The 53,981-nt window shown below is 32.5% G+C and overlaps 2 protein-coding genes across 2 annotated transcripts; both read right to left on the bottom strand.

Moving 5' to 3' along the window:
- Nucleotides 1-16,171: 16,171 nt before the first annotated feature.
- On the bottom strand, nt 16,172-22,558 carry ODAM (odontogenic, ameloblast associated). The gene is made up of 9 exons (XM_039845339.1): nt 22,508-22,558; nt 22,386-22,427; nt 21,773-21,820; nt 20,985-21,218; nt 20,517-20,561; nt 18,762-18,866; nt 17,062-17,130; nt 16,442-16,603; nt 16,172-16,201 (listed from the first exon to the last, which is right to left on the bottom strand). Exons 1-9 carry the CDS (start codon nt 22,556-22,558, stop codon nt 16,172-16,174), a joined length of 786 nt encoding a protein of 261 aa, XP_039701273.1.
- Nucleotides 22,559-30,540: 7,982 nt separating this feature from the next.
- Nucleotides 30,541-48,790, bottom strand: PRR27 (proline rich 27). The gene is made up of 3 exons (XM_039845337.1): nt 48,740-48,790; nt 44,854-45,309; nt 30,541-30,606 (listed from the first exon to the last, which is right to left on the bottom strand). The coding sequence occupies exons 1-3, from the start codon at nt 48,788-48,790 to the stop codon at nt 30,541-30,543; spliced, it is 573 nt and encodes a 190-aa protein (XP_039701271.1).
- Nucleotides 48,791-53,981: the final 5,191 nt, after the last annotated feature.

The raw sequence follows: 53,981 nt of genomic DNA, 5'->3' as shown, positions 1-53,981 counted from the left end.
TAGAAAATGTTAAAAAATGTTTCATAAAATCTTTTAATAAAAAAGGATATGTTTCTATTACATCATAGAAAATGAAGGATTTAAACTGCTACGCTTGTTGGCTCATGGAAAGACACATGTTTGTACCTCTGCATAGACCCTAACAATCTCTATCAGAGAAAAAGATTGAAACAAATTGTAACTTAGTGGGGCTAAGTGAAAACATTGTAACACTTTTTCATGGGATGATGCATTCCAATCCAGGGACAACAGACAAAAAACACATGCTTTGTACTCTGTATACTTACCACCTCTTATCTTGAATTGTATTGGGACTTTTCTTTCTAGTTTACTATCCACTAATAGGAGTAGGTTCAGGGACAGGCTCAGGCACTGGAATGCGAAAATAATATCTAAACCATGGATATCCTTGATACAGGAATGGTAGATATGGGCCAAATAGATATCGATAAGGAGGCACATAAAACTGTGAAAGTGATTCATCGCTCCAACTGACCTATGGAAAGAAAGAAATTAAAAAGAAGAAGAGATATAAAAGAAGAGATATAAAATATTCTTTTAACAATTTGTAGAGGCTTTAGAAGCTCTAAAATCATTTATCTTTTCTATGTTTATTATGAACAGGGATTTGATTAATTTGCATCGTTTTAGAAAGTTTTAAGAAATTATTTAGAGATAACTGTGTTCTTGTGCTTTTCTACTCATAGCCAAATGTCCTTGATATTATTTCTATTATTATAAAACCAAAGGGGTATTGATGAGAGGACATCAAATTTGTCCCTTTGTCTTTACACATGGTCTTTATCTAAACCATGTCTCCTCTTTATCTCTTCTTTCTTTCTCTTTCCCTCTTCATGTTCTATCTATATCCTTACCAAGTTCTGTATCCTTAACACCGTACAGTTTTAGCCTCAAATCAATGCTTCCTTTCAGATAATAAAGTTTTATGAGTATAAGCAAATCTCTAAACAAGACTCTCCCTTTTCAAATTTTCTTTTCTTTTTTTAAAAAATATTTTTGTTTAACTGTTTAGCCCCAAAAGCATCTTAATGAATTTACTACTGGTGGGATCATCGAAGCTGGCCCACATTTCCTAATTCTCAAGTTTAATTATTATTTTTTAACCTTCTTTGGAATGGATTTCATAGAATTAAAGCAAAGTGGAAGCATGAGCAATTATGTGCCTTTATTAGGCTAGATAATTTTGGTAAAAATATTATGATTCATGCATAACCTATAGAGATAAGAACATATACAATGTATTTTTTACATAATATAAATTTATAATACAATCAGTAATATATGAATACTTGTTTAATATTTAATGATATGCATGGAATATGCTTCATAATAATCAAGAGGGAGTGGAAGGATATACTATGAAAAAGTTTGGTCATAATTTAATGATCTTTGAATCAAAGTTATGGGCATATAGAGATTCACTATACTTTAAAACACACACACACATATATACATATATACATGTGTATATATATATGTGTGTGTATAGTGACTCATTTTATCATAGAATGATTCAAGTTTCAATTTGGGTTCCACTGTTACATGAAATGCTGAGATAATTCTCTTTGTATAAGTAGAGATCAAATCCCTGAAGACTACTCTGTTGAGTGCTAACAACTAAACTCTTTAAGGATTTCTCTGGAATTTGAGAAATTTGGATAAAGGAATATCTTAGCCACAGTTATAGATATTTCACATAGAAATCTTATGTGTTAAAAAGAGAAAATGTAACTTACACTTCGTGGTTCTCTTTCTTGGTCTTGAGAGACCTAAAGCTCAAACAATCAAATGAATTCAACTCATGCTGATGAAACATACAAACTGAGAAATACATACATATGTATAAAGGAAAGAATTTGACTATTCACTACCTACTATTGTCTCACAGTATTAATTTTTTTAAAAAAAGTCTAGAATTTGAGTGTCCAGAAAACATCATGAGAACTATTTTCCTGGAAAGTGTTAATATGTATTTTAAATGACTCAAATTCATCACTGTACCAAGACTATGTGGAATTGCACTGAACTATGCACTGAACGATACCTGAATTATAATATTTTTTTAGAATATAATATTAAAGGGGCAGGTGTTAGGCATGTTTAAAAGTAAAATACAATGTGTGTAGAAAAAGTTCTTAGGATTCACAATTAGAACAACAACAACAAAATACTAAATGCTCTGGAGTGTAGAAGTGGGTACATACCGGGAAGCCAATGGTTACTGCCAAGATGGCTGTGATCAGAAGGAGAACTTTCATCTTATTCAGAAATACCCTAGTAATTAGAAGAAAGTCAAAATGTTGACACAAATTCAGAAGATCCAATTATAGTATATATTATGTTACTAATAGTTCTTTTATACTGCAAGTCACTTAATCTTAGGGCATCAATCTAGTTAATGGAGAAAAATTTTCTTTTTAGGTAAAATTAAAACTACCTTGTAATTTTGCAATTGTTATATCAATTCTTTAAAAAACAAACATTTACATATTATTTAAGAAGAATACTTGTCTAAACATGGTGATAAAAGTAGTTTCTGGAATGAAATATTTCCTCAGTTTATACAGAGACTGTCATGTCAGGGCAAGTAGTGATTTAATGATCTCAGGAAGTTCAAACACATTCCATATAAGAACCATAAGCTTAATTTAAGTAACATAATTATTTGCGTTGGTTCCTAGGCAACCCCTAAAATTTCATGCTGTTTAGAGGGACCTATTTTTGACATTTGGGAAAGAATATTTTCAAGGCATTTTGTTTTATTTTAATTTTTCATTGTAGATAGCTTATCTTATGATACAGTTGTTATAATTAATGTATCAGTTATGATTGCTAATAAATATTTGAGAAAACTGAGCTCAATTAAATTGTAACCAATGATTATATATTTAATAGAGAAACAGACAATAAACTATAGAATCTATTGCATTTAAAAATAATTTGTCACTAATACAATAAACATATATATTACTTGATTTTAAACATGAATGAGTAATTTTCCCTATGGGATGGTATCAGTAGTCATTAGCCTTCTTAATCATGGTGTAGATACAGTAGACGCTAGAGAATATATAGAGGTGTGGGTTGAGAAAGGCAATCAAGTTGCAAAGAGGAGTTGGTTAGGGAACTTTTCTTCAAGTTGTCTTCCTATTTATTTATTTATTAATTTATTTATTCATCAAGTATTTCTTGATATCTGATTAAGTGTCAGACACTATCCTAGATATTAGGTGTGTAAGGTATTTGAGAAAGTCCCAGCTTCCTTGGACCTTAGTAAGCACAATGTTATAGACCCGTAAATCACAAAGTTTTCTGAAGATTATTTAATTTAAAGTTTTACATTAAGGAAAATATCAATTACTCATATCATCATTATTATTTTTGGGTGGCTTTGAAATGCTTAATGGAAAGTCTAGGGAGATTAAGCACCTCTTAATGCTTCCCAAATATCTATGAGACAGAAGAATAAATGTAAAAGAAAAAAAGTACACAAGATTTGATCATATTGTCTTTATTTTATGATCATCATATCATCTTAATTTTTTTATCATATTAAATTCAAATTGTGATAAAGAATACCAGATGATGTTATGATTGTGACAAAAAAGCTAAGTTCAGTATTCCATAGGAAGACTAGCAGTATAGGCAATTAGCAGTAAAAATTTTTTATGTATACACACTCATACATGTATGCTTTTCACAGACATACATATATACATACATGCACACACACACACATAGCATAACTTCTATGTGCAAAGCATTGTGCTAGGTGCCAATGCTTTGCACATATTATATAGGGATATAATAATGATCAAGCATGATTTCTGCCATCTGGCAGGTAGTAAAGAAAGAGAGATATTTTTATAACATAAGGCAATATGTGATAAATACTACACATGGAAATCACGATGTATTGCGAGAATATAGAAGATAAAAGAGACAAATTAGGGAGACAGTTTTGCAGAAGATAGAATTCAAGCTGAGCATTTATAAGAGGAAGAAATTCAATTGGTTTCAAGGATTATTCAAAACCACATTAAGCAAACCACATCACAAATTTCTAAATCATATCTTAAGTCAGGGCATAGCATAATTAACAACTACCACATTTTATTTTTCTACTTCTCAAGCTGTAGTATACATAGAAATATATTGCTATGTCTTTGAAAAAATTAGATGCATTTTCCTGGAGCATCAATTTTATTCAAGAATTTATAAGAAAGCACAAGTAATTTTTATATTAAATTCAGCATAATATGTTATAGAATATAATGTAAATACAGCAAAATTTAAAGATAAAACAAGAAGCTATAAATAAATTGGCAGTTGTTCATACTTTAGAGAATATCTGGTATTGCATGTTCCATTTTTGGCTGACTTGAAATCCATAAAATTCAAAATGATGAGCCTGAGGCTCTGGAACAGTCTAATTGTAGCACCCCACCAGAACTTTACCCTCATAAAGATTTATTTATGGTCATTCTAAAATATGCACTATTATGACTGGATGGAGATTTTAAGAAAAAGTTTTGTAAGTAGGTATACCTCAAATGTTTGTCTAATTACTTAGTTTACAAATTCCCAAGCAACCATTACATGACAGTCTCAATAATTTTATTTTCAACAGTTTAAAGGATATATGTATATATCTCTAGCTATATAGATAATATATTTCTATATAAGACATATATATCACATACATACCCCAGTTTACAATGATGTTTAAGACCTCTCTTACCTCAGACTTTCCAGTTTCTTCTCTAAGATACTATTGTAAGAAATGAGAAGTGACTGGCCCTTAAATATGACAGCTATTTTATACACTCAGAAGTAAGTAGAATGAAATCTGTGGCTTGAAAGCCTCTCCCTTGGGATCAGTTATTACTTATTTGAGTCATCAACCATCACAATGTGTTGAAACTGGGGAATAACCAACATTTACAGTTTCATTGAAACTTCAGCTGAGTGGCTACCAAATACATCTATTTGTGGTTTCTTTCCAAATTTTGTGTATCTTATATATTCAAAGATGATCACTTCACATAATGTTGCCTCATGTTCTTATATAATTTTTTCTTTAAGTTCCATAATTAAAAAAATATGGTCTAAGCATTCTATTGGGATTGATTATAACTTATTAGAAAGCATTTTTTGGTAATGTAATTTTAAGAAAACAAAGAATCTTTAAAAATGGTAAAGATGGGTTGAGAATCCTTTGCATGATTCGGCTTTTAGGTCTTTGGTTTTAGTGAGCAGGGTTAGAGCTTTACAGATCAATGGACCATATTTAGGAGCATCAAAGCATTGTGGTTACTTCATGAAACACTATATTCTGTTTTTCAATTAAAGGTATACTTAACAGGAAGGGTATAACCATCAAATGTATGACTAAAAACTAGAGCCCTCCAAAAATTCAAGAATTATCATAAATATGTATGCATACTGTATATGCCGTAATTGAGTCATAAAACTTGGGCTTTTTACTATTTATTTGACAGCCCTTAGAATATTGCTTCCTTGAGGTCAATTTCTATTTCAACAGAGGTTATATGATCTAAATTGTAATAATGCAACAATTTTCCTTCTTTTCCTTTATCCTTTCTAGGAATTAGTTCTCAAGAGAACTTAGAAAAAATAGTAACAGTTTATGTTTCTTGAGGACTGTAAGAGCTCAAGCACATCATTTAATCCTCAAAACAACCAACTTTACGAACAACAACATCATTCCCATTTTACTGATAAAGAGAATGAAAAGTAGAAAATGGTAGTAACAAGTCTAAGGTATCATAACTGGTAGACTGAAAGAGATGATATTGAACACTAGCAATTTGCTTCCAAAACCCATACTCTTAGTTAGTGTCACTGGAGCAGAAGGTTAGACAATTCAGTCCAAATTCAAAGAAACATTAAACTTTCTTTACCTTTTACTGAACATATAATCTTATCACACTGGTTTAAAGAAAACTGCTTCAATTGGAAACCTAATTTATTAAACCCAGTATTATGTTGTATATTGGTTTTCATTTTAGCCAATCTGGGGTTAGAGTAGATTTTCTCAGGACTAAGGATAATAAGTTTGTGTGTGTGTATGTGTGTGCACGTGAATGCAAGCATAACATACTATTCTCTTTCTTATTTTACAACCGGGGGTTCAATTTCTTCTACTTATCTGAAATTGTCCTAACAAAAGCTGCCCTTTACCACTTAATTGTGAAAATTATAAATGCTGTCCTCATGCTATTGACATTTCTTGGCATTTGATAGTGGTGACTATGCCATCTAGAAACTTTCTTTCGTTCGTCCGTCCTTCCTTCCTTCCTTCCTTCCTTCCTTCCTTCCTTCCTTCCTTCCTTCTTCCTTCCTTCTTCCTTCTTCTTCTTTCCTTCCTTCTTTCCTTCCTACTTTCCTTCCTTCATCCTTCCTTCCTTCCTTCCTTTTCTTTTCCTTCCTTCGACTATTTCAGCCTTCTTCATTCATTCCTTCGGCAACTAAACTTCATTCATCCATTCCTTCCTTCCTTCCTTCCTTCCTTCACATTCAATGCTCATTCCTTCAGCTCATACATTTCCTCCACTCTCTCTTTCTCTCTCTTCCATCTCTCTCTTAGCCTATATCTCTTTCTACTTTTCTTTCTTTTCTTTTCTTTCTTTCTTTCAGCACTCTTTCTTTCTTCTTTCTTTCTTTCTTTCTTTCTTTCTTTCTCTTTCTTTCTTTACTTTCTTTCTTTCTTTCTCCCTCTTTCTTCCTTTCTCTCTCTCTCTCTCTTTCTCTCTCTTTCTCTCTTTCTTCCTCTCTTTCTTCCTCTCTTTCTTTCTCTCTTTCTTTCTTCTTTTCTTTCTTCTTAAAACCACTCTCCATTGTTCTTTTTTCAATTTTTCTGATAGCAGTCTTAAATCTTTGCCGATTCTTTTTTCTCAGCTCATTGTATATGACTACTTATCCTTTTAGTTTATACTTGTTCTGAATAATAAAATCTACTCTGACCCCCTAACCTGTACCTTCAGCTCGAAGTCTTTATTCAACTGCTTATACTATTTAGATATCTGATGGGTACAATTCAAAACTGAACTTATTATTTTTTTCTCCAAATCTTCTCCTCACTTTTATTTAATCCCTCAGCTGATAGTCATTGATCATTCATTCAACCAAATTAGAAATCTGAGACTCACCCTATACTTTCCTTGTCCCTTCCCTTTGGCATCTAATAGTAGTTTTCTTTTCATGTATATTCCTGCAATCAGTCTCTTCCATCCTCATTGCCATTTCCTTCGTTTAGTTTCCCATTCCCTTCTGGACTGTAACAATAGCCTCTTAATTAGAGTTCCTATCTCTGATATTCTCCTTTTCTAATTTGTCTTCCTCGTATTCTTCCAAAATGGCTTTCAAATCTTTTAAATATAACTCATGGTAAAAAAAAAAAAAAAGAGCATTATATGTCGTAAATGAGTATATACACACATATACACACACAACTGAAACGGTTTTTAAAAATAATTTTAATTTATTAAACATTTAAAATACATAATATTTTCCGACTTTATTTAGATGTATTTGACATATAACATTGGATAAGTTTAAGGTATACAATGTAAAGGTTTCTTATATGTATATATTGTGAATGGTTACCACAATAAGATTGGTTAACACATCCATCACCTCACATAGTTATCTTTTTGTGCATGTGTGGTGAGAACATTTACAATCTAACTCTCTCAGCAACTTTCAATTATACAATACAGTGCTGTTAACTGTAGTCGCAATGCTGTACTTTAGGTCCCCAGAACTTATTAATTTCAAAACTGGAAATTTGTACCCTTTGAACACCATCATCCATTTTCCCTACTGGCAACCACCAATCCACTTTCCATTTCAATGAGTTTGGTCTTTTTTCGATTTTACAGCTAAGCAAGATCGTTCAGTATTTGTCTTTCTAATAAGAAATTTTTGCTTTGCTAATCTTTGGTTTCCATTTGTGTTGGCTCCCAGGTAGTCCTGATTAAGCTAGCAGATAGCATAAAGCTGTGGTTATCCTGTTATTAAAAGTCTAGCTATCATGAGGCAGCAGGAATAATGAAGTCAGCAATAGATATCCCCAAGCTAAAGGAAAGGAAGAGCTGGAGATTTGACAGATTTTTATTTACATTTTTAGATCTTTTTCTTTATTAGCTGTAAGTGGGTAAATCAGACTTTTGTGTCTTAGTTTTCTTATCTTTAAAGTGAAGATAAAGATAATTATCTCTAGAATTGGGAATTAAGTGAAATGAAATGTATAAAAGCACTCATCATGGTATCTGACTTTATAAATGATGTTTTAATCAGCATCAAAGCTGAAGCTTTGAGTAAAGACCTCTTCCTGCCACACATCTTTAGGATTCCACAAATAATTAGGTTCCTCAGCTAATACAAAGGTATATGAAAACACCTCAGTAATTGGAACTGAATCTGGGCTTACTTAATGTTACTTAAATCTGAATATAAGTAGGGAAATTTTGAAATTAAGCAGTATCAGGAGGGAGTAATTATTCTTTCTGATTGGTGATTTGTCTTCACCCTCCATACACTCCACCAAGCATTGTCTCACAGGTTGTAATTCTGACTGAATTCAGGAAATAGAAGCTGCTATTACTTTCTAGTGTTAATATTAATTCAAATGACTAGAATCTAATAACCAAAAAATACCCTGGCCTAACAGAACAAAACTTATAGACATAAAAACTCCTTTTGTAAAGTCTCCAGTACATGGTTGTCCTTCCATGTACAAGGGCAGCCCAAGGAACAGCAACCAGTATGTTTTGCCCAGAAAGAGGCCATGAGTGGCCTCCAGAAGCTTGGCAGGCTATCGTATGAAAGAGGCCTTAGGTTTATTTTTGGGGACAGAGATAACAGAAGCAAAAATTAGCATAACAAGATAGTAAAAATAATCTGTAAGGAAAAAATTTTTTTAAATTTAAAAACACCTATCTCTGTAGATATTCAGGGAGAGGTTGAGTGACCGCAGGCTGAGGTGTAGCTGAGAGGATTTTTGTGTGGCCAATGGAATTGGTTAGATGACCTCGCTGTACCCTTTCCATGATAATAATCTCAAACTGGTGATAAACAGGGTTGAGAACAATGGAACAGGTTTAGCTATTAATTTTTTTAAAAGCCCATAGGCCTATTCTTACTGAAGGATTAGAATTAGTGGTAGGGAAATGCACATTTTGAGACACACTGTGGGAAGCCTTAGCAAGGATTAACTCACTATTACTTCAATAGGAGAGCAAAAATATCTTGTTCCACATCTTATGGATAAGAAAATTTGTAGAAATTCAATACATTCTTTAGACATTCTCATTTTGTGTGTGTGTGTGAGTTGGGAACCATTAGATACGATATAAACTTTAAAAGGCTTGTTTGTATACATGTTAATACTAAGGAGGAATTTTTGATTTTAAAAGGTCTATGATGGATATAGACAAAAAGGTCTGTGATAGATATAGACAAATCTCTTAATTCTCTTCAATCCTCTCTAAATGTTATATATTCAAGTAGAAATAACCTTAGAGACTGTGGGTTCCTGCAAAAGAATTAGAATCCTATGTGTCCATGTTGTAGAATTTGAGTGGTTATCAATTCCCCAATCTCCATCACACACTTGACCCCTAGCTGTTAAAAAACAAAAGTAGTCATAGAGTTCTTACCCAGAGTCAGCACTAGCAAGTGCCAGAGTCGTGGCCAGACAGACCCATGTCCACTTCAGTGTTTTATGAATGGGCCTGCTTAATAAATACTTATTGAGCAAATAAATTAGGCTCTTCAGAAACTAGTTTGGATATTTACTGGTGCCCTTTATCAGTTATACCATAGCTTGAAGCTCAAAGGCCAGCTGAGAAGCCCTGTTATTAACCATTCCCCACACTCATGAGACATAATTTTGTTGGCATAATTTAAAATTTATACCAAATTCCATTAATAATTTTATATTTTTCATATGGATCAAATAATGGAAATTACTATATTTGATATATATTACAAATAATTTATGTAGTCCATTCCAAATCTTCCCTTTCTCTGTGTAAAATATATCATTTTTTCCTCAGATTTCAACTAAAAATGGTAAATATAAAACTTTAAAATATTAATGACCTCCTATGCATTTTACACTTTTTTCTAAAATGTTTAAGTAGAACCTAATATTTTGAGACAAAACATGGTGTACAGGATTGTTATCCAGTCTTGTATTACATAGAGCTTTATAGGCTCTTTCTGTGGTTCCTCCTGAGTGGACATTTAGCCCTGATGCATGCTCCTCAGGCAGAAGTTAAGAAAGTGGCTTTGCGGAGTCATACATCCAGGATCTGAATCATGCCCTTACACTTAATTTGGATGAATCTCTAAACCTTTTTTAACCACCCATTTACTCAGCAGTAAAATGATAATAACAACATGTTTTCCTGTTTGACTCATAGCTCTAACAATTTAAATAAAAACGAAGTTCTCTATATGGCAGTGTGTTAAAATCAAAGGTCTTGAACGTAAACTGTGTGTGGGGTCTCCTTCACGTATGCATCTGATTCTTCTCCATGTTCATGATCCAGAATTTCAAGTTCTTTTCGCTCTTTATTTTTATCTTTGAATTATCAAAATACAAGAAGCTTTCTGTATTTAATAAAGATTCTAATTATACTAAATCTTAAAATATCCACATAATTAGAAAATGTTTTATTTACATTATTTAAGGTAACATTGTCAAAATACTTATGTGCTAGAAACTGACAAATGCTTTATATGAAATACATTATATGTATTCAAAATAGCCCTATGGGTTAAGCTATCTAGTTATTCCTATTTCACAGAGAGGAAAATTTGGCTTAGAAAATTAGGTATCTAAGATCACAAATATAGTAACTGTGCAACTGGAATGCAGAATTAGTTCCGGTTAGGAACTATGTAACAACACAAACAACTTAAAATGAATTAGGAAAAAACCCCTAATTCAAATTTAGTGAATCACAAAGGAGACGTAGAGATTTTAAATAGTTACATAATCTGTCATTTAAAAAACCTTTTATATCAAAAATAGGTATCATTCCAATCCATTTGGACAAAAGGCTGAAATATATAACAAAGGTAGTTTTTTAATTTTATGTTCTTGAAGTAATAACTATATGTTCAAAAAGATAATACATTTTGATTTGGACAAGGGAAGTTTTGCAACGGTCACATAAATTTTTTTTTTAATAATTGGCTGTCTCAGAAGACAAATATTAAAAATTGTTTGTTTTAAAGAAATATCAAATATACAAAATTCTTAATAGAATTTGCTATGATAGTCAAAGCATATTGGTAACATTTTCATGTCTGATGATTTGAAGAGAATTAGTAACAAAGCTGCTCAGCTGTTGGCTCTTGCTATTTAAGTTATGAAATTATTGGAGAGAATCAGGTTGTATTCAAAGTAGGTTTCTCATTAATTTAATATATTAAGCATTTATTATGCTTCAATTAGCCATCAGGCACTATGTAAGTCATTGTGTAATACTAATCAGAAAAGACTGTCCATGAGTTCCTAGGGCTTACAGCTTCTTAGACGAAATAAACCAAAGTAACAATAGCATTTATAGGTGAAATAATTAAAGGAGTATGGGTACTGTAGAAATACAGAACAGGTACCTCAGCCTAATATAAATGGTCTATGAGGAAGTATATTAGAAAAAGTAAAGATCTAAGCGGTGATATGATAGTCAAATAAAGAGAAGGAGGAATAATGTTCCAGGCAGGAGTTTACTTTGGCTGGACTGTAATGTTCAAGGGGTTTATAACAAATGTATCAGCAAGATCAAGTAATATGAACCTTTTAAGCCAATTAAAGGAGTTTAGAGTTTAAGCAGAGATCAGTGGGAAGGTATTGCATGATTTTTAAGCGGGAGATTAACATGATCAGGATTCTATTTTTGAATAATCACTGTATTTTAGGGGGAACAAATATAGAGGTGGTTATCTATTAGTCCTCATAAGAGATGAGTATGGTCTTCAGGAGGGTAGAGATATTGAAGACAAAGAGATACTTATGAGAGAAAATCTTCAGAATATAGACTTTCAGTTTCTATTAGTGGCAGAAAAGTTTATATTGAATTAAACCTCCTCTTAATAATATTATAAGCTCTGGGCATAATACAAAATAAAAAGTTGGAAGGCTTTGGAGAGTGACCAAAAGCAAGTAGAAACTTAAGGAAATTAGACTCTTGCAAGAAAGGTTAAGTTTACATTTACATCCCTTTTTTTGTTGTTGTTTATAGACACTCATCATCTGCAAAGTGTGGGGGCAGCTAGACTCTAATAAGGGAGTCACAGTCTTTGAGACACCAGAGGAGGTAGTTTGGGGATGCCAGAGGGGGAAAGTTTTATAATGGAGGGAAAATTAAGGGTGATTGCCTCAATATTTGTATATAAACTCTTCCCAAATCCTTGACCGATCCCTGAAATATGCATATATAAAGCAAGATATCAAAGATCCCAACAGAACACAATAGCTGGACAGTTGAAAGAGCAGAGTAGAGATTTCAGCAACTTCCTGTTGCTGTGGTAACTTAGAAATTAGAGTTCTGCCAAATTAGAGGAGCTTGATAAACACCACATGCCAGAAGGGCAACTCACAGGTGTAAAGACCATGTTGTTAGAACTTAGTTTTGCCCTAATATCAAAGACAAAAGACATATATATAAAATCAAATTACATGCTTAAAGTTTATGCAAATAAAAGTGCTACTAGACTGATGATCAATTGGATATGGATGTGATGTTGAAGGTGAGGTCATATATGGATTCTATATTTGTCATGAAATAATACTGTCATAATCCTTTTAGATAGAAAGCTCTTCATGGAAAAGGTTGGTAAGGAAAGTTTTGATGCTATATTGTGGATTACCAAATCTAAGCAAAGCTGATTTTAGAGAAATTATTCTACATATAATTTTTCTGGTCAAACCTGCTCACAATCGAACTCCATTTTCTGCTTATGTTTCTTTCACTGGTCTGGCACAGGAAGATTGGAATGCCAGGGTTACAACAAGAAACAAAACAAAGTTCTTTGTATGTACTCTGCTGATATTTTCATAAATAGTCACTCTTGTCTTCTTAACTTTGGTAATAAAAATGATAGAGTTTAAAACTCTTTTATAAAATATTTTTAAAAAGTAGGATATTTCATTGTTAGTAATTATAGTATTCAGGCTTTCAAAACCAGTTGTTGCTCAAGAATTCCTTAAGAATTAACATCTTTCTGAAATATAAGGGATCCTGAACAGTCAGAAATTAGGGAATTTATTTTTTAAGCTGATCCTAAATTTAACAGATCACTAAATTGGATCTGTTAAAATTACCCAGAGTCATAAGGTCCTGTTAATATTGCCTGGAATAAAGAAATAATTTCACTATGCTTAATTTAGTATTAATGGTTTTTATGAAAATATTTATTCTTGAAGTAGCTTCTCAATGTTTATTATTGAATTTTTATGTAGTACTTATTCATTTTATGGTTTTATATATTATCATTGTATTTATATAATCACTATGTTTTTGAAAGGAATTATTATTATAATCTCTAATATTGCCAAACTTGACTTGATTATAGTTTGATGCTTAGTTTTGCAGTTTTCCCTGAGTTCTGCTTCTCTTCACTGTACTCTCAAACAGAATAGCTATATTGTGCTCATCTTTCATCTTTAGTCTCTTACCATCACTTTTTCCTCCTCCTTGAAATGCTGAATACTTGCTGTGTTCCAGAATGTATTCTAAATACTCAGTATGAATTACCTCATGTGGTTAGTTTCAATTACTTCATTAACTCTTGAAATTTTGGGACACAAGTTTCCTAAGTGCTGAATACCTATGTTTTATCAGATATCTTGGTTTTCGACTCTTTATGTCACATCTAATATTAAGAGGTAAGTCAATTGCCCAGAATTACATTCATTCAATTCACCAATTTAAGGAAAAAACATGACATATAAGATGAAGGCAGAATAGGTGATTAGTGGGTTACCCTTTCATAGAATGAGTAGCTAATTCTAGAGTCATAACATACTAAATGTTGGATAGGTAAGATTCTATGAATTGTAATCTACCTGAAAACCTAGAATACTAATCAAATTTTCTTGAAATCACCTAATACATATTCATTTATTCATTCGCTCAATCATTTTTCTTTTTATAAACATATACTCACACATAACAACACACACATCTACATACCAGTACATAAAGTAAATCAAATGTCAGTTTTTTATTTTCTCAGAATTTTAGCTAAAGATCCAAAATTGAGAAAATAAGTAAAAAACACTTCCACAGTCACAACTATAAGGAGAAAATTAACATTTTCTGAGTACTTTGTATGAGTCAGATATCTTACATGTGTTATTTCAAGTAGTCCTTTAAGAAATTCTAAAAGGTAGGCATGGTCATCTTTGTTTTACCCCTGAGAAAACTGAGACTTAGACAGGTTAAGTGACTTGCTGAAGTGTTCAAAACCAGATTGAAAGCCAGATCTGATGAAATCAAAAATCTATGCCATATTATTTACAGAACACTGCTTCCCCAAACCAGCATACAACTTCCTGGAGATCTTTTTGGGTGAGGAAAGCCATCTCTCTATGTAACTGTGTCATATTGGGAGCATGAACTTCATGATATCTGCCATTAAATAATTTTTATTCTAATGGGGAGTCATCAGAAGGAATCTAGTTGAATGTGTCTAGGGGAAATAATGAGATACTATGTCAAAGTTAGATACTTTAGTTCATCAGTCCCAAACACCACACTCATAACTTCAATGATGGTATAATTTTATTCTCATCAATGACACCATTTTCCTGAGCCATCCTTTATTAATACAATTATCCAGTTGATTCAGTGATGTTAGCTTTATTCTTCTTGTTACTTTCTGGATTATGCAATAATAGAACATTTGAAAAGAAATATAATTTTAAAGACAAGACTTATTAAATGATTATATTATTTTTCTGACTCACTTAAAGAGTGTAATATTATTTATAAGTAAAAAGAAGTTCAGAAGAGTTAAGATATTTTATATATTTCAAAGAACTGATATTAACACTGAGGAAGCAAATAGCCTAAAATTATATCCGAGGCACCGCCACATCTTTTTCTCTGAAAAATAAGATAGAAGAGCATTTTCATACCATTAGACTGTCTGGTGTAAAATTTCCTAGGTATATTCTAAATTACTTAATAAAGAAATAAAAAAATTACTTTTTCTGACATTGATGCCATAGAGAGTGAAGGGCACACTATGCTGAAATCCCTTTAGTATTTCTGATTCAATAACTTGAATTAACTTGCATTGTACAAAATGGTACATACCAAAAAAGACTCTTCTAAAAAGGTGCTAACACTATTCACTTTTGGTTATATTTTTTGTACTTTTTTTTCATCTGAAGAAGACTAAGTATTCATTTTCATAGGAAAAGGAATCAGAAAAGACTCATAGGCAGCAGGGAGGAGATTAAAAAAAAAAACTTGCCTTTTAGTTTTCCCTTTAAGTCAAATTGTTTGCTTTTTAGTGTGTATTTTTTACTTCTTGGTGCCATACCAGCCTGTCCTTCTATCAAACACTCACTAGCCTCACAGCCAACTAAGCCCAGTAGCACGGGTAATTAATTAAAGTTATTTTTGGTATAAAAATCATGAAATTTAAAATTTTCATATGATTCTGAAATTCTTTTTATCACTGAGACTTTGTTTCATTTCAATCTAATACAGATGTGTTGGCATTATTACAACTTGCAGCTTGCAAAGTGAAGTGCTGATTTGGAAGAGCTGACTCTGCATACAGTGTCTGTAGGATGTCTTTTACATGAACCTAATATATTTACTATTTGTGTTTTCAGTATTTACATCAAGTTTATGGCATAGGCAGATGACTCTCAAAAATTATTCTGATTTTAAAAAATTGCTTAAATCCGATAATTATTAGTAGCTTTGTAGAAATATATCAGCACAAACTTTTTCTTTTTTCATTTTGATAAGACCACTTCATTAGTTCCTGACAGGTTTTTTTTTTCCTCTTTTAATTTAGTATATGTCATGATACTTAAAGCATGCCTCTTGGCAAATACCTACCAAAAACTCTGAATGATTAGTACAACATCTTATGGTTCCTTTAGGCTACCAGTCTTGGCCTAGTGAAAAAGGGACATTCATAAAAAGCTCTTATTAAATCGAAATTAAGTTATATTCTGATTAATTATCAGTAAGCAGTTATTGGCCCCCCTATTCAAGGTTAAGACCACATATTCTACTGTGTCATTAACTCTCTCACTATTTCCATGACTAAGTCCTATTAATTAAGCACTAAGTTTATCTTTATATTTTCTATTAGACAACAACTTCTTACATCAAATGTAATCGGATTACCCTACCTTCTCTTCCATGATCTCTGGGGTAATAGTTGAGTCTATTGAAGAAGCAAAAAAACTTGTTGTACTGGGTTTTTGTGAAGTTGAAGGAAAGAATATTCCTCCACTGGCATGCCTAATGTTTTTCGTTTCTTTTTGTAAATATGGTATCACTCCTCCTGCTGGCTATAGAGAATGAAAAAGAGAACAAAGGGATTATAGGTTCAAGCACAAGGTCAAAATTGGGAAGAATGTAAAGCAACAGGATTGAGATGCAAGGCATGGAATTTATTTAAAAAGTATATGTCTTTAATATTTTCTAGATTATAATCTATCCTTTAGAAAGACTATGACTATAAACCAGCAAACATGGTGTCTCTTAATACCTGATTTTAAATGAGTATACCAAAGAGAGTATCTGACATAGAGTAGTCCTTCAATAAATATTTGATGAACTGAGTGAATTGAATTTTGACTGGCAAAAGATTACAAGGGGAAGATGTAATAATTGTTGATGGTATAATTAATAATAACAATAATAATAATAATAATAATAATAATAAAGTTTTCATTAAAATGAACAGTAGTGCAGGTTGCCAGTTGTTGATTTCCAGTACCTAGCAGGATGTGGTAAGGAATCTTACCATCATAGCAGTTTCAGGAGCTGTGCCAATGATGGTACCAAAGATTAGTTGTTGCTGTCCTGGTATAACCTGAAAAATCAGAAAGTTTTAAAAAGTCTAAATTATTAATCTATAAAATAAGTTGTTTTGTATCCAAGACAGTTAAACACTTCCCAACTTCTTAAATTAGTTTCTTAAAAACAGAAATAATTTATGTTTAAGAAAGAGAAAAGCAGCTCTTGACATGAGGAAACTGGCCTGACAAAAAGGTACTGCTTGTGTTGTCAGGAGCTTGTTGACATTCTCTGCTAGGCCCTGGTACTCTGTGGAACATTAACAATCTTGCAGAACACCAACATCAGACAAGTTTGCCTCTGAACACAATGAAGTGTGACAAAAACAAGACCACTTTGTAATCTTGTCTAAAGCAAGATCATGGGCCAAGCCATGAAAATACCAGGCATCCTCATATCCTGGCTAATATGAGTAATTCTTGCTTCTTTACCAAATCACAGCCTCACCTTGCTTCATTGTTGTTACCTTTGAGGTAAGAATCATCAAGTTACACCCCTGTCACACATACACATTTCTTGAGAACACCCAATCCAGGGTGAACCATCATTCCTTGAACTTAACACAAACCCAGATCCTATAAGAAATTATTTCAATACCTTCCTATTAAGACACACCATAGTTTCCCATGGTATGTGTTCTCCCTCATTTCAATGAGTGGATAAATCTAACTTTTCAGCTAGGGATGTGTTCATGGTGGTTTTGGGCTGAAGGGCACTGATACATTTAATAGGTTGTAAAATAAGTGGTTTCAAAACAATTTTTTTTTGATGGAAAGCTATCATTTACTTACGAGTTCTGCTTGTTGCGGTATATATCCAAATTGAGTATAGAATGACATCTGTCAGATTTTTGAAAAAGTGTATTACATTTACTCTGATGATTTTTGTCATAATTTTGTGATAAATAATTACATAAAATTATATTTATTTTTATATTATACTAAATATTTTTTGAAAGTTTATATATTCTAGGTGGTAAAAAATGTGAAATTGCCAAGCATTCTTTTGACATCATATGACTTCTAGGTTAAAATTCTTTTTTTCTCTTTAACATGACAATTGAGATTACTACTACCAGTAATTTAAAGCATATTTTTCAGTTTTCTCTAATTTTGTTTGGCAAGTTTTAGAATGGTGATAAACTTTTTTTTTTTTTCCAATTTAACTAAAAGAAACCTAGTCATTATGAGCCACATGAATTTACATTAGAATTCTAAAAATTTTATCACTGGTCCGCAAAACTTAAAGTAGTTATCTAATTATATCTCAAGTTCTGGTGATCATAGGTACCTTTCATCACGGTTGCTATTTTTATTTCTTTTAAATAATAACCACATGTATATATGACAAGAGGGATTCTGGTAGATGTTTTAAAATTAGAAAACTTTCTTTTTCAAAATGATTCAGCTTTTAATTTTTGATGTTATTGAGTTCACTCTCTGATTGCTATCTTTTAAAATTCAGCCTTATAGCATTTCCAAATTAGTGATATGTTAGGAGAAAGCATTATATACTTTTATGACTACCAGAGCAAACTGTTGAGTTTTTGCACTAAATATACTCAGATATTCTCTTCTCTAAAAATTTACTTCATCCTCTCTTTTCTCAGATGGAACTAATCAGATTAAAATCAAACACCTGCAGTACCTGCTCCTCAAATTGCTGCTGTCCCGTTTGTGGAGGTGACTGTGTGACTGTTTGCTGAGGTTGTTCACAGGGGAGGAGAGTGTAAACCGGATAGTACTGAAGCATCTAATTTTAAACAGAAACATATGTGAGAGCTTCCTTTGAATCAGCATAGGCCCTTTAAAAAATCATTTGTCAATATTATTTTAAAGCTGATTTATATTTAGCAAATTTACGAACAAAAGAACTCATGAAGCAGTCTCTCCCAAACTTTAGAAACAACTGATATTAAACAGGATACTGGACTTTGTTTCATGGTTGCTTGCTGGGTCAAATACATTTAGGAAGTAGTAAGTTCAACTAAACAATAGGCTATTAAAAAGGACCCCGTAGACTTTATATACAAATTTTAGACTTTATATACTAACTTTATATACAAATTACTTTGCAAATATCTAAGAAGATGATAGTCTATGCAGTATTTCCCCTATATTTTTTTGAGAATCATTCATCTGCAGGATATGGTATTAGAAGTTCTACCACAATGAAGGAAATGTCAAGAATGTATTGTCTTTAATAATTAACATTTTATTAAAACCATCCATATGGATGTTAGAATATTTTGAAAATCTAGAGACAAGGAACAAATATATAAAACCACCTATAACTTTATCACTCACATTATCATGCATTAACTTCCACTTATGTTTGTATGTCTAAATATTCATAAGTATTTATAAAAAATGGGGATCATAGTACATACATAGTTTTGTATGTTGTTTTTTTTCTCTTGTATAATTAAATAAGAGACTATTTTAGACATAAGAATTAAAAAAATGATTGTGGTCTAAGAAATATATTTTGTGCAGTGGTTCTTAATTCTAGCTAAGAATTGAAATCACCTATTGAGAATTTTAGCAGATAATCGTATTTGGGATTTACTCATGTATCATGTATCATGTTTCTAACTCTCTAAAAACTATGGCTACAATGAGATAATGTCTAGAAGTAATTTTGTAATGGGTGTGGGACAAAATTACATAATTATAATTACCATACAGTCAAGTGGTCTTTTTATGAGTGGTCAAGACTCTGCTGGGGAATAATATAATTTATCTATACTTCTATTTTTTTGAACCCAGGATATTTTAAAATTAATTAGCCTAATCTTGAGAGGGTCTTCCATATTACTCAAATGAATCTACTAGTTTGCATTCATATTTTAAAGATTCTCTTATTTCATGGAAATAACCACCATTTGATTGTAATGTGAAGTTAAATTAAAAATATACAAAAACTCGGAAATGTTTTGAGAAGAATTTCATAACTCAAATAATGTGGGCAAGTGTTTCTTATCTTGACATCATATTATATTTTATCAATTCAATACATCTCTCTCTGAAACAAAATTTAAGGTTGGGCAAAGTCAGTCCCTGGTGTATTCTCTTTAGTTGTTCCCAAATGCCGGCAGATGCAAAGAGGACAGAACAGAGGGCTTGGTGAGATCCTTTATTCCCAGCACAGTAATGCCCTCGGAATTCAGAGGTCCTGCAGACTCTCCTTAAGGGACTTTCTTCAGGAGTTATTAAGCAAGCCTGATATTAACAAACCGATGCCAGCCCAGTAATAGCAGTATCCAGACAGTAATATCATTGTGTGGGTTTTTATAGCCCTGCTAAAGGAGTCAAAGTTACAGATTTAAAAAAGAAAAAAAAATTCAATGGAGAGTGAACATAGCCATCTTTCTATTGGTATAATGATATCTTATTGATTTACCTGTGTTTGCTCTTGAGGCATTCTGAAGAACACATAGGGCATTGCCTGCCAAGAAAAGGAATCATAAAAAGTTGTATTTGACTTTTTAATTTAAAATTACAGAGCTGTTTTTTTTAGACCTACACATGTAAATTTATAATTTATGTTAGCAGACTGCTATGACAACAAAAGGTCACCTATTATATAAACCATTATTAATACAAATTGCCTTTTTTTAAAGATGAAATTTCCCTAATTATTTTTTCCAAGTCATATTTTAACACTTTTGATTTGTGGCTGATTTAAATGTTAGAAATATTTTTCATGTTCAGAAAAGATAAGGAAGTACTTCTAGTGGTGGTAGGAACATAGTGTGGAAAAGAATTCTTGCTCAATAATTCCTGTCTTATTTCAAAGTTGATTTATATTTATTTTCACATTCAATGTGCGTTTTTCTCCTCACAACAAGATAGAAGAGGCTCGAATTACGTGATTAGGGCCCTGTTGGATCTGCACTGCTCTTTGAAACTGTGAGGGGTCCAGTTGTCCCATCTGGGTTCTATGGTCAAAATTGACCTGTCCTGGGAAAGTTATCTGATTTGGGAATAGTCCAGCAAACCGTTCTAGAGTTGACAAAGACAAGGGGCCTTGTCCTGGAATTTGAGCTTGCTGTTGCTGTTGTAAGATTCCAGAGAAAGGCGGAATCCATGAATAAAACGGGCCCTGGAAAGAAACGAAAAAAAGAAAGGAAAAATTTCTCTTTCATTTCAGAAATAATTGAAAATCAGTCCTGAGCAAGAAAGAAACAAAATGTAAACAATTTCTGTATTTCCATTGCTGCATTGTAAAAAAGGAAGCATCTTGGCACTTATGAGCTGTGCATATAAGCATGAACAATGCTCAATTCCCAAAAGTCATGAGAAATATGGAGCAGCATGAAGTAGATAAAGAGTACAGTTTTTGCAGTTGTCAGACTAATTGAAAATATCTTTTTTTATTTTTTTATTTTTTACCAGTTAGCTGAGTTTAACCTTGTATAAAATAATTAGATTAACTATCTCATTGCTTGGCATATACCAACTTCTCAATAAACAAGTGTTAATCAGATTATAGTTTTTAGTTTTCAAACAAATGGTTATTAGAAAATATGGGATGAATTCATAACTTTAAAAATTGAGATTTCAAAAATGAAATAAAAACATTTTCGTCTCAAAGTACCATAATAAGAAAGGAGCAGTAGAAAAACTTTCTTAAAATAATTATTGAGGTAGAAGTACCTGAAGCTGTAATGGCTGAAGTTGAGCATTATAAAGATTCAGCAGTAACTAGAAAAGGAAAGATCATATGAAAACAAGATTACTACACATACTAAAATTATTAAGAACAATGTTTACTACAAATATAGCATAAGTCAGAGCTGACTGATTATGGTTTCCTGTTAGAGGTGAGATGTTTTCTCACTAAGCCTATATACTTAATTGCAATGATTAGAGGTTGAGATTTGACTACCTCTCCCCTGCTGTGTATGAGATTGTACAACTTTAGCCCAATCCAGTGGTTTGGTTAGTCATTTTATGCTCTTAAACACCTATATACACCTGTATTAGGTGCTACTAGAACAAAAGATATACAAGATATTGTCATTGTCTTTAAATGATTTTTAATCAAACAAGGCAGCCAAAATAATATTTTAGAAATAACCTGGTATATAAAACAAACATGAACATTGGAAATGCATTTGGATATAAGAGCATTAAAGAGCCAAAGAATCTTGACTGTCCCTAATTAGGTTTTTAATTTTTCACCTTTATCTCTTCCTCACTAAGTTTTCAAAAAAGAAGTAAAGAAATAAACAACAAGGAAGCGATTGTTTTAAGTTTTTAAACTAACCTCATTGCTATTGCTTGCAGAGAAAAGGCGCTGCGCGATAAGCTAAAAAAGAAAAAAAAATGGCAAAAGGATTTATTACAGGTTTTACACAATGATTTCAGTTGTACCATGAGATCACTCACCGGGGCTGACATTGTGGCTCCCAGTAGCCCAAAAAGAATTATAGTTTTCATTTTCAGATGAATTATCTAGAAAATGAAGTGTGAAATTTAACTTTAAAAAGACTGTGTAAAAATCATGATAACTATAATTAGCTGGTATTATTCAATCAAAAAAGTAGGCAGGTAAATTTTATAGTATTTACTTATATATCAGGATTTAAAATGAAAGGTATATTTTAAATATCTATAATAGAAATTCTTTTCTTTCAGAACAGTTGCTTAAAAAAACAAATTGTGTGCTCATCCTTTTAGCTTGAATAAATGACTCATTTTGTGGCAAAAGATGTAGTTGACTAAGTTATGAACAATATGGTCTTATCCTTTGTGCTGTTCTACGCTGAAGGGAATGAGTCCCGTCTGTGGGAGGCCCATGACTAGATCCTTATTATGAAAACAATTTTAATGTCTACTTAATGTGTAGTAAAAATACAATACAGATCTGACAGTAGTAGTTCAATATGAGATAATTTTCATTTAAAAGTATAATAATATTAAAATATATTAAAACTAAGAAACTGAGTTAATGTTTTTCTAATTTAGGAAAAAAAGATTATAAAACTAAACCGCAGTATTGATTTATAGTGCGACCCATGGAAGTATTTATCTCTTGTACTCCTTATGTGAAAACCCTGCCCTCCTTCCAATCACTGATCTACACAGTAATTAGGGTGATTTTGGTAGTCTGTCCTGTAGTGTTAACTGCTTTGGGTTCTTAATATTATAAAAGCAAAGATTTGATATCTTACCTCGCTCCTTTACCTATGAAGAGATATCTAGACCTATGCAAGCTCTGTGTTCTTTTTATCTTTCAGCTCTGCTGCTTGGAATATCTCTCATATTTTAAAACCCATCTTTAGAAAAAAAAAAAAGACCAATTATTTCTTCAAAATGACCAGTGATTCAGGGGTTTCCAGACAATGGCTTAGCTAATTACACCTTTCCTAATCACCTAGGTGGTATGTGGATTCCCACATTTAGTAATGTCATTAAATTACTCTCTGAGATATGTTTCCCTATAATCATTCCTGGTTTCTGCTTTGGTTATGACTAAATCTTCTAAAATAATTTCATTCTGCTCTTTTTTAAATCATCCTTAAAATGGATATTCGATAGAGTAAGTTCAAAGTTGAATGGGTGATTATTTTTAAGAGTAAAAAATAGAATTTTTAGACATAAGGAATAGGTCTAAAAGGTGAAAATTCAAAACCTAGTTAGCGGCCGTAAAGATTCTTTGGTCCTTCAGTGCAGGACTGAGCTAATTTCATTAAGATTTAACCATGAAAACATCAGTAAATCTTCTTCTACTTATGAAATGAAATTCTAAAAAAAATTGTTAAATCTCTATGTGTCTATGACATGTATGTCTCTGTGTGATCATGTTGCTTGGGATAAATAATTTAATAAATATAAAGCATAATGACCTACAGTTTTAAAAATAGTGGTAAGTTAATGCTTTACATTTTAAAACTTCGCTTTTACAAAATATGATTTTAATATTCAAAATACAACTAAGTATTATTATCTTTACATCATCGTTACTTAAATTTTCTTTATAAAGTGAGTTTTGTGTTTATTTGTCTTAGTTTTTGTTGTTAATATTGACCCCACTCTGGTAGTCCAGGATCTTAAGTGTTGTGATAATGTATTATCATTTAATTTCCTATTGTGTAAGAGTTCTGTGGCTAATCTTAAACAACTAATGGTGACCTTATCATGCAGGAAAACAAAGTTATTGCTTTAAGTAAGTTTGTTTTTCTTATAGGATGACACATTTCTTAAAACTTGAATGGCTCATTTATACTAAAATGACAATAGCATTTGACATCTAGCCTAAAAAAAAGGACAAAAAAATTAGATAAAATAACAAAACCCCTTTTTTTACTAAAGAAGAAAAGCTACTACTAAGTTTTTATATCTGTTAGAAACTTTCCCAAGATTTATGAATGTTACATTTTCAGATTAGCTAAATAGACCATCCTAGGTGTTGATGGCAGATTTAACTATAGCTGAATGGTTAGTGTAAGCAACTGTTGCCTGGAAAATCTAGTAGGTTGGTTGAGTGAGTGAACAAGGTACTATATTGCCTAATGACGTATATATTTACAATTAATGACTTTGGTCCATTCTGAATGTTATCAAATTAGTACACCACAAAGTCTCGGTCTTCCGAGATTTTCTATTATACAGGGTTTCTATTATACAGATTTTCTATTATGCAGGGTTTAGACAGCTAATCCCACTCTGAGCTAGGAAGCTCTCAGGGCCAAACACTGAAAAAGTTAAGAATTGTATTACAAAGTTAAAATATAGTCAGTGCAAAAATTATCCTGATGATGAATAATTTCGCCTAGATATACTCTTCTAATCTGAAGGTAGTTAAAAGGCAATTTCTGTCATTTCTCCCCCATTATTTGAATATTCTAAAGAAAACCAGTTGAAACTATCTGGTTATACAATAAGTTAAAGTGGGAAAAAACAGGCTATGCTTTCCTACCTGATAAATTCTAACCCACTGTGTCCTTGGAGGCAAAGTTATCTCTGGGTAGGAGGGAAGTAGCAAGGGGCCCTAGTTTAATCCTTATCACATTGTAATGTGAATATCGTTTGTGTATTTCTTCCATTCAGAATGTTGTTGAACTTATTCATTTTTCTATCCCATGTCAGTCACCCAGTAGGTATTCCTGCTGGGAAATTAAATAAATGGGTTCCTTCATCTAGGGGAGAAAAAGAGCAATGTTAGTCTGTATGGATTAAGGTGCGGAAACCTTAAATTGAGGAAATCCTGAACCAGATATTGTCATTGTGACTTCGTTATTTTGTTTTAGTTCAATTACAAGAGCACCAGACACCCTTTATTCAACTCAAAGTACAAAAACACATATCAGTGCCAAGTACCTCTGACTGTCAGATTAAAGTACTATAGAAATTATCTGGATCTTTGCTCTCTTCCAATAACACAAATGATGAAGAGGAAACAAAAATAGCTTACAAGTTAGTTCTTTCAAAATGTCATCTCTGCTTTTTCCCCCCTTTACTTCACCTGAAAAATCAGTTAAGAGGCTTATAGAAAACTATTGTGAAGTGGACCAATATTCTGTGAATCAAGGGGATCAAATTTGAATTTGAGATCTACTTATAATAGAAATGATTTTCTTACGTATAAATTATAATTTTCCAGGAAATTCTAATTACATATCAAAGTAGGTAGAAAACATATATCACCTCCACATTTCAATGAGAAAGCTAAGGCACAGAGGGCTCAGTGAGTTCATTCATTCCTTTATTCATACAACCAATAGTTATTGTGCAGCTTTTACAGTTCATGCCCTTTTAGGCATTGAGAACTTAGTTTTAATAAAACAGACATGTTCTCTGCCTTGCCTTCATGGAAATTATTGTTTTTTTTCACTGTTAAAAAATATCCTAGAATTGTAGTACTATGCAGGTCTTTCGATTCTTAATTAAGTAGTTTTTCTAAAGCACCACGCTGCCTAACTGAAGAGGAGAGAGACATAGCACAATTTCAAAGATAATTAACAGATAAAAATGAGAATTTTTATATGTTGCCAGAGTTGAAAAATGAATTCTCAACTCAATGAAGGTAATAGGTTTTGTAACTTTAACGATTACTTTATTAGTTATTTATGCAGTAAATAAAGAGAATAGCAAACTCAATAAAATCTCTTGTTACATAGAGTGTGTACTTTTAACTTCTGTGAGACTCTACTAAAGTGCCCCTTCTGTTTACTCTACTGGACATTAATCATCATATGTCCATCACAACAATATCCCCTGGCTTAATGGCTCTAGCTTGATTCTATGAGTATGACTTTATTATATTTAAGATCTATATATATGCATATGTAAATTATGACTGTAAAGTATAATTTCTAGGAGTGATTTGTTCAGGAATAGAGATATTAAGGAAAACAGTAATATATACCTCTTCCTTTCACAAAAGGAAACGTAAGTTTCAGAGGAATTGAGAGAGGCTAGCCCACAAAACTAAACTTGGGCTACAAACTATCAACTGCCTATGATTTCCTGAAGTGTGGCCTCCAGAGTGTTCAATGAGAGGTATGTACTCTCAAACACAACCCATCCTGGTCTGGGTATAATCAACATCCACTTTCTCTGAAAATCACTTCTTTTGTCCCTTGACCTGAAATGTTTTCTTTTTCTATTGAACCTTTATATTATTTGTTTGTGACATTTGTTCTTTGTGAATTTCAGACCTGCCGCTTTTATGATCCCTATCAGTTTCTTCTTTTTGGGCCCATAATTGGAGTTTGGCCCAAATGTGGTTTCTGTACTATAACCTCCCAGAAACAAACGACTTCCTTTTAACCAAAATCTTAGAGGTCTATTAGTTTGATTTAAGATTAGTGTCTTGGGCTGATTTCTAGTTTTCTCTTTCTCAGACATCTAGCCAAGCCCATGCCATGATCATGGGACTATTTTGTGAATGTCCCAGTCAAGGCAAGTAGTACCCTAGGCTAACCAGCCTTAGTTCTCCCTCAGAATTCTGTTGATTGTTTTTTTTTTTTCATTTTGTTACATTAAAAGTTTATCTCCTTAACAAGATTTTATGCTTCCTGATATATTATAGCAATGGCTCAAAATTTTTTTCTATCTTGTCTTTTGTTCTTCCCCCCTCCTTTCTCCTTGACTTCTTCCATTTATTTATTTACTCTTTTTTCTCATTATTCTGCTACTTCATTACTTTTTTTTTCTAATACCTTACTTGGTTTACAAAGTCCTCAATGATCAGGGCCTTGCTTTATTCTCCCACTTTACTGCTTTTCACTCAGGTCCTTGTTCATTAAGCTCCAACCAAGTTAGCTTTCTTTCTGAGTTTTGAATATGTTAAATTTCTTCCTGCTTTGTGGGCTTTATACTTGGGCTTTATACTTACTATATACTTGGAATGCTCTCTCTCTGATCACTGAGGGGATACCTATTTGTCATTCTATTTCAGAATCACAACGCAAAAGAATGTTCTCAGACCACCCAATCTAGAATAGCAACTTCTGTCATGTTATCCTATTTAGATTTTCTGCAGACTTGTGTTATTTAATTGATATAATTGTTTATTTATTTGGTTATTTATTTTTTTACTTCACTTATAATTATTTGTTTTTATTTTTTACCTTCTACCACTAGAATATAACTTCATTAGTGCAGAATCTTTGTTTTGTTCATTTTTTTTTTTATCCCCAGTGCCTGGCCCATAATTGACACTCAAATTTGTTGAATGATTGCATGATAATTGTTCTGACATGGAAATTTCAAACACACATTTTTACATAATGAGATTAAATGTTATTTACAGCACTGACAAATATTGGAAGTCATTAAAGTGTTTGATAATAAGATATGATACTGTTTAATATAATTACTTTCTAGAAATTCACTCTGTCATATAGACATTTCACAGAATATCAAAATTGTTAATGCAATGTCTTTTATATTCCAAAAAAAATTATACATCTATCTTGATTTAATTACTTCTCTATGATAGACTCTGTTACCTAATTTCTGGTAAACTTATATGACGAATTTGATGGGAAGGAGTGATCGTTTGTAATTATCTGTTTCTCTATTTGTAATGTCTTAATCCACACCTTAGCAATTTTAGAAATGTTAACTTTTTTTTTCCTGCTTGCTTTTTGAACAGTGAAAAGGGAGCTGATATTTGTTTCTTGGAAAATAAGGCTAAGTGTCAAATCTGATCATTGAAGTCAAGGACAGAAATGGAAGCTAGATTATCAGACAGAAGGATCATAAGTAGGATAAAATCAGTATAAAGTTTATAAAAAATAATTCTATGAATTGGAACTGTATGCTGGAGGTCGCTTAATATAATAAGCTCAGATTATGGAGACACCTGTGAGTGAAAGAGCTGCTAGACTTTAGTCAGTCACCCTGCTCTACTTAGGGAAAAATTCTTTGTAAATTACCAGTATTGGTCATTAGGTCACCCATATTCACATCATCCTGTCCTCTCAAGTTAGTGATGGGAAAAAAAAGTCATCTTTGGTTTCTAACTTTTTTCAGAATTTTGTATTAGTCTCTGTAGCAGATGTTCTGATTCTCCAAGTCCCATTTAGTAATGGACTTAACACACCAGATGCTGGGAGTGCTGCCAGTAGAAAGCATCTTCAAGATTTGCTTCACCTGCCTTCTCTAACAGCATTCTCTCTTTGCAGGCCAATGAATACCTACTAATTCACTAAAGGCTAAGCTTCTCACTATCTTAGCTCCAGAACTTCCCATGGGATTGACTGAAGGCTTTGTTGACTACACAGCAGCTTGACTTCTCCCTTTGTCTGTTCCTGCTTCCTTCCCCTCCATTCCGTGGTATTAATTCTAAGGGCTCTTAACAAATTTCCTGCACTTTAATCCCCACATCAATTGTCTTCCTGGGGATCTCAAAATGAGATAGTCACTAAGGCTTCAGTCATGAAAACATTATCTCTGAGTGACATGTTATAAAAATTTGATCTTAGTTCATCAAATATTAATTATTTTCCATCAGTTAGATAGCTCTGAATCACTATAGAGAATAGATTATTTCTGAGAAATAACCTCTAACTTGCTAGTTTCATTTATGGAATTGTGCAGGCTATATCTCCAAACTTAAGCTTCTCATTAGACTTATTATTATATAGCCTAGGAATTAGATGTATATTGAATAAGATCCAGTATTATTTAATATAATGGGCATAAAATCCTTAGAAAAACCTTAAGGCCCTACATATAGAGTCCATGGTAGGAAATTTTTGCTGTTAATTCTTTTTATAGAATGGTTTATAAAACTTGCCCTCAACCACATCATTTCAAAGGATTTCTGACCAAGTTTTAGAGAGAGAGAAAACAGAGACCTCACCAAGGTAAGAAGCGCCTGGTAGTTTTGCAGAGCATATCACTGCACTCATTTGTGGAATATGAAGTTAGGAGCAAGATAAGCCAGGCCTATGGAAATTTTAATTTCCAAAAACTATCACATAAACTTACAGTTCATTACATTCATTTGTTACCAGCTTTCAACTCATCTTCATTTCAAAGAGGGGTTGTATAAGATCTACATTAAGAGCATAGACTTTGTAGTTGTTTTGCCTGGCTCTACTTTTAGCTGCCAGCTGCAAGCTTTTGAATTGCAGGCAAGTTTTAAATCTCTTGAGGCTCAGTTTACCTTTCTGTAATGAAGATAATCTCATAAAATTGTTCACATAATTAATATTCTGGCCGTTAAAACAGCATCTGATGTTAGTTACACTAAGCATTAGATTGTAGACATCTTGAGTATCCCAGAGACTGGCACAAGATTGGCACTGAATATTTATTGGTTGAATGAATTAAAGAGTGAAGCATAGTACACAGAAATATCTATTTTTACAAAAATCAGCATCGTAAATTGAATGTCATTTGGTGCAGAAGAACAGAGGTGAAAAGAGCTGATGCGATGCTAGGAATTGAAGGTACACAGCACACTTGGGTAGATGTAGGTCTCTGAATCAAAATAAGGATATACGTTATCAATTACTTCATTAATTAAAAATATTCCTGAGAAATCCCAAAATATTAATTTTAACATTTTATTAAAGAGAATTCACTTGCTTCCACCAACCACTCTTTTCCTCAAATTTTATCCTTTCTTTTAGTAGTGTCAACGCCGAGCTGATCAAGCAGGGAAGGTTTCGGTGGTGAGACACCCAGTTGGAAGAATGCACAAGGGGCCGAGAGGAGAATGAAACGTAGGCACCAACTTTATTGTGGGGAGCACGCTTCTGCTTCTGCTCTTCTTCTGCTCCCCTTTCTTCTGCTCCCTTTCTGTTGCTCCCCAGGGGACCATATGGGCTCCACACATATCAGAGTATAATACTGGCATTCAGCCACACATGCGTGATACAATAAGCTGAATTATGTTTACATATTTTAGGCACAGGCGCCCTACTACACTAATGTAACATTTTAAATCTGGGGTCCTGTTCCTAGCCGTGAACCTGGATCGCAGCCAGACCTGGGACCAGCCAGGCCTGGGATCCACATGTAGTGTGCTAAAGAAAGAGATTTTTGACAAAAGTAAACAAGCAAATAAAACCTCATCTTTAGTATCTCCCAATTTTCATAGTGTAAATACTCCCACAAGGATTCATTTCCAGTATCAACCTTTTAACAACTAATTTTTAAAATTTCTAAATATTTAAATATTCTCACAAGACAGCTCCAGAAAAACGCCTTCACATAATAATAATGTTTGAATCACCCAAATAATATTGCTTTGATGCTCTGGTCAGAAATATTTTACATGATGTATCTCACATAATATAATAAATCTGCCAACTTATGCTGAAGATATGTTTTCTAATGTATTATATGTATTTCTAATGTATTATATGTATTTTTCCCATTGATTCTCATAAGAATCTGCAAAGTTTCAGTATCATCATTATACTTATAAGGAAACTAAGACTCAGAATGGTTAAGTAATTTGCACAAGGTGGCAAAGTTCTTTAGTGATGGAGCTCAGATTTGAACATAGGTCTTTTTCCAAAGTAAATACTCAACACCATTCTCTATGCATTTTCACAGGACCAAATGTTTGGATAATTTCTTCCTGTGTACTTTTGAAGTACATTAAATAAATGTCATAATTTTTTTGATTAAAAATTTTTTCTCATCATTTGTTTGGGAACTTTCTAAGACAGAGATGCTAAGCCAGACAATTTATTTCTGCTTATTTAATAGCCTTAAGGAACTCATTCTGATGTGAGAAAATATATCCAGGATTATTTTTTCAGTCTACAGTGTAAGTCCCCTCAGCTGAGATTATCAACCATGAAGGTCATCTAACAATGGTACTTATTGTTCCGGTCATATTTTATTGAAGGAAGTTTGATTTTATCTATTCCTTTTCCAAGAAAATCTTCCACCTGCATACACAATAAGTGCATCAGAAACCAAGAACTAATAAACCAGTGTCACAGACATCTTCATTAGAACTGCTTTCAGAAATATAGAAACTGTGGAAACATCAGTATTGTGTCTTCATAAAGTATCTGCTTCATTGGATAGTTTAGATTCGGTAGCCAGAAACATTTATAAACTACCAGTTATTTCTGTTTTGTCAAATAAGAATTTCATGTGATTTTTTATAAAGGATAATGTTACTTACAAAGAGTTCTTCTGAAATAAAATTCATGACTACATTGGAAGCCTCATCATATTTATAAATGTATGTCTTATTATCTTCCAGAGCATATTCTTGCTCTTGTAGTCTTTCTTTTTCCATATGTTGATGTGTAAACCAAATGTAAACATTTATTTGCAAACTTCTGTAAAGCATCACATTTAGCACCTATTTCTGAAAATTGTTTACTAACATGTAGATTGTACAAGATGTTTAGTAAGTGCTTTATTTACATAAATCACCTCAGTTGAATTAATCCTTGCACAGCCCTGTGGTTTAGATATTGACATTCTCATTTTATGGGTTAATAACATATGGATCACTGATTCAGAAATCTTCCCCAAAGCATATGTTAATGAGTTCAAAAACCAGCATCTGAAACAAGGTTTGTACAACTCCAAAATACTCTTAACAACCATACTATGCTGGAACATATAATTTGTTACAGACTTATTCTATAACCTTAATGTTTGCATTTTCATATATGTAAACATTTTAAAATTAATGAATTGAAGTGTTTGATGGGTCTGATGGGTATATATCTACATTTCTACAAATGTATTTTTCTCCTTTTGTATCCTGTTGTGACATCTAGACATAGAAGTTAAAAAAATTTAACCTTCATTGATAATTTATTATTAAAATGTCTCTTTCTGTTGTCCTATCTACTTTATATTACTGACAAAAAGATCAATTTCTCATGCTGTTCATTTACTGGGCAAAATTTTTTTAAAAATAGTATTTTGAGAAAAATTGAAAATGCTACAAAATAAGTTCTTACTTTGAAGTTATGAATGGATGAAAAAGAAGTATTACTGAAAATGATTCATGAAATTGGCAACTAATCTCTGTAAAGAAGACTAAAGTAGTTCATAAGTAAACATTGTGTAATGATTTGCAAAATGTCTGAAGATGGGTTATCTGTCTAAGCCCAGAGTTTGAATAAGTGTTAGGTTGGGTTGAAATGACTCTCTTAAAAACCAATGGGAATAAAATGATTTGTGGGAAATAATGTTGAAGCAGCATGGCCTATTTGTTTGCAAGGACAGCAAAACTAATGATTTTGGCACTCTTTCTTTAGTTATTAGTCATTCTGACTTCTTTGGAAGGTAAAATTTACTGGGCAGTCATGTTAATTATTTGCCCCAGTAGAGCGTGCTCATGGGGTTTTCCTGTTGTTGTAAAAAACAAATCTCACGTGCTAGGGGCCTTCGCACAAATTCTAAGCCCAGGATATCACTGAAAGCTGGGATAAACAAGTAAAATACCTATTCTAAGTAGAATTTCTGAAGACATTCTTAATACTTCCATGTGAAATATGTCTGTGAAAGAATACAAAATACAGGCAGAATGAAGTTCTTAGTTCTGTATTTCATGGGTACTTCAGAGAACTGACTGAGATTTAATGATCAGATGAGCCTTCAGATAAAAGTTCTGTTGACACAAATGGATCCAATTTGAGACCAGAAAGGAATAATTGTGAAAACCTGGCCTGGGCTAAATGTGTCCATTTAGGAAAATGTGTTTTAAAAATCTCCTGCAGTTCCATTGTGATATTAGGAAATTCTTGGTAGAAATACCTAGAACACAAATTGCTTTTTCTTTTAAATGTCAAAAGTACTAAAGAATTTAAGGACATATTCTACCTAATGTGTCAGCTGTGGTAGGTGAAGAAATGATAATAAGATTTCTGAATGTGTAACCACCATGAAGTACCAGGCCCAATGTAGGCCTTAGACTTTGGCAAAAACAGCAGCTGTTTGTGAAGTATAATTTCAGCAAAATTCGTGAGTCCCAATCTATCACTTATATAAAGTGACAAAACCTGAAGTTTATAACTTATCAATGCTCTTTGGAGAAAAACTTTGTGAAGAGATGACTCCTAATAGAACACAGTGTAGAGTGATTTATTAGTATAGCAACCTCCATAATTGCATGAATATGATAAATTTATTCACTATTACATTTATTGCATAAATGGCATTGTTGATAGCATAGCTTCATCATCAAAAAGTATTGAGTTTGAATACCATTTCAGGCATTTACCATCCTTGTAATTTCTCTGAATTTCTTCCCTTCTCTGTAAAAGGGAAAAATTATATACTTACCTTCAGGGTATCTACAGGAAGCAAATGCTACTAAATGAAAAAAATGCATTGCTCACCATAGTAATGATTCTTAATAAACCATTTTAGGGGAAACTTGACACATCTGACTTTTAGAGACAAGTCTCTAAGAGATAAAGGTAGATTTAAAAAGGCTCCCAAGCTGATTTACATATATGTGACCCTCCACTTTAATTTAAAATAGCCAGGTTGCATTAAAGAAAAGTTACTTAGAAAAAAAGTTAGCTTTATCAGTAAAGAATAAAACGCTACTGCCCATATGCTTAATCCTTGCTGTCCTACATTTTGTTTTTGAAACTTCCCTGGTTTATTGATGATAGTTTAATACTCATGATGTGCTCCTTTTTGCTAATCTTGCTTTTCCTATTAAAATGCAGATAATTCTTCAACAAAACATTGAGTACTAGCAGTGACCCACAGATATTGCACCTAGAACCTTTACAGTCTAATAGTTAAGACTTGCATAATAAGCAAAAGAGTGTGATATTGTTTAATGAGGATAGTATGTAGGTAGGACCATGGTATGCGTAGATCAGGGATGGAGTGGGCTGACAAAACCTTACCAGGCAGAGAAAGCTTGTGCTGGGCCCTGAAAAAAGAGTAGCATGGAAAGAGAGAAGTAGATAGAAGTAGATTAAAAAAAGAAAAGTAGGACTTCACCAGGCAGACATAAGTGGAATTAAAATTCCAAGCAAATTGTACATCATGTGCAAATGCCTAGGGCTTTACATAGTTTGATAATTGAGGCCATAATTATTGATTCAAGATAATTGAAATTTGTATTCCTGTGAGAGATTGACAGGCGATGAGGATGGCAGGTACTCAGAGGCCACATCATAGAGGGGTTTCTAAGACAAATTAATATGCTTGGATTTTATTCTGTTGGCAGCTAACATCTATCAGTTAAGCAAGGGATACATGTGTTAGTCATCAGTAATGTCTAGGAAATATTTCTATTCCTCCTCCTGGTTACATGTAAAGTTCTACTTTCCAGCCCTTGAATTTAGTGGCTTGCTTTGGTAAATTAAATACAAGAAATAGTATATGTCTTTTCTGGCTGAAAGTTTGTCTTGATAAGAATAAGCTACAGGTAATAGGCCAAGATAATTCACTCACCACTCTCTCTTTCTGCTGTGGCTACTAACATTGTTTCAGGTCGTAGCTGTTCCATCAATATGAGCTCCTTTAGTTCGGATACCCCAGTGAGAATAATATGAAGCAGAACTTCAAAATGACCCACAGTGAATATGTAGTATAAGAGTGAGATAAATCCTATAGTTCCAACCCACTGAGATTTTGGAATTGTTAGTTACTGCAGAATAATTTAGCTTGGTGACATTTTTACCTTGACATAACACTTTCTTATTAAAATGCAGATGACTCAAATGTGCTTTTTCCCATAATCCTATGAATGCTTTTTCCTAGGATTTTTCCATTCATATTATTTTCCAGTGGGAGCATTAAACTGCTTTGACATCAGACCATTCTAGCTCTGTGGTATAGCACCTGCATGATTTCAAGTTTATCTAAACTTTCTAAGCCCTAATTTTGTGATCTGTAAAATAAGACTAATAATATCTGCTTTGCGGGGCTACTGTGAGAATTAAAACACATTCTAAGAAGTACTTTGTTATTATCTGACATATAGTGAGTACTCATTAAATAGGAGCTGTAACCATCATTATTATTAATATTTCTAATATTCCCACTTAATTCATCTTTACCTCAAAATTCCTGGTGCTCAATTTCCATAACAGTAATCAATTCAGTGAGCAATCAACAGCCTTTCTTCGAATTTCAGGTCCTGTAACTCTGTTATTGATGTCTCAGCACTTTTTTTTTTAGCTCCATGATCTAATTATAGTCTTGATGCTATCAATTGTTTATGATTTCTAATCACAATTTCACTCTTGAAACACTACCAGATACTTGAGGGTTCCCATTCAGATGTATATACTTAAATTATTTTGTCAACTTTACTTTAGGATGCAGAATCCTCGGTGTCCATGAACCATGCATAGATCCAGTCAATGTTATAAATTTTATGACTGTATATAGATGGGGTGATAATAGAATAAATATCATTAGATTGTCTTGATAAGAATAAGCTACAGGTAATAGGCCAAGAGATTCCTAAATGAAATGATGTTCAAGCACGATGTGTGTGTGTATTTACATGTGCCACACAGAGAGAGAATATATGATATAGTTGGTGATGTGATATTGTTGTAGGATTAAGTTTTTCTTCCTATCCTCCTTGTTTTTAGGTGAATTGTTAACATAGAATTAGTAAAATGTAGAGAAAAGTAATGTAATATGAAATCAGACACTTGAACACATATCACTAGTTCCTCGTGAATCTAATTACCATTGAATGATTCGCTTAAATCATTCTATGGCTAACTAAAGGAACTAAAATTTTATCTTAAGTGCTAGTCACAACTGATTGTATATAACTTCTTAGGATGTTCTCTTGAGATAGATTTTAATCCTAAATCAATGAGTAATGGCACAGTGGGCACAGAATGGGCCCCAGGGCATAATAAAACTGTCATCCATAAAGCAGGTTAGGCAGTTACCGACACAGGCAGGAACTGCTTGTCTTTTACCACATGAGGGTGCTCTAGTAATCAGATATACATATTTTTAGTGTTTTGTTTTTCTTCAGTTTAATTCTTTTTTTCCTATGGAAAATGTAAACTAATTTATCATGCTGCATTCTAAATTTTCCAGACATGCTGGATCCATGCCATGTAAAATGCATTCCAAAAAAACTGTAGGTAATTTAAACTTAATTTTAGCCAACTGAGTATGTTGAAGAATCTGAAAGACTAGGAACTAGGGCTAAAGAACAAATTAACTAGATGGATTTGTGGTTATGGTGCTTGCTGGTTATCATAAATGTGGATGAATATCTGGTACTTTTTTGTAAGTGAAATATGGAGGTGTAAATATAAAATATTCGAACCGTCTCTGTCAGGAAGCTCTATAACTGTTGAAATCTAATTATGAAATCTATCATGCAATGGATAAGTGCCATTTGTTTAGTTTTTACTGTTTATTTAGTAATGCCAATATATAGGACCATCTGGAAGTAAGGCAATGTAGTGATATCCCTTGCAGTGAGAATCAGTTAAAATCTAGAGATGATGTTTTTTAACGTAGCAAGCTTTCAGAATGTTAAATGCTAGAAGAAATTCATTGCCAATTCAGAAGCTTACAAATTAATCCTTCAAGCCTGTGACAACATTAGGAAGTATATCCAGCTTCCATATGAACTACACTTAGAAGGGCATAGACTAAGGTCACATATGGCAATAAAGGACAAACTGATCCAAAGCAGATATGCCGGAATTAAAGTTTAATACAAGGAAAACAAATGTGATGACAGAAATCAATAAAGCCATTCACAAATAAGAACAGAGGCATGTTGTTTGCCAATCAGAGAAAAGCCAAAGAAAACAAAGGTGAGGAACTGTCAACAGAATTGAATTTAATCCCAATAAATTATTCAGTGTCTCATGGACAATGCCGATATTGGTTCACTAAAGTTTAAATGGAAAGACCAGAGGCTAGTCACCTGTGTATATACCTAAAGACATAATTAAATAGTATTTTTGTCAGTTGTTTATGTGGCTTGGTGATTTCAAAGGCCAGACTTTTCTTTTTCATCCATGAGTTCTGTTTACCACCTGCTCACTGATGCCAGGATTTCCCCCGGTGCGATTTGATTTTTATTAGAATTTTTGAACTCTGTTCAAATGCAGTCTTTATCAGTTTTGAGTTCTGTTTAAATGCTGCCTTTTCTTGAACAGTAATGCTTAAACACTTACCTAAATGAATAAGTGCTTAGAATCTCAGAAGGCTAGAAATGTAAGTGCAACTACAGGATCAGTAGTTGGAAAAGGTCACTTATATTGTTAAAGTATCTTTAAGATAGGAATAGAATAGGAAAGAGTGAGCATATATTGGGGTAGAAGAGAATAGGTTTATGAATCTGAGGGCACTAAAAACATTTGCCCATTTTATAATTATTCCTCGTGGTGGCATCATTGAAAATTGTCCTTTGTGTATTGTCCTTTTCTTGACTCTATAGATTGCTGAATTTAAAGAACTTTCCTGAGATAGGCAAAATTTCATTCTAAATTAGGCAAATTAATACCAAGTATTCATATTACTGTGTCTAGATTTGTAATTTGAGATGTCTAGAGGCTTTATAGGTAATCTCAGAGAAACGATTGAGATAATTAATGTGGGAAATGATTTCTGCATATAGAGTAAAGGACTGAGATCATTTGGTCTTCACAGAATAAGACTACTGAATACCATAAGTATTTGAAATTACATTGCACAAAGTTCAAGTGGTATATTGCATCTCTTTTCCATGTCACCCTCTTTTCGGGGCTAAGTCTAAAAGTTGCTTTTGAGATCATCCTAAAACAGTCACTGGAGGCTTCTTTTTCATTCTTCAGGAGGAATTTGTGGTGGAAACAGAGTTTACAATGAAGCTGCGGAAATTGAAATTAGACAATACAAAGAATTTTCAATGTGAAAATTTCCTTGTATTCTAAGTACCTATGAACTCTTAAATCAATTAGAGAAAGACGAAGGTGTTTGCAGATATTATACTTGAATCCCTTCTTCATGTGCACCATTCTGCTTTTCTTTTGCATTCGTCAGAGTGAGTGATCTCCTTTCCATACTTATTTGATAATTTTAGCCATGATTATAACCTACTAATCAGTCTCTCCTCTGTGCTTTACTATTAGGCGCCACTCATTTACTTGTAGGAAGACTTTCACTTAATTTTACTACAATCTACCCCCTCTCTAGCTTTATGAGGTAGGATTGACAAGTAAAAATTGTTTCTGTTTAAGGTGTACACCATGATGATTTGATACGCACATACACTGTGAAATAATTACTACAATCAAGCTAATTAGCATATCCATCACATCACTTAGTTACCATTCTTTGTATATGGTGAGAATTTCAATTTCTCTTAGCAAATTTAAAGTATACAATACATTACTAATAAATATAATCACCATACTATACATTAGGTCTCTAGAATTTATTCTTCTTATTAACTGAAAGTTCGTGCCCTTTAACCAACATCTCCCCGTTTCCTTCCTCCCCCAGCCACCAGTAACCACCATTCTACTCTCTGTTTCTTTAAGCTTAACTGTTTTAGTTTCCACATATAAGTAAGATCATGAAATATTTGTCTTTCTGAGTTTGACTTGTTTCACATAGGATAATGTCCTCCAGATTCATCCATGTTGTCAAAAACAGCTGCATTTCCACCTATTTTAGGGTTGAGTGGCCAACAATATGAAAAGATGGACAACATCATTAATCATCAGGGAAATATAAATCAAAACCACAATGAGATATCACCTCATACCTTTTAGGATGGCTTTTACCAAAAAGTCAAAAGATTGCAAGTTCAGGCAAGTATATGGAGACAAAGGAACCCTTATCACTGTTGGTAGAAATGTAAATTGGTGCAACCATTATGGAAAACAGTTCCTCAGAAAATTAAAAATTGGAGATTCCTCAGAAAATTGAAAATTGAACTGCTGTATGATCCATCAATCCCACTTCTGGGTTTATATCCGAAGGAAACAAAATCAGTGTCTCAAAAACATATCTGCACTCTCGTGTTCTTAAAACATTATTCACAGTAGTCAAGATATGGAAATAATCTAAGTGTTCTTCGACAATGAATGGTTAATTTTACTGTAGTTTAAAAATTGATTATGATCAGATTTTCACTAGAAACTATGATCTTTCATAATCATTTCAGGTCTTAATTCCTCTTTTCATTTTTGTAAAGTTATTTTCACTCTCCTTTGATCTTTTGTTGGAGAAGGTTGAGGTATAATCAACAATAATTTTACAAACAAGGGCATAACAGTTCAAGTAAATGTGGTCAGTGTGTGTGCATGCATAGACAGAATGTTAGCAAAATCAAAGATCATCCTGTAAGCAATTCTGTCGTACTGGATCTGAGGACTAAAACAATGACTTCACGTAAGTATGTTCACTCTGTTTAAGTAATTAAAAGAATATTTTAAGTAGAAGAGCTATAAAGCTGAGGCTGTTTTCTTCTTTCTTCCCTGAGGATTTTAGCCAGTTTCAGATAAATAATAATTTTTTATAAGTAAGTCCAAAATATCACATGGTACATACTTATACTAAAAAGTTTATTTATTTAAAATTCAAATTTAACTGGGTAGGTTGTTTTTCATTTAGTTATTTTTGCTAAATCAGCAACCTTACATATGAGGAAATATCCAGAGGTGGTGAGGATGCAAACCATATAGAAAAAGAACATTCCAGAGAAAGGAAATATCAGTCTCAAAGGCCTTGAGTTGGAATTATGTCCATAGTGTTGAAAGCATTGCTAGGAGGCCAGTATGACTGAATAGAGAAAGCCTCCGGGCATAAGGTCAGAGAGTTGAGGGAGCCAGTATTTGAAGGGATTTTGAATTTTATCTTGATATAAGGTATCTTGGAAAGCTTTGAGCAAAGAATGACAAGATAGGGCTAATATTCTAAAAGGCTCATTCTTGAGACTATGTTGAGAATAGGCTCTAAAAGGGAAGAATGAGCAAAAAGTTCAGTTTGGGGAGTACTGTGAAAATCAAGTGAGAAATGGTGATGATTGTGACCAAAGTATTTGTAGTTTAGATCATGACAAGTGGCAGGATTTTGGATATATAATGAAGATAGTACTATTATGACTTACTAATGGTCTCATATGTGGCATGTGAGAAAGAGAGGAGTAAAGGCTGGCTAGAATAATAGTGTTGTTAATTAACGAGATGCAAAATGTAGTATATAGAGCACCTTTGTGTGGCTTCATAATACCAGAGAACACTTCAGATTTTATTTCAGCAATAAAATTTCTCTGTGATAATTCATTTAGCTGCAAAATTTCAAGTTGTATACTTTTTCGAATGGATGTGACACTTCAATAAAATGTTGAAAAATAAGCACAAAACAGCAATAAAGAAAACTCAGTAATGAAATTGTTAAAATACATAAGTTCTGCAAGTAAGATGACATTTTATTAAATATCTAACAATTAACTATGAGTGCTTTTAAATTTAGCAACAAGATTAAATGCAAATTCTAAAGGAATATTACGTGGTGATGTTTTTAAATGTTCACTGAGTTGATATCTTTAGTTCAAATTAACAACCATTGGGATGTTAGGAAGAATAGATAAGACTTGATAACTGGTGGGATAAAGGAGGAAGGGAATGGGAACTCCAATTTCTGTCTTATCTTGGCCACCTCTAAGACAAGCCTGATCTTTCCTGAAATGTACAGTCTATTTGTGAAGTGCATTTATCGTCAAGAAGTTTACTGTCTCACAGTTTAAGTTCTAACGATGATCTTTTACAGTTATAGAATAATTTTTTTCTTAAAATAGAACTGAAGAAAATTCATATATATATATAATTATTACTTTGGTAAGAAAGCTGACTGAAAGAGAGAAAGCAAAATAGACAAACATTTTAATTTGTAATCAGAAATAAAATTTTAAAAAAGATCATTTTATATAGCTTTCATTGATTTCTCCATCTCTACCTAAAAATATATATATTAAGTTGGTATTTATACAATGAATAAAGTCTCATAAAGACAAAATTAAAGTTTCTCTGGTTTTGTAATTTCAAAAGATATTTTATCTTTTGTTGCAATTTAATGTTTTCTACATTAAACTCTTGAACATAAATAACATTTTTTAAGTAACAGAATTATAATAGGCATATATTATCATTATATATTTAATCTCTGGCAATTATTATTTACATATTTAGGGAGTAGCTTTAAATTTTTTTGAATTAGAAAATGTACGACATAAGCATTGTTTTTTGTATAAAGTTCAATTAAAAATATCACCAACCAATGGTGAGACTGATATTTTTAATATAGCAGAATGAAATTCTTTGGAAAAAAAGTAAATTTTTATAGATTTCATTGATTTCTACACTAATATCTAAAAAAGGGAATAACATATTAGTTTTGTACAGTAAAATTAACAAATTACTTGCACTTACAGCAACATTGCTTTTGTTGCTTTATAATTGTAATGTTAAAGGACTATATTGAATGGTCATCTACAAATCCATGCCATAATTAAAGGACAGGATTAAGAGAATCAAGCTTGTTTTCTTCTATTTTCTTGTAGATATTTAACATTCTTGTAACAATGAATTCATTTAAAAATTCAACGTTAATTCAATGTTGTGATTTATTTGCATACATATATATGTTATTCAGGATGTTTTATTGTGTGTGGGTATTAGATTCAGATAAACACAGTCTCCTGGTACTGAATGATTTGAAGTAGAATTCCTTCTCTGCCTTAGGAGACTTTTCTAGAAATGTAGCACTTTCCTTTACCTGTTGTGAATGAATTAATACAGTAGAAACTAAATACAAATACTTGCTGAAAATATAAAATTGCTAAATTTATCTAATATCTTGAACTAACCAATATATTTTCATATAATAGTAAAATAAGTAAAAATAAAAAAAACAGCAATATTCAGGGTTTAACTAAAATTAAAGGCTTTTAATTTCCTTGACAATAGTTGCCGTTAAGAGGCATCACTAACAATACTATCATCATGTTTGATCTTCAATTTTACTTTAATTACTGATGTCACCTCACTAGAAATTCTGATTTAGCTGATAGTCAAATAAAGCTTTGCTATTTGGGAGGAAATGAAAGAATGAGAGCTTGGATTAAGAGTAACCAATTTTTTTGCTTAGATGACTAGGATGGAATGGATCCAACCGAGATTTTGATCAGTGCTTTTCTTCCTAGGACAGTGTATACTGGGGGATGGGGACAAGGTTGTGGGGGAGAAGGTGGGCACTAGGAGATTTCAAATCTAAATCTTTTTTTTGTTTGTTACTAAAACAGTAATTCTCAGTTTGGGGTAAGGATGGTGGTGGCTGATTGGATAGCATACAGAGTGACCTGTGAGAACTTAATGTTTTTTTTCAGCCATAATTCAACTCTCTGTCCCCATAAGGAAGTTTATTCCCTATACTGACCACTATTATTTTAAAATATTCAAGTCATAATCAAATTGGATGAATTTAAGGAAGAACTTTCTAGTTGTCTAAAAGTTGCCCGAATTTCTTACACAGGACATATATATTCATAATTTCAGAGATTCTAGGACACAAATTATCAGTACCTCTCCGCACCCCACTTTCTTGTTTCCATATAGTAAAAATATATTCAAAGGTATTTTCAAATGATGAGATTTAGTCTGTTTAATGTGATTTTAAAATTTCATTACCATATATGACTTACAGAAACAAATGCATAGTACTCTCTTCTCTGGAAAATTTCATTTCTTTACCTAAAAAAAAAGAAAGTCTTTCATACATCATAAAATGTATTTCATTTCATAGTATTGGGCCTATCTTTTCTGAATAATCTTTATTTTTTAAGAAGTTGTATATTGATGATATCTTCATAACTCATATTTAGAATATATTGTTACCAGATATAGTTTTAGAAACAGAACTGGTCAAATCATATTTCTCAGTGAAGGTCCTTAATTCATTTGGCTATAGGATAAAGACCAAAGAACTTAGCAGTGTTTTCAAGACTCCTTTTTATCAAGTTCTATTTCTTTTACCCATATGTTTTAACGTTTCCCTTCTACCTCCACATGAGCTGTAAATTACAGGTATAAACTTGTGGATGGAAAGTTATTTATGTCAAAGAAACCTACTGAATGAACACATTAATGTGTGGAATATTGCAGAATAAGTCTAGCTCTTTATACTTCTCTGGAAAAGTTCTAAAATACCATATAACTTGATCCTGATCCCTATCAGGACCAAAGGAACAAGTAGAAAAGTTTGTACCTCCTTCTAGGAAACAAATTCTAGGAGTTTTCCTTTTGTGGCAATATACTGTAGAATTTATTCACTGGTAGATTTAAGCTCCCATTTCTTTTCAGCCTGTGCCCTGGGTTCAGGGTATCTTCTACGTAGTTTGGAATCCCACTTTTCTTGTTCTAAAATAGCCCAATTGCTTGGCGCACAGATACTAAAACTTAGGAACTGAGTGCTTCTTAAATATTTTTAAAAAATGATTATTTTAAAAAGATTTAGAGAACTATACTTTAGGTCAAGATGAGTAACAGATATTGAATTTACCCTTTTGCCTGAAAGAAATTCGAAAAATATACCAAAATTATGAGAAGCAACAGATTCTCAAAATCTAAACATTACTTTGAAGAACAGTGACCCCTAAGAGACAGGAAGCAAGTACAATGAACACTGGGATTGCCCTAGCTTACTGCCTGGAGAAAAATAAAACAGGGATGTCTCTCTAAATACTTTTATTTAACACTGAACTGAAAGTTTAAGCCAGTACAGTATGTAACAAATAAATAATTAAGTGGAAATGAATAAGTGACATTCAGTTTGGAAATTAATATGTTCGCCAACAGAAGAATGAGTAAAAAAATTATGATATATTCATATGATGAAATACTACTCTGCAAAAAAAAAAAAAAAAAAAAGACTGACCCTAACTACATGGATAAATCTCAAAATAATTATGTCGAGTGAAAGCGTCACACAAAAGAGTATAGTGTATACAGTATAATTCCATTTATATAAAATCCTAGAAAATTAAAATCAATCTGTAGTGACAGAAAATAGATTAGGTGTAGAAAAGGGGCAAGTGAGATTACAAAGGAACACGAGCAAATTTCTCTGTGATGGATATCTTCATTATCCCAGTAATTTATGGGTGTATCCATATGTCGAAATTTAGCAAAGTGTACACTTTCAGTACATGTAATTTGCTGTGCACCAATCATTATCTCAATAAAGCTATTCGAAATGTTTAAGCTGGAGTGTTTGCTTTTGGAGAGACTGTATTTCTTTCCTTCCCCTACAGATCTCATGCATTACTGGAATAATAGGCAACTCACCAGATCAAGAGAAGAAGATGGGGGTTCTGGAGCAGCATGCCTGGCTGCAGCAGGCTCACCTTCATCATGTTCATTCGTAGTAGGCTCAACTGCAACCTCTGAGTCAGGAAGTTTGGGTAAAGTGTGTAGCTTAGCTACATAAGGGTCGGCTGCAACTGCATTTGATGAGGCAAAAGGTCCTGCAGGTTTGTTTGAGGGAGGGACAAGGGAGAAAACCCTCCGAGGAGGAGCAGCCAACCAAGTAGGAACGGGAAAACTAGGAATGTGGTTGAGGGCGGCTCCAGGAGCATTGCGAATCCAGGGATACGCAGGTGTCCCTGGGTCAGTTTCAGGATTCCCAGGGTACTTGGGGAGATTATTCTCTGAAGGATAAACAGGAGAAGTGAAATCATTGTCTGATATGGGATAATGACTATCCAGAGATGGGTTAACTGGGTAAATTTTGTCACCGTAAACCTAAAGGAACAACAAAGAAATCAAAGTTTTTTTTTAATTCGTTTATTCTATCTATATAATACTCATGCTATGACTGTGATAAATAAGACCTTAAAAAAAAAATTCCATTAAGTCTCTTTTTTAAGGATGATGTCAATAACAGACACTATTTACGAGCATAGACCCAGTTTTCGTATTTGTTGGAAAATACTGCCTTCTTTATCAACAATACTTTTCTATGATATAAAAATTTTATTTATATAATTAATTTAATTAAAAAAATTTAACCTAATGAGCAAGCAGTGGAACTGGGCAGAGTATCAGAAATAATAAGAAATTATAGGATGTAAAAAAGAAAAAATATTACAGGATATATAAATATGCTTATACTTATTTATGTATTTTTAAATGAGCCTATCACATCAAGAAAGAGAACATATTTCTAAATTACTTTCTTAACTTTTCAAAGAAAAACATAATAGTACTGAATTATTTAACATTATTAGATAGGAAATGCTATTTAAAAAATTAATAATGTAAAATACATTTCAATATCTTAAAGTATAAATAAATAGACATATTTACCTCTTCATTGGATGAGAGAAATTTCTAAAAACAATGAAGAAAACAATGTTGGTTTTAAATTTTATGCTACTGAAAAATTTCTTTAGATCTCTACTTACATTCAGAGTGATTATAACTGACAAAACTCCAAGTAACTAAAAAATTTTTTTTCTTAAGCAATATAGTCGTTTGCCTTGTTTTCTTGTGACTATGTGGACACAGTCCTGTTATTCTAAATACATTCTTACAAAATAGATATGCAATGACTGATTTTAATATCCTACTAGTTCTAGTGTTTCTACATTATCATTAAATTTTTTATTCATATCTATTTATGAACCTTCATGTATGTAGAACCAGATATTTTAATTTAATTTTGTGGCTAGTTACTTATTTATACAAGATAGTTACATTAGATCATACTTTGTATTTATCACAAAATCTCTAGTGACTGTTTAGGTTTTGCAATATAACTTTTAAATAAATGTAGATCATTCTTCAGTAGTTTTAGGATATTTTGAGCTTTTTCTTGATGGATACTCAATAATTTATTTTAAAAAGCATAAAATGAGTGCCTACTATGTGCTGTCCATATGCTAGGTATTGGAAAGAACAGACAGGTTTCTTTGTGTCTAGGTTATCAAGACACAAGCTTCCTACTTAAAATTTAATATTGTGTACAATATTCCTTTCCAATTTTAGGATTGTTTTCTGAATTACTAAGTTAAAATGTGTGCTCATGGATCACGTCATCCTAAGGTATGATACATGAAGCACAAGAAATGTATGTTCCAGAGTGCTGACAGAGGCAAATGTCAGTGGTTTGTACTGGGATCATAGAGCCCTAGATTCTTATGATTAAAATCTTCTCTTATAAGAAATTCAAAATAATATCTCACAGTTTTAATTTTAAAAATCATATTTAACACCTTCCTACTCCTTCACTATATGATATTTGGTCAAAAGTGTCTGGACCATAACCTTTGGCCTTTCTTTGTTAGATTGTTATGTTTATCAACCGTACACTTGTGTATAGGGATGAGTATAATTTTTTTAGTATACTGCTGTCATTATAATTTGAGGAAAAATAACAAAGAACTAAAAAAAAATTTCTAATATTAGTTTTTGAATACATTGGTCTCCTTCATAGGGATATTTTATGGGTATTTTCTTCACAGAAATCATCTAACTCCTTGGGACACACTCCTTCTGCCAACAGTCCCTAGACCATACTTTCTTCTGCTCTACTCTTTCATACACGCAAAACTTTCCCACACTCATCACTTAGTTTGTTCAAGTAAATTTAGCACATTGTCATAAAAGTTTTAGAGAGGCATGAGGAGTAAAGCTAAATTGTATCACACTACAAAGGAGTGCATTTATTTAATGCTCTTACTCATTAAAAAGAAGGAAAGACCTTATGGTAAATATGTTAAATACAAATTTATTAGCAGTCTATAAACATTTTTTCTATCAAATAAGAAGAGATTAATAGCACTGACATTTTAATAGCAATAGTAGTCACAATATTGCATTGAAAAGGAATCAGAGTTTTAAAATGTAAAACAGCTTCAGGTAAAAACAAATATATTTGTTTCTAAATGAAAGAAAAATTTTACCACACCTAGGAAGTGAAAACACTTCTAAGACAAATTTAAAAAATTATTTTGCTACTTTTTTTATTGAAAACATCTGCACCCAAATTTCTATATTACTGAAGAATTTGAACAGCCTTATTAGTATATGTAATTTCTTTTTGAAATATGAGTCACTACTATAAATTATTTACTATTATTACCATTATATGTTTTTGACCTAGACTATTGCCTCAGGAAGTTGTACATTGGCTGATGAATTTTGGTATGTAATAGTCTACATATACATAAATCTTGCCATTAGAAAGATTATTCAGCTCTTATTCATTCATATATTTGATTATATCGTTCTCTTTAACTTCTTAGGTTTTATTTATATTCTGTGTGTTTGTGTATTGCAGTGCATGTATGTGTATGTAACTGGTCTGTTGCCACATCTTTAAAGGTGCAGAAGGACCATATATCCACTTGTTTACTTCAATATATTTTAAGAATTCACCATAGATTATGCACTATAGCATACGATAAGAATAAAAATGGTATAGGAAACTCATTTACTATTTTTTAAAAAAGTTTAATTTAGGTTATTTTAAGAGATAGAATAATATCTTGATATTTGCATAGGATAATAATAATTATAATAATAATAAAATTAAGTAGCATTTGAGTTCCTACTATATCCTAGGTACTCTGATAAACACTTTACATAAGTGCCTTATTATTTTTCAAAACCATTCTATTAGGTAGGTGTCATAATTTTCTCCTTTCTACAAAAGAGGATATTTAGCATACTCATTGGGTAGGATTAAGAATTTTCCATCGGCTATTTCTTATATATAATAAGTCTCATATTTACAGTACATTGAAAGTCATTGTATACATTTACTTTTACTTCATCAAATATTCTTTGTGATGCCACATAAATACCCCAGCAATGGGACTTCACTGCCAGAGGAAACTCAATCCAACTTTCTATAATTTGAAGACATAAACTCTAAGATTATCTACATGGTTTTCTGGTTCCCCACGATTTTCTCTTTCTCCAGTCTACTGCATTTTTGAACTCATCTCTTTTCTTTGCTGTTTATTTGCTTTCAGATAACACAACTTTATTATTTTGATTTTTAAAATTTCTTTTGAAAAGTTTGACACAACAAACCTCATGCCTAATGACATGACTCTGTTGCTTAGTTATCAACACTATAATAACTTATACTATTAATACAAATCTCTGTCTACAAATTATTTGATGGTTATACTATTGCTATAGTTTTCAAAGTCCATTTACTCACCTTCTTTGCAAAAGCAACACACACAATGCAGGCCCAAAGTAGAAGCTTCATTTTGATTGACCCTATGAACATTAATATTATAAATTGGTTGTTTCAGAAAATATAAAATATATTTTTTAGTTATTTATCTTCTAAAGTGAGACTAAAGAACCCATGGCTTTATTAGTCTGAGTAGTAATAAGACCCTTAACAGAAAATTAGGCATTACTTTTTACTGCTGTCAGCATGTCCTAACAAGAACGACACAGCCAAAATTATTTTATTCGGCAGATGTCCTTTGACAATTAATTGGTTTCTAAGTAAACTTCTTTAAGTGGAAATCAACTCATTTATTTACTTAGAGATACATTTTGCAATTTATTTTTCTTGAAGGTCTTACAAGAAAACAATTGCTTAAAAGAAGTCATTCTATAGGTGTTTTATTGATTTTTTAAAATTTATTAAGTTTATTGGGGGTAATATTGGTTAATACAATTATATAATTTTCAGATGTACATTATAATTTGACATCTGTATATTCTATTGTGTGTTTACCACCCAAAGTCCAGTTTCCTTTAGCTACCATATATTTGATCCCCTTTATCCACTTTACCCTCTCCCAATCCCCCTTATATTTGACCCTCTTTACCCCATCTACCTTTCTCCTCTTCCTCCTCCCCCGACCCTTTGGTAACCACTAGTCCATTGTCCATGTCACTGACTCTCTGTTTGTCCTGCTCATTCGTCGCTTTTAGGTTTATACCCACATATAAGTGATATCATGTGATTTTCAACTTTTTCTATCTGGTTTATTTCCCTTAGCATGATTATCTTGAGGTCCATCCATGTTGTCGCAGATGGCAGTATTTCATCTCTTCTTATGGCTGAGTACTATTCCATTGTATATATGTACCAAAGCTTCTTTAGCCAATCATCTATCGTAGGACACTTTGGTTGCTTCCATGTCTTGGCCACTGTGCATAATGCTGCTATGAATGTCGGTGTACAAATATCTTTTTGGATATGGATTCTCAAGTCTTTAGGGTAAATATCCAGTAGAGGGATTGCTGGATCATATGGTAGATCAATTCTTAGTTTTTTGAGGAACCTCTATACTGTTTTCCATAGTGGCTGTACCTATCTACAGTCCCAGCAGCAGTGTATGAGGATTCCTTTTTCTCCACATCCTCTCCAACATTTGTTATTACTTATCCTATAGCCACTCTAACAGGTGTGAGATGGTATCTCATAGTGATTTTGATTTGTATTTCCCTAATAGCTAGCGATGTTGAGCATTTTTTCAAATATTTTTTGGCCATTTGTATGTCTTCTAGAGAGAAATGTCTATTCAGGTCCTCTGCCCATTTTTTGACTGGATCATTTGCTTTTTTGTTGTTATTGAGTTGTATGAGTTCTTTCTATATTTTGGATATTAGGCCCTTATTGGAGGTGTTGCTTGCAAATATATTTTCCCATTCAGATGGCTGTCTCTTTATCTTGTTGATGATTTCTGTTGCTGAGCAGAAGCCCTTTAGTTTGATGCAGTCCCATTCATTTATTTTTGCTTTTACTTCCCTTGCTTTTGAGGTCAAATTCATAAAATCCTCATTAAGTCCAAGGTTTTTCAGTTTAGTTCCTATGTTTTCTTCTATGCGTTTTATTGTTTCAGGTCTTATATTCAGGTCCTTAATCCATTTTAAGTTAATTTTGGTGTGTGGTGATAGACAACAATCTAGTGTCATTTTTTTTGCAAGTGGCTTTCCAGATTTCCCAGCACCATTTATTGAAGAGGCTTTCCTTTCTCTGCTGTATGTTTTTGGCTTTTTTGTCAAAAATTATTGGCCCATATAAATATGGATTTACCTCTGGACTCTCTATTCTTTTCCACTGGTCTGTGTGTCTGTTTTTCTGCCAATACCACACCATTTTGATTATTGTCACTTTGTAGTATAATTTGAAGTCAGAAAGAGTGGCCTCCAGCTTTGTTCTTTTTTCTCACGATGGCTTTGGCAATTTGGGGTCTTTTGTGCTTCCATACAAATCTGATGACTTTTTGTTCTATTTCTTTAAAAAACGCCGATGGGATTTTGATGGGGATTGCATTAAATCTGTATAATGCTTTAGGTAATAAGGTCATTTTAACTATGTTGATTCTTCCAATCCAAGAACACGGAATATCTTTCCATTTCTTTGTATCTTCTTCATTTTTTTAAATAGGGTCTTATAGTTTTCATTGTATAGGTCCTTCACATGTTTTGTTAAATTTATTCCTAAGTATTTTATTCTTTTTGTTGCAATTGCAAAAGGAATTACTTTTTCCACTTCTTTTTCTGACATTTCATTATTAGAGTATAGGAACGCTATGCATTTTTGAATGTTGATTTTGTATCCAGAGACTGTACTGTATTTGCTTATTGTTTCTAGTAGTGTTCTTGTGGAGTCTTTAGGGTTTTCTATATACAGAATCACATCATCTGCAAATAGGGACAGTTTGACTTCTTCGTTTCCTATTTGGATGCCTTTTATATCTTTCTGTTGCCTGACTGCACTAGCTAGGACCTTCAATGTTATATTGAATATCAGTGGCAATAGTGGACAGCCTTGCCTTGTTGCTGATCTTGGAGGGTTTTTAGTTTTTCACCATTAAACATAATATTGGCTGAGGGTTTGTCATATAGGCCTTTGTTATTGTAAGGTACTTTCCTTCTATACTGATTTTGTTAAATGTTTTGATCATATTGGTGTGTATTTTGTCAAAGGCTTTTTCTGCATCTATTGATATGATCATATGATTCTTATTTTTTTAAGTTGTTTATGTGGTGTATTGCATTAATGTTGAACCATCCCTGGGCTTCTGAGATGAAGCCCACTTGATAGTAGTGTATAATATTTTAATATGTTGCTGTATTTGGTTTGCTAGTATCTTATTTAGGATTTTTGCATCTGTGTTCATGAGAGATATTGGTTTGTAGTTTTCTTTTCTTGTGTTATCTTTACCAGGTTTTGGTGTCAGGGTGATATTGGCCTCATAAAATGAGTTTGGAAGTTTTGCCTCCTCTTCAATATTTTTTGGAAGTTTTGCCTCCTCTTCAATATTTTGGAAGTGTTTGAGGAGAATGGGCATTAAATCTTCTTTGAATGTTTGGTAGAATTCACTGATAAAGTCATCTGGTCCTGGACTTTTACTTTTTGGGAGTTTTTTGATGATTATTTCAATTTCCATACTGCTAATTGGTCTCTTTAGATTTTCTAGGTTTTGATTCAGTCTAGGAAGGCTGTATTTTTCTAATACTGGTCCATTTCTTCTAGGTTATTATATGTGGTGTTATATACTTTTTCATAGTATTCTTGTTTGACTTTTTGTATTTCTGTGATATTAGTCATAATTTCCCTTCTTTTATCTCTGATTTTGCTTGTATTTTCTTCTTTTTTATTTAGTGAGTCTAGCCAAGGGTTTATTAATTTTAACCTTCTCAAAGAACCAGCTCTTTGTTGCATTTATTTTTTCTATTGTTCTTTTTTGTTTTCAAATTCATTTATTTCTGCTCTAATTTTGATTATTTCTTCTGCTGACTTTAGGCTTCATTTGTTCTTCCTTTTCTAGTTTTTTAAGATGAAGTGTTAGGTTGTTTATTTGAGCTTGTTCTTGTTTTTGGAGATAGGCCTATAATATGAACTTTCCTCTTATGACTGCTTTTGCTGTGTCCCAAAACTTTTGATATGTCGTACTATCATTATCATTCATTTCTGTATATCTCTTGATCTCCCTTTTTATTTCTTCTCTGACCCAGTTATTCTTCAGTGGCATGTTGTTTAAACTCCATGTATTTGTGGTTCTTCCTGCTTTCTTTTTGCAGTTGATCTTTAGTTTCAAAGTATTATGATCAGAGAATATGGTTGGTATGATTTCAACCCACTTATATTTGTTAAGATTATTTCTGTGTCTCAGTATGTGATCAACTCTTGAGAATCGACCATGTGCACTAGAGGGGAATGTATAAGCAGCTGCTTTGGGATGAAAGGCTCTGTAAATGTCAATTATGTCCAGTTAGTCTCATGTGTCATTTAAGGATGTTATTTCCTTATTGATTTTCTGTTTGGATGATCTGTCCATATCTGACAGTGGGGTATTTAGGTCCTCTACTACAATAGTGTTTTAGTCTGTTTCTCCCTTAGTTCTGTTAGTAATTTTTTTACATACTTCGGGGCACCCCGATTAGGAGCATAGATATTAAGAAGTGTTATGCCTTCTTGGTGCATGATTCTCTTTATCATTATGAAGTCTCTCAGTATCTTTCTTTAACTTTTTGATTTTGAAGTCTGTTTCATCCAATATTAGTACTGCTACTCCCACTTTTCTCAGAATGCCATTTGCTTGAAACATCATTTTCCACACTTTCACTTTGAGTCTATATTTGTCTTTGGAGCTGAGATATGTCTCCCGGAGGCAGCATATGGTTGGGGTTTTTTTTTTTTTTTTTTTTTTTTGATCCATTCTGCAACTCTATGCCTTTTTATTGGTGAATTCAGTCCATTAACATTTAGGGTGATTATTGAAATATGAGGTCTTCTTATAACCATTTTATCTTTTGCTTTCCGGTAGCTCGGTGTTTCCATTGCTTTGTTATTCTTGTGTTTCTGTTTTCTTTATTTTGGTTGGCTTTTGTAGGTTTTGCCTCTGGTTCTTCTTGTTTTATGTTATATACTTTAGTTCTGAATCTTCTGTGTGTGGTTACCATTATGAATATGTAAAGGTTAGTTATATATATACTGTCGTCCATTTTCTTCTGCGCATGCCTTATCTCCATTCTCTTTTGTGAATTTGGATCTTTGAATCCTCCCCATTTCAGTCATTGTTGTCTCAATTTGTCTTTATGTTTGCTGAACGTTCATTACTATCTTGTTATAACAATTCTCTTATTATTTAAGCTTATAATGCCCTATTCTTGATAAGGGCTGCACTCCTCTGCACTCCTCTTCTTCTATTTGCCTGATAGTCACCTTATTCTTAATTATGCATTTTATTTTTTGTCATTTTGTTTTAGGTGAGCTGACACCTTTCAGTATTTCCTGTAGTGCAGGCCTCATAGTGGAGAAGTCCCTAAATTTTTATATATCTGGAAAAAATCTTAATTTCTCCTTCATATCTAAAGGAGAGCTTAGCTGGGTACATTATTCTTGGCTAGTATTTCCTTTCACTTAGTAGTTTAAATATTTGATTCCATTCCTTTCTGGCTAACAAGGTTTGCGCTGACAAGTCCGA

Source organism: Pteropus medius, unplaced genomic scaffold (assembly GCF_902729225.1).
Source record: "Pteropus medius unplaced genomic scaffold, Ma_sr-lr_union100, whole genome shotgun sequence".
NCBI lineage: Eukaryota > Metazoa > Chordata > Mammalia > Chiroptera > Pteropodidae > Pteropus > Pteropus medius.
Note: the sequence above shows the minus strand (reverse complement) of the source record. Positions and strands in the feature narration are given on the sequence as shown.

Excerpts from the sequence above, each read along its gene's own strand:
- ODAM (XM_039845339.1), bottom strand. The coding sequence starts at position 22,558 with ATGAAAACTATAATTCTTTTTGGGCTACTGGGAGCCACAATGTCAGCC. Across the intron at positions 22,428-22,507 it reads GAGCCACAATGTCAGCCCCG|CTTATCGCGCAGCGCCTTTT; the intron begins GTGAGTGATCTC and ends TTTCTTTTTTAG. Across the intron at positions 20,562-20,984 it reads TCCAACAGGGCCCTAATCAC|GCAATGCCCTATGTGTTCTT; the intron begins GTAATTCGAGCC and ends TTTTCTTGGCAG.
- PRR27 (XM_039845337.1), bottom strand. The coding sequence starts at position 48,790 with ATGAAGCTTCTACTTTGGGCCTGCATTGTGTGTGTTGCTTTTGCAAAG. Across the intron at positions 45,310-48,739 it reads GTGTTGCTTTTGCAAAGAAG|GTTTACGGTGACAAAATTTA; the intron begins GTGAGTAAATGG and ends TTGTTCCTTTAG. Across the intron at positions 30,607-44,853 it reads CATCTTCTTCTCTTGATCTG|CACACTACATGTGGATCCCA; the intron begins GTGAGTTGCCTA and ends CTCTTTCTTTAG.